This window comes from Accipiter gentilis, chromosome 12, assembly GCF_929443795.1.
Source record: "Accipiter gentilis chromosome 12, bAccGen1.1, whole genome shotgun sequence".
NCBI lineage: Eukaryota > Metazoa > Chordata > Aves > Accipitriformes > Accipitridae > Astur > Astur gentilis.
In genome coordinates this window covers 1001630-1062577 of record NC_064891.1, presented here as the reverse complement: position 1 = coordinate 1062577, position 60948 = coordinate 1001630, and the positions used below count along the sequence as shown (strand labels likewise).

The window sequence follows — 60948 nt, the reverse complement described above, 5'->3', positions numbered from 1 at the left end:
ATTACCTCTGGCTGGCGGAGGGGAGACAGCTGCAAGGCTCGAGCAACTGGAGCCTGATTCTAAAGCCACGTTCCCCTGAGTAACACGACACAGTTGCAGAAAGAGGAGGTAGTGGGGATATAATGGTGAAAAAAACGCTTGTAACTGATGGGAGACTGACTGAGGACTAGTGTTGCCACTTGGTTTGTGGTTTTTGATCAGCAAGTCCACTCCCATGGGGTTCTGTCCCACATAAATATATTTCTGTTTCTACATCTATTTTGGTCAACACCCATCTGATACAGCCCCTCATCGCTGGTCGCTGCCCTGTCTAGCAGCAGCAGTTTACTAGGGGAGGAGGGTTGTGGCAGGAGCCTGTCCCTCTGCCAGCAGAGGCAATGCAGGGACCCGGCACTGAGCTGCAGGAGGCAGGGATGCTGAGCAGGCTGTACCAGGGGGTCAAGAAAGAGCTGGCCAAGGGGAATGTGTGCTTCTTATGCTGCTGTCAGATAAACAGTAACATTTAAAGCAAGAGAGCTTCAAACATGACCACAGCTCTGTTTCAGCCCTATCTATCTGCTTGTGTGGTGCCTCAGCTTGGAACCAGTTACAATCTGCTGTTACAAAAGCCCAAGCTTGTTGCAGATCTGTGTCCTTCTGCTGGGAAAAAGTAATGTACTGGCACAGGTGGAGGTATGTGCCTTTTTTAAACACTGTAAACCAGGAAGGATAATCATAGCTTAAGCTTGGAGGAGGAGAGAAAGCACCCACAAGGTGCAACCTTGTTCAATGCTAAACATGCGGTTACTCTGGAGAAAAAGCAAATGAACAGTATTCGCATCTTAAAAGACATCAGTTTTCTCCTACTTTAGACTCTTTGATTTCAAAAGAAGTTGTTTCGAGTCCAGGCTGCAGCTCAGTTTGGAAAGCTGATGCTCTGGAAGGCAGCTGGCTGGTACCTCGCCTCTGTGTGTGGGGCAGCCTGGGGAGGGCATTTCTGGCCACCTTGAGCATCCTCAGACCTTCCTTACTCCAGATAACCTGATAAATCCAGATAAATTGACCTGGAATGAGAGAGGGAGAAGTTGTGCTGCTTGTAGACTTTTTTCCCTACTGATGGAAACAAGCAGAAGGCCCACCCTGATTTCTTGGATTTTTAAGCAGTTTGCTAAACTGAACTGCTTGGTCTGTGAACTGCAGCATGGGAAGGTGGACAGGGTTGCTCTGGTCTTCTCTTTCTGAGAGAAACCAGAAACCCGGCCCAGTTTAGAAGTAGGATGAGAGTGGGCTGAGCATGGATGTTAGGAGAAAGTCAGTACTTCTGAAAAAATAGCTAGCACCTACCTCGAGTCTCCACAAATGTGTGGTGGTGAAGCAGTAACACACAAAAAAGGGCACCTGCTACACATTCAATGAAGTATGTGGCCTTGTACGTGGTTGTCTTCTTCAAAGCTCTTCACAAATTTAACTATTTTAACTTTACCAAGGAGTTGCAAGTTTCATGACAAAAGCATATAGGAAGAAGTCACGTCAAACTCAGAACTAACATTTTAAAACATTTTGAAAACTGAAAGTCTTCTCTTTTTAAGAACAAGAACTGTTCCATCTGAGAGGTGCCAGAGGGAAGAGGCAGCTTTTGGGAAGTTGATGACATCCCTTCACTAAAACACCATTTCCCCTCTCTGCTGTGTCCCACACCCTGCTCTGTCTCTATTCCCCACTCCCCTGGTAAAACTGCTTTGAAAACGTTGTTAGGCTTACCATCTACCCTGTGTAACAGACAGAAAATACAAGGGTATCTCAGTCTTTCAATTCCCTTTTCTGGAAGGCATCGAGTTCTTAACCTAATGTGCAGCGCTAATTTTAACATAGCAGGACTGAAGGTCGTTATGAGACACACTTGGGCTTCTGCCTGGGCTTTGCCACCCTTGAGCACACAGAAGCCACCGTGGGCCCTCTGACACGTGGCCAAGCAGCTTGCAGGAATCGGTCTGTCTGTCTGCTCCCAGGCAGGTACCTCTCAGTGCAAGTAGGCAGCAGACCATGACAATTTCTGTGCACAGAAAAAAAATGGAAAATGCAATATGAAGGTTTGGTGTTTGGATTGAATGGGTTTCCCTTTCAGATTTGGTAGGAAGTCTCTCCAGCCCTTTATGCATGCAGTATCCCTGGCCATTTGACCAGCCGTGTGTTTCCATTCAGTCAGGCTAAAATAAAAATCATCAAACCTCCCCTCTCAAAATTGCCTTGGATATTTAGAGGGATACTTTCTTACAAACTGTGGCTTCTTTTTCAGACAGAATATCAGTCCCATTCTTAGGCATTTTCTATTGGTTTATAACGTATGACTGCAGTGACCTAGGGAACAAAATGATACTGAGTGTTTCTATAGTACTCTTTTTTTCTAAACAATTTGACTCCAACATTTATATCAATATAATTTATTTATCAGTCTATATATTGCTAACGTTTTACAGAACATACACAACAAAATAACTTGGGTGTGCCGAGATGTTCTGTTGCTCAGTACAATTAACATCCCCCCAGTGCATACCAAACAATAAGTATCAAAAGCAGAGATACAGGAAGGTGAATGCCTGGGAACTATTTTTGCACTTAATACTGGAGGAAGTGATTGCGAAAGAATGACTTGCGCAAAATGGTTGCATCAGCCTTTCCAGTGATGGGCAATGACTGACAAAAGGAGAGAGATCTGCTGCTGAATTTCAGCTTGCAAAGAAGAGAGTGCAAACATGATCTATGATCGTTTTTGTGTCCCCAGTCAGCAGCAGCAATAGAAGTGGTTGAAATGTGAGTTTGAAGGGCAGTGTCGTGGAGGCCAGACAATGCTGAACTCTTCAGAAGCCATGGTCTCCTTAGGGAAGCAGCCACTAAAGAAAAGCTGGGCACACTGGTATGCTTTACTGGCTGAGTAGTTAGAGGACGTTGGGAAACTGTCAACATAAAGTTTTGTTTGAGGAGCATGGGCTGAAATATTTTCTCACTCCAGGACTGTCGTCGCATCAGACCTGCCAAAGGGTTTCCAGCTTTTGTGGGACTTGAAGGTAGGAGGTGACTACTTGGATCCCAGAGTACGTGATCAGCACACGAAGAGACTGAAACACAGCATGCAGTAGACAAGGTAAGTATTTACTCTCTGCATATTCAGGATTTGGGGATACTGTTTGTCTGCAGTACTGGAGCTGTTGACAGCAGCTTGTGAGCTTTAATAAGTGACATTTTCTGGTGTAGCCAATGGTGAAATGTTATTTGACACCCATGGCAGGAAACACAGCCCTTCTGTAAATTAAAATCAGTAATGTTCTAATCACATCCACTGGTGATAGGGTGACAGTAACATCCAGTTCCCATCTATTATCAGTGTTGATTTACAGAAAAGGGCGATAGACTTGTTTGGTTGCATATCAGCTTGTTCTGCCTTTCCAGTAAAGAATGTAAATTGCTTACACGGTATGTAAAAGGGTGTGCCAGGAGCCTATACAGCTCTGCTTTTAGAAGCCCTGAGGCTGGTGAGACTGTATGTGGGGGACCCCAAAATCTCTTCCAGAAAAGCCTGTGGTGTCAGAAGCTACAGCCTACTCAAAGGGCTGAGAGGGAGGACACGCTCTGTTCAGGCTTCTGCCTCACAGGTGGCCGTGCTAGAAGGACAGGCTAACGCTGTGAAGGCTGTGAGCATTTAGAATCATAGAATCATTTAGGTTAAGATCATTGACTCCAAGTGTTAACCTAACACTGCCAAGTCCTCCAATAAACCATGTCCCTAAGCACCACGTCTACCTGTCTTTTAAGTGCCTCCAGGGATGGTGACTCCACCACTTCCCTGGGCAGCCTGCTCCAGTGCTTGATAACCCTTTGGGTGAATAAATTTTTCCTAATATCCAATCTGAACCTCCCCTGGAGCAATTTGAGGCTGTTTTCCCTTATCCTATTGCTTGTGACTTGGGAAAAGAGACTGACACCCACCTCACTACAACCTCCTTTCAGGTAGTTGTAGAGAGCAATAAGGTCTCCCTTCAGCCTTCTTTTCTCTAGACTAAACAACACCAGTTCCCTCTGTTGCTCCTCATAAGACTTGTGCTCCAGGCCCCTCACCAGCTTGGTTGCCCTTCTCTGGACATGCTCCAGCACCTCAGTGTCTTTCCTGTAGTGATGGGCCCAAACCTGAACACAGTACTCGAGGTGCGGCCTCACCAGTGCCCAGTACAGGGGAACAACCACCTCCCTGCTCCTGCTGGCCACACTATTTCTGATACAGGCCAGGATGCCGCTGGCCTTCTTTGGGCACACTGCTGGCTCATATTCAGCCGGCTGTCGACCAGCACCCCCAGGTCTTTTTCTGCTGGGCAGCTTTCCAGCCACTCTTCCCCAAGCCTGTAGCGTTGCATGGGGTTGTTGTGACCCAAGTGCAGGACCCAGCATTTGGCCTTGTTGAACTTCATACAATTGGCCTCGGCCCCTGGATTCAGCCTGTCCAGATCCCTCTGTAGAGCCTTCCTACCCTCAAGCAGATCAACTCTCCCTCCCAACTTGGTGTTGTCTGCAAACTTGCTGACAGTACACTTGATCCTCTCATCCAGATCATTGATGACCTAGCCATCTTCCCCTGTTTAGGGTTGAAACATCCAGCTGTAGCTTCGTTGCTGAGAGGCAGTGTAATGCAAGAGATGTAAGAGGCAAGGGCCATAGCTAATATGTCTATGAAAAGGCAGGCTGTTGAGAATGGTCCTTTATGACTGTTGAGACATGATATGCTGTAATCCAGGGATAAGTAGAATGCCATGTTTGCAGGACTGAGCAGCTGAAGTAAGAGGGGAAGACTGATGTCAGAGGATATCTCTTACAAGAAAAAAATTGAATCTGAACTTCCTAATAAAATTGCACAGGTGTTCAATTGTTTTTAATTGCCGTTCAAAACTAAAAGTTGACACTACCTTCTCTCCTTTCTGTTTCCTAGAGCAAAATGTTCAACCAAAGAAAACACAAATCAAGAACTACACACACCTGGCAAGTGTGGGCCATCTACATGGTTTTAGCTGCAAACCTCTCTGAAGAGCAAGTGCTGAAGCAGGCTTGTCCTTCATGCGATGCCACTCAGCTTTGCAACTGCTCTTCCATGGGCTTGGACTTTGTTCCCCCAGGGATCACGGGCAAAATCACAGTGTTAAACCTGGCCCACAATAGGATAAAGCACATCCGATCCCAGGATCTGCAGCAGGCTGTGAACCTGAGAGCCCTGCTGCTGCAGTCCAACAAAATCAGCTCCATAGACAAGGACTCGTTTTGCTCCCTTGGGAAACTAGAGCTCTTGGACTTATCAAATAACAGCTTGGCTCACTTGTACCCTGCATGGTTTGGGCACCTTTTTTCACTCCAGCACCTCCACCTTCAAGGGAACTCCTACAGAGACCTGGGGGAAAGCTCCCCCTTTTCTAGCCTGAGGAACCTGAGCTCTCTCCACCTGGGCAACCCGCAGTTCTCCACGATAAGGCAAGGGAACTTTGAGGGCATTGAGTTTCTTGACAAGTTGTGGATTGACGGTAGCAATCTCAGTCAGTATGAGCCAGGAAGTTTGAAATTAATTAAGAAGATAAATCACATGATCATAAATGTAAGAAGTATTAATATATTCTCAGCAGTTGTCAGGGACCTTCTGCACTCTGTCACTTGGTTAGAAGTGAGAGAAATCAAATTAGAGATTGAAAAAAAAAGCATGGTGCAGAACGCTACACTTCCTTTTAGGATACGAAAGCTTACGTTTAAAGATGCTTCATTCACAGATCAATATATTAGCCGAATAATAGTATTACTAAAGGAAATCAAATCTTTGCAAGAGATTGAGGCAATTGATTGTGTGCTTCAGGGGAAAGGAGCATGGGATATTGAAGAAATCGCAAGCAGTGGGCAAAGTTTTGTTGAAACAGTATCAGTAATAAATATAATGATTCAGAATTTTCATTTGTTTTTTGACCTGGACGGTATGGAGTCACAAATAAACAAGCTGAAAAGACTCACCATTGCAAGCTCTAAAGTTTTCATGGTACCATGCAAACTTGCAAAACATTTTTCATCACTTCTGTATCTGGACTTTCATGATAATTTGCTTGTAAATAATCGCTTAAATGAGACAATATGTAGAGATGCTTGGCCTTCATTGCAAACTTTAAATCTAAGTCAAAACTCTCTAAAATCTCTGAAACAGACTGCACATACTGTAACTCGTCTACCCAAACTGGTTAATCTTGATATTAGCCAAAATAATTTTGGTGATATTCCAGATGTGTGTGAATGGCCCCAGACCCTGAAATATTTAAACCTCTCCAGCACTCAAATTCCTAAACTAACGATTTGCATTCCCCCAACGCTGGAAGTTTTGGATGTTAGCGCTAACAACCTGAAGGAGTTTGGACTGCAACTCCCATTCCTCAAAGAGCTGTACCTTGCAAAAAACCAGCTGAAGGCCTTGCCTGGTGCCGCACCCGTTCCTAACTTAGTGGCCATGTCAATCAGAAGAAACAAGCTCAACGGTTTCTCCAGGGAAGAGTTTGAGTCCTTCAGGAAAATGGAGCTGCTGGACGCCAGCGACAACAACTTCATCTGCTCCTGTGAATTCCTCTCCTTCATCCACCACGAGGCCGGCATAGCCCAGGTGCTGGTGGGGTGGCCAGACAAATATGTCTGTGACTCTCCACTGGCAGTGAGAGGGACGCAGGTTGGAGCCGTGCATCTCTCCCTGATGGAGTGCCACAGGTCCCTCGTGGTGTCGTCAATCTGTGTCCTGCTGTTCCTGGTCATCCTCATCCTCGTGGCCGTCGGCTACAAGTACCACGCGGTCTGGTACCTGAGAATGACCTGGGCATGGCTGCAAGCCAAGCGGAAGCCCAAGCAAGCCCCCCTGAAGGACATCTGCTACGACGCTTTTGTCTCCTACAGCGAGAACGACTCCGACTGGGTGGAAAACATCATGGTGCGGGAGCTGGAGCAGGCCTGCCCCCCCTTTCGGCTCTGCCTCCATAAGCGGGACTTTGTGCCTGGGAAGTGGATCGTGGACAACATCATCGACTCCATAGAGAAGAGCCACAAAACGCTCTTTGTGCTGTCCGAGCACTTTGTGCAGAGCGAGTGGTGCAAATACGAGCTGGACTTCTCGCACTTCCGCCTCTTTGACGAGAACAACGATGCAGCGATTCTCGTCCTCCTGGAGCCCATCCAGAGCAAAGCGATTCCCAAGAGGTTCTGCAAGCTGCGGAAGATCATGAACACAAAGACCTACCTGGAGTGGCCTCTTGAAGAAGAGCAGCAGGAGATGTTTTGGGAAAACTTGAAAGGGGCCTTGAAGTCATAGAACAAGTCGGCAGCCCCCGTTTCAGTGTATTTCCACAAAGGAGATATGTCAGTGTTTCTTCCTTCCAAGAAATTTTTCTTTTTTATTTTTCTGCCTAACGAGAACCTGCTTTGTTGTGTATAGAAATAGTTATCATCTTACTACATGAGAAAGACCCACTTTAGGCTTTCCAGTGATTTGATACTCTGATCTTTAAAAATCTCTGCCCATAACTATGATTTTTGGAAGCCATGTTGGACTTCATACACTTTTCTACATACATTTAGCTGAAAGTATGTTATTTCTGTACTTTTTCCTCCTGTTTCCACATCCCTGACTGGTTCCTAACAATGCCATTGTAATTTACAAATGAAAATAAAAGCCAAGGGCTTCAATGACACACTCCCCTGTGTCTGTTGTTCTCCTATAGTTTATTTTCAGTGCCATCATTCATAGCAGGGTAATTAAAATTAAATTCTGAAAAAAACCCTGAGGACTTACATTAAAACAAGCCCTCTGAAGCCCTACCATTGTTGTGCAACACAAAAAAAGGCAGTATTGAGTACGTACCTCTATTCACAATTCTGTTATTCTGGCTAGTTACACCAGAGTCCATATCACCATGCACAGATTGGGGTTTATTCAATACCTGTGAAGGAAGCATCCTGGCACCTTGCCCAGTGACTGTGGTGAAATCCAGAGGCATTAAATCACTGTTGGTTGGGTGTTTTTTTCCTTAGGCTTCTTTCTCCCTGTGAATGCTTGTTTCTTCCTCCATGGGCACCACCATGTTCCCGTCTACCTACCCACAGAAATAGCTGAAGCCTCCATTTGTGGGGTGTAAGGATATGTTTCTAATGAGTGGGCTAGATGGTGTTGCAGACTGGCTCACTTCTTGTTTCTGATCTACTTTGCACAGCAAGTTTAAGTAATCAGTGGGCCATGCAGCCCTTACAGCTCTACATACCTTCCTTTGTAACTGGTGCAGAAAATCACACTGATAAGAGACAATTCATCTTTCTACTTCAGTATATCTCCTAGAACTATTGTATTGCTCTTCACCGATTATAAAGGGAATTTAAACAAGCAAGTAGACACAGGTGTTTATATTAAGATAGCTGGTCCTACCCTGAGTGCCTGGAGTCACAGTTGTGGATTTTCTGTACTTCAGGTATTTTTTTGGAAACCTGAAACTGTCTCTGAGGGCATGACGTTAGGTGAGTGTTTCTCTAGCTAGGCACTTCCATGCTGCACTTTGCTTGTGTTGCTGGAGTTTAAGTACAGGAGAGTCTAAATGAATCTTTATTAAACTTTATACATGCAATTATATTGTGGTGAAATACCAAAACATTGGTATATGGACTGAGCGAGTATATGAAAAATGGGAAATATTGCTTATACACATGTGCCTGTGTGTTGGTATATATGTATATATTCATATGTATGTATATCTGTATACATGCCTATGCATATGTATATATTCACACTCCTGTGTGTATGTGTATACATATGTACATGCATGAGATGATAGTTTATGTGGGTGTAGCCTGCAACACCACTTTCAGTTCTACTTTCCTGTTATAATTATATCTCTAGAGTTAGTTCAAAGTCTGCTACAAAAGGATTTTTCTGTACACTATCTTGGAGCAGAATAGCTCATGGGCTAATCAAGGCTGAATTCCAGGTACATGATGAGTGAATCATCTGATAGCAAACACTGAGCATTGATAAAACAGATGAGGAGACTGTGCGCCTAGGGCTAAGGAGGAAAATATATCTTGCCAGTCATTTCAAAGAGAGGGTGAGAGAGAGAGGTAGGAGAAGCCTTAGCTTTCACACAGCGTAGACCCAGACTTCTGTGGGTCGGCACATTTAAAAGGACTCATAATGTTACTGCTCTTATGCCCATCAGATCTCCTAGGTGGGAATTCCCCTGTTTACATAGCCAAGCGGAGATTTGAAGTGGGAAGGAAACAGCAACATAAGAGGAAGCTGGGTAAAGAGCAATCAGCAAGACAGAGACGAAACAATAGAAGTTAACTGGCGTGGAGGCACCAGAGCTGCAGCTGGCATCCCTGGGAATCTCTTCTGCACAGAGGTGAGTCCACAGGCGGGTGGAGGCTGGAGGTGCAGGGAAAGAGAGTGGAGCTGCAACGCCAGAACAAGAAGCAAGGAGGGAGCACTGGGAAGAGGCCAGCTAATCTCTCCCACCGAGTCCTTCTCCTCTGCATGGGGGATTCAGGGTGCTTGGGGTGGCTGGGCAGGGGCCACCTCCTGCAGGAGTGCAAGGGTGGGCAGGGATTTCTGGCTCCAGCAGAAGTGGAGCAGGCAGGTGCAATCGCAGGCAGCTGGCAGGGCGGCGTGGCAGGCAGGCAGCAAAAGGAAGGCTCCCTGGGAAAGCCAAGACATGCTGATGGGAGCAATGTCTTTCAGGAAATGAGAGAGAGGAAAGCAGCAAATGAAAAGGAGACAAGTTGGGTCAGACTGCAATTTCTGCTCAGTTTCTTTGTGGGAGGGTGCCTTGTATGTGCTTTGTCCTGTTTGTATGTTGTCCCACTTGTGTGTCGATACTGGCTGCCCAGGGAAGGCTGGGCATGAAGGTGGGCTGCGTTTGTGTTAGGAATTCAATCAGGAAAGAGCTCATTGAGCAACGGTCTCAGGGCAGCGGGTCAGCTACCTCCTCACCTAACTCTGCCCTGTTGACATCCTCAGTGTCAGAAACAAGAAGAGGCATGCTATATATGTACGTGCGTGTGTATACACACACATTCTATTAAGGCAATGCTCATGGGTGATAGCGAGGACATATGTAACCCACACACAAACAAGTGGAAAGCAGCAGCTTTCCGCAGTCTGCTTGTGGGTCGATCTCTTCACCAACCAGTGACCCTCCCTCTGCAGACTCCATAACACTGCTCAAATTTATCAGCCCTCATTTAGCTTGATAGCACTCCCCAAGCTAGAATCAATTTGCACACCATTGGCACACCTTACTATCAGTTACATTAGCCTTTAGCATTTGTTAGCATTTACAGAACCTCATTCTGTTGGCATTCATGGTTTTGTTTAAGAATATGTCCATTTTTGCTCAAATACTTCTACTCACCCAGGCCTGGGAAGATAAACCTGAGCATGTCTGATGGCTTAGACCCTTTGTCCATAACCCAGAAACACTTTGAATGTCTAGTTCATCACAGCATCTTACAGTATAAGGGCATCTGTGCAAGTCTCCATATTTTTAACTTCATTTCAATCTCTATGTGGCTTTTTTTCTTCCCAGCACCACAGGGAAAAGTGATTCCTTGGTAGGGCAATGATATTGTGGACTGGGGCTATACTTCTGAGTGGGTGCAGAGAGGCCTGAAACGACCCTGTAAGTCAGGGTCTTAAGCTGAATTATTAGATGTAAATGGGAAGGGGAAGACATCGGCTGAAAATGATTGAGGGTTGGAATGGGACTTCCCTGAGTGTCTGCTCACACTACAGATGAGCAAAGAAACCTGGAAAAGATGCTCAGGGAAGTGACAATAAAGAAAAGCATCCTGTACCACCAAATGGGGTTCAGTCCTGCAGTCCCTGGTTGGTTTCAGGCTGGTAAGGTGGACTCAGCTGGTATTTCCCACTCTGTACCTGACCAGTTCCCTTCTGTGCTGCCAAATTTCCATCTGTAAATAATCTCCCCATAGACAGATTTTGATTGGCCAGGTTGCCTGGTTATTTCTTTTCCTAACACCAAGCATTTTGATGGCAACTTTAAAAATACCATATAAATGCGTTGCTTGTGAAACTCATCTGTCTCATAGCTTTGCTCCTATGGCCTACAGCACTGTGTTATGCAGTCAGACTTGCAAGACCAAAAAAGTCCCATAAAAGAGCCTCAGCTGTACAGCAGGTGAGTGTAACTACAGATCACAATTCTTTGGGTGGGATTCACATGGGCAAATATCTAGGTATCTAAACTGTGATGCTCCATTTTAAGTCAATGGGGTCATTTCTCTTGGATTCATCACATCTTGATGTGGGTGTTCAAGAGACATGATGTGAATTGCCCCTAAAATTTGTTATTTCTTTCCATTGAGTTTGGAGGACATGGTGGGTAACCAGCTCACCTGTGGGCATCTAAAGACAGGGAAGAGGACTGTGTCCTTCAAGACCGAAAGCTCTACATCAGAGAGAGACAGAGATTAGAGGAAAATAACACAAGAGGTCAAAATGTTTATAGTCCTTCAGGGGGGAAGAGGTGGAATGATTGAAAAAATTACCCACAAATTTTCCTTCTCTCCCCATATACCCCCAAAATCTCAGCTAATTCTGCACCCTTTGAATAATTTTAAGCAACTCTGGCTAAAAATAATGCAACTAGAAGGGTAGGACTTTCTGTATGAGCTTGTCTGTGTGGGTCAGCTATTGTAAAACAAATCAGTATGAATTCAAAGTACAGTAGATCTTCTGCACAGAGTCTCAGTGGGATGACTGAAGGAGAAAGTACTTCTCAGTGAGCCAGTCTAACCCCACTAACCTGATACAGAGCTCATGATGATCTTTGGGAACCTTTTCATTGGCCTCTTTGGGGTTGGTTCAGTCTTTTCACCCTCAGTAAGATACTTACTGAGGTGGGGGGGTTGTGACACACTGGGTAAAGTTATACTTTAAAAGTGCTCTTTGATTCTTGTCAAGAAAGCATAAACAAAAAAAAGGGTTGTAATTCAATGTGTAATAAGGGTTTTGAAGGGAAAACAGCCCTCTCCGGCTTCAAGAATTGTTTCTGGAACTCCTCAGAGGTACAGAAGAACTAAAGTCACCTTGGTGGGAGTAAAGACAGGCTGGATATTGCAGCAAGCTCTGCAACAGAAAAAGCTGCATCAGTACTATGAAAGGCACAACCATGAGAGGAAAGAGAAGTGACACGGGATCCACAGCTGTGTGGTTTCTCTTGAATCATTTCAGTCCAGAAGATGAGGAACAGGCTGTGCGGCTGGAAAAAGCTGATCTAGTCCACCCAGCTGATCTGATCTGCAGGAGGCTCCAAAAGCCCCTAGCTCTTCCTCATGGCTTGGCCTGAGCATCCCACTGCCTCAGAGACCCAAAGCAGAAAAAGCCACTGGCAGAGAAGAAGGATGTGGCCAGGAAGAAGGAAGAGCTAAGACTCGGTAGGTTACAATGGTCAGTTTTCCCAGCTCAAATTTCATTAGCAAGTATCACACAGATGGCAACATAACGATGGCCTACACAGATGTGTGGATAGTCCAGCTCATAGTTCACAAATGAGTTTCACTATGTCTAGTGCACACAGGCGACTCATGGGGGGTTACAAAAGCGACCCAGCCTTGGATTGCCTTGAGGCCCTGTCTCTCTGCAGAGACGACTCACCGGGAGCTGTGTAGACAGCGTAGCCCCAGGTTGTCTGATAAACCCTAAACTAAATAGGGCAGTGGCTGTGCCATTCAAAGAACCAAAACCTGAACTGAGCCTTGAAATCCCCTGACAAAAAGTACACCCTGAGTCTCAGTCCAACCACTATTCAGTTGCCTGAGGAAGCAAGGTAAAAAAACCCCACAACTGGAGGGTTTCAGCTTCAGTTTCAAATGTCAACCTTATGTATTCAAATAATCACAGACCAGCAAAGGAAAGATAAGGGGAAACTCCACTCAGATATACATAATCCATTTAGGCATATATCATAATCCACTCAGACATAGTCATACACACCATTCCACAAGTCAGGGGATAAAAACTCTAGGATTCAAGTTGGAAATCGGGGAGTCACTTCTCCAACTGTACAGTTGTCTTGTGAAGGAGACCCTTCCCCCCCTTGATCAGGATGCTGGTCGAGGTAGCTTCCCTGGGATTGAGAGCCCGTACCTGGAGGGGTAAGGGAATATTGTTTATGCTTTAAGTTTGTAAACATGTGTGTGCTTGTGGTTGTCTGTGAATCGCTTGCGGTTCTAATAGTGTACTACTCTTGCTTTAAAAATTGCAATAGTGCATTCCTCCATTGTATCTGTAAAACCTGCAATAGTGGCATGTTAAGCTTGTAAGTGAAGTTCAAATAAATAATTTGCTTGAGCCTTGCAGTTAAGTCTGTTAGTGAAGTTCAAGTCGTTTGCCTGAACCTTGCAGTTGTCTTTTTCCGCCACAACAGACATCCAGGCAAATATTTATTTCCCTGCTCCTAGCACATTTACAATCAGAATAGTGAAAGGCAGATAAAATGAGGAAAGGGACTGCAACATATGCAGGCCTTTTCTCCCTATCGTCAGTATTGAGATTAGACATATGCTTGAAATGAGTGTGAAATGTGAACGTGTTGTGGTTTAACCCTAGCTAGCAACTAAGCACCACACAGCTGCTCGCTCACTTCCCCCCACACTGGGATGAGGGAGAGACTTCAAAAAAAAGTAAAACTTGTGGGTTGAGATAAAGACAGTTTAATAGGACAGAAAGGGAAGAAAATAATGATAATGATAATAGTAATAAATGCAATAATAATAAAGAAATAATTAGAATATACAGAACAAGTGATGTGCAATACAATTGCTTACTACCCCCTGACTGGTGCCAAGCCAGTCCCCAAGCCATGGTGTCCTCTGGCCAACTTCCCTAATTTATATACTGGGCATGGCATCATATGGCATGGAAGACCCCTCTGGCTCATTTGGGTCAGGTGTCCTGGCTCTGTCCCCTCCTAGCTTCTTGTGCACTCCCAGCCTCTGCTGGCAGGGCAGTATGAGAAGCTGAAATCTCCTTGACTTAGTGTAAACACCACTTAACACAAACTAAAACATCAGTGTGTTATCAACATTCTTCTCAACTTAAATGCAAAACACAGTGCTATACCAGCTACTAGGAAGAAAATTAACTTTATTCCAGCTGAAACCAGGACAGAACATCACTATCTCCCGCAAGATGCTGACTCTTCTTGATGTAACCAGGATTTGAAACACATACAGGAGACTCCCTGTAGTAAAAAATGAATATACAAAATAATATTCACAGATCGAGAAGAAAAAGACCTAAGGTGGGGCTAAGGGGGGGATGTATGGGGACTACTTCCTAAACAGGCGAAGGATCAGATTAGTATTAATGTCGTGATTATACAGATGCTTAGCTGAATCTGCAAAAGATTTGTGCAGCTGTTCATTGATTTGATAGTCCTCATTCAAAAATCATAAACCACAGGGAAAAAAACAGTAAATTCAATATACGTAGCATTTAACAAATGGTTCTGGAATATTTGTGTACAATATGCCATTTTTGACTAATTTTTTCATCTCTGAACTGTGTTGAAACCAAATATATTTCTAGTGCCTTCAACGGTAAATGTTGACAGAACAGTATGTTATGCTTTAGATATATCCAAAATGTATCTTCCTCCAAACTGGAACTTTCATGTTATATTTGCTCTAACTGTATTTCATATTTTAGGCAAAACAATGACTACACACACCTGGCAAGTGTGGGCCATCTACATGGTTTTAGCTGCAAACCTCTCTGAAGAGCAAGTGCTGAAGCAGGCTTGTCCTTCATGCGATGCCACTCAGCTTTGCAACTGCTCTTCCATGGGCTTGGACTTTGTTCCCCCAGGGATCACGGGCAAAATCACAGTGTTAAACCTGGCCCACAATAGGATAAAGCACATCCGATCCCAGGATCTGCAGCAGGCTGTGAACCTGAGAGCCCTGCTGCTGCAGTCCAACAAAATCAGCTCCATAGACAAGGACTCGTTTTGCTCCCTTGGGAAACTGGAGCTCTTGGACTTATCAAATAACAGCTTGGCTCACTTGTACCCTGCATGGTTTGGGCACCTTTTTTCACTCCAGCACCTCCACCTTCAAGGGAACTCCTACAGAGACCTGGGGGAAAGCTCCCCCTTTTCTAGCCTGAGGAACCTGAGCTCTCTCCACCTGGGCAACCCGCAGTTCTCCACGATAAGGCAAGGGAACTTTGAGGGCATTGAGTTTCTTGACAAGTTGTGGATTGACGGTAGCAATCTCAGTCAGTATGAGCCAGGAAGTTTGAAATTAATTAAGAAGATAAATCACATGATCATAAACGTAAGAAGTATTAATATATTCTCAGCAGTTGTCAGGGACCTTCTGCACTCTGTCACTTGGTTAGAAGTAAGAAAAATAGCATTCAGTATACCTGCTGAAATGCAACTATTGCGAGTTATGTCGTCTTCTTTTGCAAAGAAAATTTCTTTTAAACAGACCTTATTAACAGATGCTACTGTGCCCGAGATTGTCAGCATTTTAGAAGACATGCCACAGTTAGTGGAGGTGGAGATGATAGACTGTAGACTCTTGGGAACTGGACAATGGCAAACACATATTAAAGCAAACCAATCACGTACTCTTAGAGTTCTGACAATAGAGAAATTATCTATAGAAGAATTTTATTTGTTTACAGATCTTCAGGCTGTGCAAGGTCTACTATCTCTTCTTACCAAAGTCACAGTTGAAAACACCAAGGTGTTTTTGGTACCATGCAGACTTTCACAAAAGCTTCTGTCATTAGAGTATCTTGACCTTAGTGCAAATTTGCTCGGAGACCAGAGTTTGGAGCATTCAGCCTGTCAGGGTGGTTGGCCTTCACTACAAACTCTAAATTTAAGTCAGAATTCACTGAGTGACTTAGAAATGACGGTTAAAAGTTTGTCTCATCTAAGAAACCTAATTCTCTTAGACATTAGCCAAAATAATTTTGGTGATATTCCAGATGTGTGTGAATGGCCCCAGACCCTGAAATATTTAAACCTCTCCAGCACTCAAATTCCTAAACTAACGACTTGCATTCCCCCAACGCTGGAAGTTTTGGATGTTAGCGCTAACAACCTGAAGGAGTTTGGACTGCAACTCCCATTCCTCAAAGAGCTGTACCTTGCAAAAAACCAGCTGAAGGCCTTGCCTGGTGCCGCACCCATTCCTAACTTAGTGGCCATGTCAATCAGAAGAAACAAGCTCAACGGTTTCTCCAGGGAAGAGTTTGAGTCCTTCAGGAAAATGGAGCTGCTGGACGCCAGCGACAACAACTTCATCTGCTCCTGTGAATTCCTCTCCTTCATCCACCACGAGGCCGGCATAGCCCAGGTGCTGGTGGGGTGGCCAGACAAATATGTCTGTGACTCTCCACTGGCAGTGAGAGGGACGCAGGTTGGAGCCGTGCATCTCTCCCTGATGGAGTGCCACAGGTCCCTCGTGGTGTCGTCAATCTGTGTCCTGCTGTTCCTGGTCATCCTCATCCTCGTGGCCGTCGGCTACAAGTACCACGCGGTCTGGTACCTGAGAATGACCTGGGCATGGCTGCAAGCCAAGCGGAAGCCCAAGCAAGCCCCCCTGAAGGACATCTGCTACGACGCTTTTGTCTCCTACAGCGAGAACGACTCCGACTGGGTGGAAAACATCATGGTGCGGGAGCTGGAGCAGGCCTGCCCCCCCTTTCGGCTCTGCCTCCATAAGCGGGACTTTGTGCCTGGGAAGTGGATCGTGGACAACATCATCGACTCCATAGAGAAGAGCCACAAAACGCTCTTTGTGCTGTCCGAGCACTTTGTGCAGAGCGAGTGGTGCAAATACGAGCTGGACTTCTCGCACTTCCGCCTCTTTGACGAGAACAACGATGCAGCGATTCTCGTCCTCCTGGAGCCCATCCAGAGCAAAGCGATTCCCAAGAGGTTCTGCAAGCTGCGGAAGATCATGAACACAAAGACCTACCTGGAGTGGCCTCTTGAAGAAGAGCAGCAGGAGATGTTTTGGTTTAATTTGAAAATAGCTCTAAAATCCTAGACAGGGACATTAAAGAATGAATATGTAGCAAATGTACTCTGGATTTTTTCCCTTGCCTGTTCATCCCATCACCTATCTGTACCTTGAGAATAGAGAGCTGAGCTACTTTAAATTCTATTACTTGCTGTGAGATTATTTTCTTTTTGTATTCGTGGTCATGAATCATTTCACTGGTTTGGAGTGGAATAGAGTTAATTTTCTACATAGTTGCTCCTGTGGTGCTGTGGTTTGGACTTGTGACCAAAACAGTTTTGATAACGCAGGGATGTTCTAGTTATTGTTGAACAGTGCTTGCACAGTATCAAGGTCTTTTCTGTTTCTCACACTGTTGTGCCACTGAGTAGGCCATGGGTGTGTGATAATTTGGCAGGGGACACAGCTGATCCCAGCTGACCAAAGGGATGTCCCATACCATGTAATCTCATGCTTGGCAATAAAAGTTGTCAGAAAGAAAGATGAAGGGAGGACATTTGGAGTTAATGGTGTTTGTCTTCCCAAGTAACTGTTATGCATGATGGAGCCCTGCTTTCATGGAAATGGGTAAACATCTGCCTGCTGATGGGAAGTAGTGCATGAATATTTTGCTTTGCTTGCGTGCAGCTTTTGCTTTACTTATTGAACTGTCTTTATCTTAACCCATAAGTTTTCTCACTTTTACCCTTCCAATTCTCTCCCCTGTTCCACTGCGGGGGAAGTGAGCAAGCAGCTGTGCAGGGCTGAGCTGCCTTCCAGGGTTAAACCACAACAATTGTCTACACACATCAATCAGCAGTGTTAACAATAGCTGTTTCATTTAAATATTTAATGATGAAAAGTTCTTTAGATATACAGCTATGTTAGTTTATATATCTTTATATTTGCAAAAGCTTTAGGAGAAAGCCTGCCTAGCCAAGAGTTCTTCTGCATTCTTTGTGTAAACCACTTCTAATCAAATGCAATAAAAGTCAGTTTATGCAGCAAGGCTTTTTGTCCTAGCTCTCCTAGTTAGTGGATCTAAGGACTAATTCTCAGCAATATTTCACAATCACTGTATGTTAAATGTCCAGATCTCCTGCAGATTGTGTCTGCAAGGCTTAATGTAAAAATGTGCTTTCACACTGCAGTTCTGGCTGTTGTATAATGTATGTTCTATGGCAGACAACTTTCTCAGTGAAAGACACCTATGGAGGATGATTTCTGTCTAGTTTCATTGTACCATATGTGGGAATAGATGCTTCAGAGTAGGGTCCAAATACTCCTCCGACTTGCTCAAATGGAGTTTAAGCTATTCTCAGCTAGAATGTGGGAAACACTAATATATAAGTAGTCTTTGAATCCAACACCTTATTCCTCTCTGTAATCAGCTGCATTAGCAGAGGCCCTAAAAGGGTGTTTCCTACCTTTCTGCTCTCTCTGTAAATGTAGTCCACAAAACCAGAGGGGGTGGAGAGCATCCCACCTCAGACATTGTGTTTGCTGTCAGCTGGGGCCATGTTTTCCTGAGAAGATTGCTGGGACAAGGCCTCTAATTGCTGAAAAAGTGGAGTAAATGGGAGGCACTGGCACCAGGCTCTTCCTTCAGAGATAATTTAAAAAGAAAGGTTTATCTTGGGTGATACCTGCCTTGCAGCCACAGGAAATTTCGGATGAACCCTAACAGCTTGAACCTGGTAGGCCAGAGGGACAACTAACTTCTGGATAGGCACAGTGTAGGCCATTTCCAGGCATGGGCAGAAGCAGATCTTAAAGGTCTTCACATGGAAACCCCTACAGGATTTGGCTGTATCTGTGATGAGATCATGTCCAAGTTAGTGTTTTTATTGTTGCATTTTGGTCTTGAGCATCTAACACATACAAAATCTCTGTTCAAACACCTCAATAATTGTAATTGAGTTGGCACATTGGAAGTCTCATCTCACAGCTAGTTACCTGTCACATTACTGCTTTTAGGAAGTTCTTCTCCACACAGCCAATGTTCCAGTGAGAGCAGAAGTCCCCCTGTCCTTGGCTTGCCATTGAGAAGTCTGAGGACAAATATTCTTCCATTACACCCACAATTAGGCAACTCTGACAGTGTAACGCAAATAAATGCTTTATTTACGTGCATTTTTGCATATATGAATACAGGCATAACTCATTATAAGAATTAGTAACTTTGCTACTTCATCTAAGCAAACAAAGCCACTGTATTGGCTTTGTGTGGCAAGGTTTTGGTAGCGGGGGGGGGGGGGGGCGGGTACAGGGGTGGCTTCTGTAAGAAGCTGCTGGAAGCTTCCCCTGTGTTCGAGAGAGCCCATACCAGCCGGCTCTAAGACGGACCCGCCGCCGGCCAAGGCCGAGCCAATCAGCGATAGTGATAACGCCTCTGTGATAACATTTTTAAGAAGGAAAAAAGTTGGGACAGAGAGAAACAGCCGCCGGAGTGAGGAGTGAGAACATGTAAGAGAAACAAGCCTGCGGACACCAAGGTCAGTGAAGAAGGAGGGGGAGGAGATGCTCCAGGCGCCGGAGTGGAGATTCCCCTGCAGCCCGTGGGGAAGACCCTGGTGAGGCAGGCTGTCCCCCTGCAGTCCAGGGAGGTCCACGGTGGAGCAGATATCCACCTGTAGCCCATGGAGGACCCCACGCCGGAGCAGGTGGGTTCCCAAAGGAGGCTGTGACCCCGTGGGAACCCTGCGCTGGAGCAGGCTCCTGGCAGGACCTGCGGTTCTGTGGAGAGAGGAGCCCACGGAGCAGGTTTTCTGGCAGGACTTGTGACCCCGTGGGGGACCCACGCTGGAGCAGTGTGCTCCTGAAGGACTGCACACCGTGGAAAGGACCCATGCTGGAGCAGTTTGTGAAGAACTGCAGCCCGTGGGAATGGCCCACGTTGGAGAAGTTCGTGGAGGACTGTCTCCTGTGGGTGGGACCCCATGCTGGAGCAGGGGAAGAGTGTAATGAGCCCTCACCCTGAGGAGGTGAAGCGGCAGAAAATAACATGTGATGACCGTAAACCCCATCCCCATCCCCCTGTGCTGCTGTGGGGGCTTGGTGGTGAAATCCAGGAGTGAAGTTGTGCCCGGGAAGAAGGGAGGGGTGGTGGGAAGGTGTTCTGAGATTTCGTTTTATTTCTCATTACCTTGCTCTGGTTGATTTGTAATAAATTGAGTTAATTTTCCCAAATTGAGTCTGTTTTGCCCGTGACGGTAGTTAGTGAATGATCTCTCCTGTCCTTATCTTGACCTGCAAGCTTTTTGTTATATTTTTCTCTCCCCTGTCCAGCTGAGGATGGGTGAGTGATAGAACGGCTTTGGTGGGCACCTGGCCAAACAGAGCTATTATCTTCCCTAAATATAATTGTTCCTTAATAGTAATTGGGTTTCCATTTATTTAATATGGCCATCTCATCCCTCCACTGCAGATCAAAACAAAACAAGAATTAGTAAGTAATCAGACTATGGTTTAGAAAATCCAAATCAAAAGCACACTTGTTAGGGAGAGGATACGGATTACTTTATTTAACATCCTCTCCAAATCAACTTTCTCAGGGCAGTGTGAGCAAGTCCGGTTTTTGCCAACAATGCACCAACCACAGATGCAGGATTCATGAAACCTGGTATCAGGTGCATTGTTAAGGGATCTTTCAATTATAAACAAGGTCCAGTGCTTACACCTGCAAACCTAGTCAAAACATCAATAGATAATTTTAAAGACTGATTACGGATACTGCCTTGTTTTATAACTGAGCAGTTTCAAATTACTGAAAATATTTAGAATTTTTAGAACTATTGTAAAGTTGAATCCAATGCCCTGAGCATCCAGACTGGTATTCATATTTTCCAGCTCACAGGAAGCAAGGAGACTTTTATGAACTGCAGAAGGGGGTAATTAGTGACATTGTTCCAGCATGTATGCCATACCTTTCATTTTAGTTTCTGGAACGCAAAATGCTGAGTTGTTTGCTACCTCTGAGTATGAGACACTGGGTCTTCTGTCAGGCTGTAGGGTATGTATGTGCCATCATTTGAGAAGGGTTCCACATCAGCCTTAAAACTACCCAGCAAACACAGCCCCAGGTATAGCTGGAAGAAATCCTTTGCAGTACACGGGAGCCTGAATCAGCAGACCTGACCTATAGGTCAGCATGCCTGGTCTAACATACTGCCAGGCACACCCACACAGGCTGTGCACAAGTACCTGGAAGGCAGATTTAGGCCTGAAACTGCAGGGTTATGGCCACTCCTGCATTAGTTTGTCTGTCAAAAAGCTGCATGGCCTCAACTTGTGTCACAGAACTGAAATATATTTCATGGTCTTATTTTTTACTTTTGTGCTATGTTGTTTCTGAATGTGGTTTTGGTTCTCTTTTTTTCTGCTATTTATTGTCGTTGTTACTATTTTTTAATGCAGCAGAAAAGAGGAGAAAACAACAGTTCCGTAATTGCATGGAAGAGATACACATGATTACAGGACAGCTGGTAGGTATTTTCGATGATCCTTTCTTCATTTATATCCACAAAAATTTTCTGTGTGCAGACTGCACAAATGTTGGGCAGATTTCTTGTTGGTGTGCCACTGATGTTGTAAAACTGTCAAGATCAAGTTTACAGGAAAAAAAAATCCAAAGGACAACAAAATATTTGCTTAGAGTCAAGATGCATATACACATTTTAGATGCCATCAAAGATAAGGGCAGCAGGAAAATGGGTACAGTTGTCTTAGTTTACTAGTGCCAGGACGCACAGTTACCAAGAAAGAATTAAAATCTTATTGATAATGCAAGAACTTTAGCAACTGTCTGCTCAATTTTAACTAACTGGGACATAAGGGAATTGTGCTGACATAATCACCTTATTTGGAAAGGGAAGATAAAAGCTATAAAAAGGAAAGGGCAAGAAAAGTCTTTCACAGACTTTGGGGAAGGAAGAAGCTTGTCTTCCTATGGCAATTAGGAAAGTTATGTAGTCTCTTGCACATACGGACCTGCCTGTTGGAAACTCCAAATCAGACAATGGCATATGTCACTGGCTATGTGGTGGGTTGACCCTGGCTGGACGCCGGGTGCCTGCCAAAGCTGCTCTATCACTCACCTCCTCAACTGGACAGGGGGAGAAAAATACAATGAAAGGCTTGTGGGTTGAGATAAGGGCAGGGAGAGATCACTCACCAATTACTGTCATGGGCAAAACAGACTTGACTTGGGGAAATTAGTCTAATTTATTACTAATCAAATCACAGTAGGGTAATGAGAAATAAAACCAAATCTTAAAACACCTTCCCTACACCACTCCCTTCTTCCCAGACTTAACTTCACTCCCAGTTTTCTCTACCTCCTCTCCTCCAATGTCATAGGGGGACGGGGAATGGAGGTTGTGGTCAGTTCATCACACGTTCTCTCTGCTGCTCCTTCCTCCTCAGGGGCAGGACTCCTCAAACTGTTCCCCTGCTCCAGCGTGGGTCCCTTCCATGGGGTGCAGTCCTTCAGGCACAGACTGCTCCAGGGTGGGTCCCCCGCGGGGTCACAAGTCCTGCCAGAAAACCTGCTCCATGGGCTCTTCACTCCATGGATCTGTAGGTCCTGCCAGGAGCCTGCTCCGGCATGGGCTTCCCATGGGGTCACAGCCTCCTTTGGGCATCCACCTGCTCCAGTGTGGGGTCCTCCCTGGGCTGCAGGTGGATATCTGCTCCACCGTGGACCTCCATGGACTGCAGAGGGACAGCCTGCCTCACCATGGTCTTCCTCACGGGCTGCAGGGGAATCTCTGCTCCAGCTCCTGGAGCATCTCCTCCCCCTCCTTCTTCACTGACCTGGGTGTCTGCAGGGTTGTTTCTCTCACACATTCTCACTCCTCTTTCCCAGCTGTGATTTCTGTTGCACAGCAACTTTTTCCCCTTCTTAAATACGTTATCCCAGAGGTGCTACCACCATCGCTGATGGGCTCAGTCTTGGTCATGGGTGGGTCTGACTTGGTGCCAACTGGCATTGGCTCTGTCGGACACAGGGGAAGCTTCCAGCAGCTTCTCACATAAGCCACCCCTGTTGCCCCCCCCCCCCCCCCCGCAAAACCTTGCCATGCAAACACAATACAGGCTACTGCTTCATTAAGGCTATTCTTCTAATCATAAGATTAACAAGGGAGTTCAACAGTTTGTCCATGGCACAAGAACAGCTCTCCTCAAGGAAAAGTGAGGTTAGTTTACTGCAAAAGTATCCAGTAGACCTTATTCTTACGAACCCAGAGGCACAAGAAATTCCAGAGCTCACTTCCAGTCCTTGCAAGTCGTATTCAGGATGATGATCCCCAGCACTTACACTAATGGTGGGAGCCATGTAGTCAGAACAAGTCTCTGCAAAGTCTCTTCCCATCATTCCATAGTACAGTCCACAAAAAAGCAGTGTCACAGCAAAATCCATGGAGTCATCAGACTCCATTCTGTCATGAAACCACAAAAGGGTACTCAGGTGAGACTGTTCTTGACCAAAACACCAGCATAAAATATCAAAAAGATTTTTACTCCAGTTAGCTCTTGCTTCCTTCAAGCCGCAAGTTTAGTTTCATTTTCTTTTGCAGCAGCGGACACCCTCATACTTCAAGTATCAATATGCTTGACAGCAAGCAATGTTGAAAGTAGGCTATGAACTGCTTTTGGAGCCACAGCTACTCAGCTCTGTTATAGGAAGGCCAAGGTGACACATTTTCTTAAAGAAAGGGACTTTGCTTAGAGTCTTATTATACAGAACAATTAGATATATTTCATTGTTTTGCAGAAGCAACAAGATCAGCCAAATCTCCATCAAGTATAAGATGCCAGTCAAAGAAATATTAAGTTTCTGTAGCTGAAAGAGCCCACTGTCCTCCTGAATACAAATTCCTCGGAATAAAATCTTTGCTAAATTACAGCAGGTAGTATTTAATGCCCTGCCACACACACCCACCCACCCACCCCAAATTCCAACCCAACAGAGTCTGCAAAAATATTAACATCTCCTGTCATCTCTCTGAGATTTTGTGTGTTATAGGTCCTGGGAGATTGAAACCTGGCTAACAAATATTCATAAAACTGGAGCTTCTCAACATTAAGGAGGACTTGTCATTTCTGCTGCAACAGGGCACAAAGTAAGAACCTTTAAAATAGAGCTAACAAATTTTGTAGTTATATCTTTAAAATACATGGGGAGCGGAATTTAGCTGGTTAAATGAAATACTTCAGCAGAATAAAGCTTAACAGTATTGGTAACACAAGACTGTTAACTTTCTGCCAAGAATTTTCCATCAGATCTATGTACTTTTGGGTTGATCAACTATACAATGTATGGGCAATAAATCTGACATTTAAAGGAACAGCTGATTTACGTATGTGCAGTATCTCCAATACCTCCAAGAAATGTTGGACTTAACAGCAGATGCATTATGTCATTGATCCACATGCTCTTGAGGAATCCCTGGAATTTCTGGTCAGATGGCACCTCAAACGGTCCAGCACAGTAGCTCTGGGCTGCTAGTCAGACAAAAATCCTGGACAAACCGAGGCAAAAATTCTAGCTGGATTAAGAGGTTAGGTCAAGAATCATCTGGACATATGGTATTGTCTTTGGCAATAGTCAAAATAAAAAGCGGATAACCTCCTAGCAACAATATAGCCTGGTAAAGTGGGAAATCATAATTATCAGAAAGAATTATAATGTGGTTTTGATATGAATGTGCTTATCTATTTTTATCCTTTACGCCAATCCTTTTTATGTCTCGTCTCCTTCAGGTACATAAACTCAGCAGTTAAATTAAGGGATTAAATGAGTCAACACAGTGGCTGTATGAATTTTAATTTTTTTCCCCTTCTTTCTTCACACTATGAACACAAGTTTTAAAATGACTAAATGTGAAACTTCAGACTAACTATGCAATAATAAAAATCAAGATGTAAGAGAACGTACAGCTACACAATGTAAAAGGGATTTCATATGTTGAGGTGGGTGGTGAAGAGACCAGCCTGGAGCAATTTCACTGCAAACAAAGTAAAATCTATCAAATAGGAAATCATAACAGTTGCCAGTCCCAATTTTACCTGAAGATACCTACCTAAAGAATAAATTAAATCCAAACATGGTAAACATTATGGCTAGATAACCCATAATCCCAATTGCATAACTCAGTTTATAGATCAGGAGGAACCATTTGTAGACCAACCTATGGATAAGTAAGAGAAAAGAAAGACTGCTCAAGACCTTGCATATTTTGCAGAGTGCCACATACATAGCTTCTACTGAAGTATACATATAAATTCAATAGAAGTTTTACACTTCTGTACTTCTCCCTTACTTAAAGGTGAATAAAAATGTATAATACAGGAAGAAGTACAGGGAAAAAAACCCCACCAAACAACCCCTTTTTGTTTTGCTTCAGTCTTCACAAGAAATGGTAATTGTCAACAGATTGATAACATAATTAAAACTAACAGCTGGGAGTATTGAAGCAGGGAGCATAGACCAGAACAGGACAAGAACAGGTAAAAAACAACTGAGGTAAGTTATAGTCAAGTCAGTATACCACCAATGAAATTTATTTAAAATACTTAAAAGTTAGCAGAAGCAATCTCTGAACCATTAACAATTGTCTTTGCAAGCCCAAGATGAAAAGGCGGAGTTTCAGAAGATTGGAGAAGAAAGAATACAGACCTCTCTTTGGGGAGGCAGAGGGGGCTCTAAGGAATAAATTCATAGACTATTTGGTATATATACCAAATTGAGCTCTTCAGGCTCAATAGTAACTAGGATGACTGCTGATGGTAAAAGTCTGCAGAATGAAAAACCAAGATGGAACTGATAGAATGAATTTAATTTTAACTGGTTTAATTCTTTTTCATTTGAATGTCATGTTTGATAAACACTGGTTTAGAGGAACTTATTCGCACTGCAGTTGGAAGATGCCTTCAAATTCAACTGCTAATGGCCCTTTTTGTAATTTGTGAAGATTTGTTCCAGGGAAATTCTTATTTGCTCTTCTCCTTCTACAGATTTCCTTTAAGAAACAACACCAAAAAAACCCCAAACAAGGCAAAGCCAACAAAAAAAGGATGTACTGTGGTGTTCTTCCCAAAAGAGGCTTGCAGGTTGCTCTGAAACTGATGTAACTGGTAATAACTGAGACCATTCCCCACGTGGACAGGGATTTCCACCAGTAAAATCTGACAGTGAAATAAAGAAAGACGAACAACCCACATCTGCAGCAGTGTGACTAACTGTTGGCAAAATTGAGACAGTTGTTTCAAACTAATGACATCCTATGGTTCCATTTTGCATGGTTGATTAACAGATTGCCAAACTGTAAAACTCATACAAAAAAATATGACTTGTACAGCATCTGACACAGGAGGGCCTTTGACCCTGGAATAGCAAAGTTAGTCTGCCTTGCACCCTGTAAATAATTAGTAATCCCACTGGAGTAAATGGTTATAACACTGAGATACAAGTCATCAGACCCCCACATCCTATCCTCAGAAAAACTAAACTATTGATAGAATTAATGCTACTGAAAAAAACATTAAAGTTTGTTTTTTAACTCAAATTATAAATGGTGACCACAGGGCTAAAGGTTTGGGAGCAAATTTTCTGAAATCGGTGGAGGCAGTTTGGCCTTTAATCCTTGGAACTGCTCTTACAAACTTTCAGAAAGGCACATTTGGCTGCATTAATTTGGGATGCCACTCAGTTACATAACCACACTATTGAAGGTTTTTCTTAAAAACTCTTTCTACAGTACAGCAAAATGCTGTGGCTTAAACTTTTAAGCCTTTTTTTCTAAATGAAAGTATATTAAACTTAATATGTATATTTCCTTGAATTGCCCACAGTGATGAAATATTCTACTTCTTTCCCAATAAGCAAATATTTGAAACCCACTGAAGAGCCAAAAGCCCTGTAATGTCTGTTCATTCCACAATCACATTAATAAACCATGGATTTGGGATTGTGGAAGCCTGATGATGACAAAGATAAAGCAAGCCTGACTTCAATATGTGTTTGTAGAGTTAGTTCCTGCATCTTTACAGGAAGATTACTGAAAATAAAAAAAAAAATCTGAGGGGATTTGGTTTTCAAATTTGTGTTTGGTTTGGGGAGGGGAGACTTTTTAAAAGCAAACAAAACCCACAATCCATCTAGAGTAAAAATCTATCTCTATGGAGGATGAATCTCCTTCTTTAACCCAAAAAGTAGAATTCTGAAGGAATGTGTGTTACTCCCTGTGAAACCTAACACAATTTTGCCACAGATTTCAACTGAAGCAGGACTGGATACTTCTTCTTCTCCTAAGAAAAAGGAGAAACTCTTTAAAAAGTCCCCCAAACCCTAGAAAGCATACAACTATTGAGCAAACTGGTATTTTACAAAACAAGTTAAAAAAAATTAACAGATAGCAACATGTATAAAAGATAATGATGCAGCATCGTTAGATTACATCACTGTTACGCATTTTTCCACCTTGCAGCGCTGGCTTTATGGGACCACAGCCTGCTGCTTGTGACCATGAAAGTGCCCGAGCTCCTGCCGTGCCACGCAGCCCTTCTGGCACGCCACAGGTCAGTGGTCCCTACACATCCCTGATTGTGGAGCCTGAGGTGTCCTCGCCTTCACCTGAGGTCACCAAAGGCTATCCATTGCCTGCCTGGCTTGGCTACTGTCCAGCGTGATCCCTCTCCAATTGCTTACGTACTGTGGGTTGCTTTTTTTTCAGGAGACTGAAAGTAAAGTCTGAATTTAAGTGGCAAAGCCAAAACTGAATGGGCACACATCTTCAGAAAAGTAGCTACTTTCTAATACAAATCTATAACAGAACTTTGTTCTCGTGTTAACTGCAAAATGAAATGCTAAGTAATTAAAGAAATGGTATCACAACCTTCACTTGGGTGATGTTGTTATCAGATCAATTGGTTTAAATCACTTGCAGTAATTGTTTCAAATTTCCTTATTGATTTTTGTGTCTTCCAGGTCGTTAATTTTAATACTATTACCTCTACATGAAAAGCATGAGTATTTTGTCATATAAATGAGGACAAAGATAGGAATTGAGTAATACAGATGAAAACCCCAGTATGGATTTATTATTAATACTGGAAGGTCACCATCTGGACAATTCCATAAAATAATACATCTGCATTGCTGCTAAATGGGAGCTTTAACATCTGGATCATATTATTCCAAATTTTCCTCATCCACCCATCATAGCAAGAGGAATTTCCTGACAAATCAGATTGCTGCCCAAAGGTAAAATGTTTTTCTCATTACCGTACTTTAAATGAGCTCAAAAAGACCTAGAAGTGAAGTCAGCATCAGCGTCATAGACAACTTTCACATTTTCTAATTATGCAGATTAATTAGGTCATACAAACACCGACTGAAAAATGTCTATCTGTCCTCTGCTTCCCTCACACACTTCCCCCACTCTGAGCGAGTAAGAATGCCTGTCACCAGCAAATTCAACAGAAGAGCATTACTCCACTATCCTTTCCATCTTATAGCATATGGTGAAAACTGCATACATAAAGAAAATAACTGTGTAATAATTAGATTTATTGTGAGAGACTGACCTTACCAGAACTTGTTAACTTGGCAATGCAAGCTAACTGGCCCTCTAAAAATCTAGTTTCTTTTGATGTAGACATATTCAAAAACTCAAAAACATATGCATGGAAGAAGTAATAAATCAGCTGTTTGGGTGTTTTTAAGGTTTAAATTAATATGCTTATACTTGATAGTACATTGGAAATTGGCAGGGATTTCTATATTAAGTAAATCAACCAACCATTTTCAAGATTTGCCTTGTTACTTAGGTATATAAATCAATGCTGCCATAACTATGCTGCTTCATTTTTCAACTATATTCCAAAGTAAGGTCTCATATATATATACACACACAAGATATATAATCAGGAAAACGGGCAACTACCTACAGGACCAGAAGTAAGGCTTTTGTGTTTGAGATTGTTCTGAGACCATAACAAATCTGCCTTTCCATTTGTCAGATATTTTAAGATTTCTATTATGCCAGGGGAGAAAAACTTTGTCCACATATATCATATTTCTTTAATTTTCATCAATGGGAAGCTTCCAATGGCAAACAAATTGCATTACAAGAATCAGCTGAGTACCTGATAGTCAGAATTTCCTTTGGGAAAATATGGGGTCAGAGCACTAATAAGATTTTTCCTTCCTTCCCCATTTGATATGCTAGACTGCTGGCTTTGTGTTGAGAAAAATTGATAAGATAGGCTAGGACAGGATAGGAATGGCTTTTCAAGGATAGTAATTCTCTGACTAGCATTCTTGCACCTCACTGAGTTAAAGGAGTGCAAAATTTGTGAGTGACATGGAGAAATGAGAGCAGTATCTGAACACACATGCAAACAAATTGAAAATCAGGTTTTTACAATGTAAATTAGCAGAACACAGGTGCCATATTTATTTTTTAAAATCTCAAATAATGGTAACAAAATTCTCAAAAGTATCTGAGAAACAATCATTTTCTATAATCTGCTTCCTCATCATCTGAAAGCTAACCCCAAACTGTCAGCTACCATCTAGAAGAAAAAAAAACAATTGTCAGAGTGGCCTACATTTTATTTCAGGCCAAGACATGCTAGAACATCTTCCTTGCCTCTCTCTCTCTCCCTCCACCCTCCTCTTCCCCCCCCCCTTCTCTCCCTCTCTCCCTCTCCCTCCCCCTCTCTCCCTCCCCCTCTCTCTCTCCCTCCCTCTCTCTCTCCCTCCCTCTCTCTCTCTCCCTCTCCCTCTCCCTCCCTCTCTCCCTCTCTCCCTCTCTCCCTCTCTCCCTCTCTCCCTCTCTCCCTCTCTCCCTCTCTCCCTCTCTCCCTCTCTCTCCCTTCTTCCGTCTCCTCTGTGCTGGGATTGCACCCATGTTACTTTATATGTAGCCATCTGGTGAAGGGCAATCTCTTCCCTCTTGCCAAAATTATCCACAGCTGAGCCTTGGCTGCTTTGCTGCAACTTTTTTGCTCTTGCCTCTTTGAAATAGGAGCCTCCCCCAACATGCCTTTTTTTGTTTCTTCAGGAGACAGTTTACATTCTTGATAAGCCTGGATAAGGCTCTTTTGGAAGGTACAGCCTGTTGCTGTTGCATCTAGTAAGTAGTTGCCGCTTTTTGGTTTGGTTTTTTTTTTGGTCTTTTTGAGCAAGCTAATGAATGTGCTTTCCATTTAGGGCTGATTTTGTGCTTCCTTTGACCTTTGTTTCCTTTTTCTTTCAAAAAGAAGCAAAACCTTTCTTTTTTACATGTTTGTAAAGCACTTTGAAAGGGAGGGTGGGAGTCAATCACTGCAATCCTTTGCTTTATTTCTACTAACATGACTGTGCAATTCTCTCTGAGCTCTTACTATGTCTGAGAATAGCATGAGTATCCAGAGCAGGGATGTATACATGCCAACACCCACTATGATCTCAGAGAATCAGACAGAAAGGTTTGTTACCTGATGCTGCCTTCCAAGCCATGATATGCAATGGAGGGCTGGCTACTTGTTTCATTGATCTCTTGGGACAGAAAATAGAAAAGGAAGTGGCTTTTGATTAGAGAAAAGGAGCCTTAGGTTTACCCCTCCCATTGAAAATGATGTGAGCTACCTCTTTGTCTGATCTCCCTTCTCTAAAGATGCAAATATGTTGTTACAGGCAGGGGAAAGTGTTTGGTTTCTTTTCTTCAGTATTAGACACTGTTGCGCATAACCTATCCGTGAAGTCTACAGGCATAAACAAAGCGGTCACAAGCTGGATGGCAAGTAAGAGAAATGTGTAAGCAAGCAAAAGTAGAGGGCTGTTTTCTCTTCAGTGAGCATGTGGTTGTTTTTCAATTTTTGACTTCTTTAAATGCTTCCTATCAAATCAAACATGAATGCAAGCATAATAACTGCCACCTGGAAGAACTGTAATGCGGAAGTCTAGATCTGCCTGTACTTAGGGGAGCAGTAAATTTTGTTGTTGTTGTTGTTTATTTTTATGTCACATAGACCATTTCCTATATACATTAACTAAGTTGTTTAAATCCTAAATGTGACCATCTTTTCAGCTTCTGCTCCTAAATCAGCTTTCCTTATCTGATACAACAATGTATACTAGTTATTTTTTATCTTTCGTGCATAAGGATCTCATTAATCGTTAAGATTTGTATCTTAACCTTTGTCCTATTTGTTAGTCTTCAAAGTACAGTGGATCAGATTTTGGCAGTTACTATACTGGTAGAAATTTGTAATTTAATATTGTTTCATGACATGCTTTTAAAGAAAGCAAGCTAATGCAATGAGATTGACGCTGTGCTCAAAAACTATACAAAAGTATCTGGACATGAAACAGGAGGGCAGTTATATCTTAATACACAAACTTGTAAGTTGTTTTGGTGACAAACACTCATAAGCTACCTAACGTGGAATAAATGCAATAAACCATCTACGGGCAGAGACCCACTGTGAGTAGTGTTCACTGTTATGAAGTAACTTCATACACAGATAGATTGTAGGTGTGAGAATATATTACTCTCCCAAGTAAACAGAGCGTGAAGTGGAACTGCTGAAACTCAATGCAAAGTGAACTTCAGCTTCTGGTGCTACTATTTTTACTGAAAGAGGCTCTGCTTCAGTTCCTCTTTTACTGGAGAAGAAGGCCTTGCTGCAGCAATGCAGCTATGCACTGAAAACTGAGGCTCCAACATATTTCTGGTGCAGATATTTTGTTTATTTTAAAATGCACTGCAAAAACACAAAGACCATCACAGTCTTATTAAAGTCTTATGATGGTTGTAGTTGTACTGGAGTCTCCCTAAACTAGACTAAATGCATTTAAAAGTATATTTTTTCCATATTGGCTATGTCACTTTGTAGGTGTGACTGGCTCCTGTAAATTAATAGTTGGGAAGGAAGCTTCAGTTGCTGAAGACTAAGTTACGCAAATAATAGGACTGTAACAACTGTAGGCTATTGGCAGTTTTGACAGAGGTTAAGTCTACGTAGTACGCATTAACTAACTTTAAGTACCGCTAAGGAGAATAATGCCAAAGCAACAGAGTGCATGCTTCTTAGACTCCCACAGGCTTTCCCAGGCAGACAGGGACTTTCCCAGCTGCTCATTATTGTATGCATACTTAGGTTCAAGTGTGTTTCAGCACTGATTCAATACCAGTCTCATGCAAAATGTTTTCAATGGGAAACAAAGACATGGACAGTCTGAGTAACTTCTGTCACTTCAGTGTTGTGTTCTTTATTCTAAATGTCTGTTGAAATCAGTGAGGCAAAAATTAATAGGAAAGAAATACTTGAAAAGCTCTGAGCTGAGATGCTAACATGAACATAAAATGATTGAATAGTACAGCAGAACTGGTCTAGAAGAGAAGTTAAAGAGAACATAATGGTAAGAGTATTGTGTATGATTATACTATACGTACTTAGGTATTGTGTGTGCTCAGGGTTAGGAGTGTGTGTGTGTAAAGGCAGAGAGTGATGTGAAGTTAAAATCCTCAATCAGCTGTTCTACCTGTGACTTTGTTAGACACTTCACCTGTATATATGTTGCCATAATGAACATGTCATCACTGTTCCTAACTCTGTAAGTATAGCTGAAGAGCCTGCTTCACAACGTCTGTATTGCAATTTTATGCCACTGTGAAAGTCCACCAACAGTAAAGCTGTCTGTCGTGGTTTAACCCCAGCCAGCAACTAAGCACCACGCAGCTGCTCACTCACTTCCCCCCCACCCAGTGGGATGGGGGAGGGAATCGGGGCAAAAAAAAAAATAAACCTCCTGGGTTGAGATAAGAACAATTTAATAGAACAGAAAAGAAGAAACTAATAATGATAATTGTAACACTAATAAAATGACAATAGTAATAATAAAAGGATTAGAATATGCAAGTGATGTACAATGCAATTGCTCACCACCTGCCGATTGATGCCCAGTTAGTCCCTGAGCGGCTATCTCCCCACCCCCATTCCCTCAGTTTATATACTAGACATGACATCACATGGTATGGAATACCCCTTTGGCCAGTTTGGGTCAGCTGCCCTGGCTGTGTCCCCTCCCAGCTTCCTGTGCCCCTCCAGCCTTCTCGCTGGCTGGGCATGAGAAGCTGAAAAATCCTTGACTTTAGACTAAACACCACTTCGCAACAACTGAAAATATCAGTGTTATCAACGTTCTTCTCATACCAAACTCAAAACCATAGCATTATACCATCTACTAGGAAGACAATTAACTCTACCCCAGCTGAAACCAGGACACTGTCATAGATCAAGCTGATTTTTATATCCCTTACTAAAACTAAAGTTTCTGTAAATTGTATCAAGGTTTCATCCTATAGTGTTTAACAGACCTGTCAAATCAGGGGGTATGATGCTTCATAGTCTGAGGAGCAATTGTCAAGAGATAAAGTATTGATTGTGACAGTTATTATTGATATCACTGCTATTAAGAAGCTCAATTACCAAAAATTGGATTTCAATCTACAGGTGGCTTAGGGCATTCATCAGCTGGTGACGATGGAAAAGCTAAGCAGCTGCTTGTGTGCTTAAATTCTGCCTGTCTGACATACCTGTGTAATCCCCATTATTTGTTTAACATTTCCTTAAAACTCGCATTGTCTTTTTAAGGACTGGCCCTTTCTGAGATGCCTAACTTTATAAAAAATATTGAATAGGGAGGTCAGGGGTGGAAATCATGTCACACTAGTTTTCTCATGTTTGCAGGGAAGGCTGTGGTTGGGGAAAGGAAGTGAACTGAAGCACCATAAGCCCCAGTTTTAGCACCTTAACCACAAGACAAGCTTTCTCTCTAATTAGGCATGTGCACAAGTAACTTGATGAATAGGGACCTTGGATTCCCTCAGTAAACCCTCTGTATCATTACTTCAGCTAGGTAAGGGGAGTGACTTTATTCTCCTACCTAGTCCATTATTAGACAGTTGTTTAAAAACTCAAAGCCTTTTCCTTAAAAGCTTTAACCTGCTAAAAACTGACCACAGCATCAGTATGCATACATAGAAAATAAAATACAAGTTGTTTTTTCTTCCTACATAAAAGCTACTCTCCACCTGACCAAAAGCCGTGGCTCACTGCTCTCCACAGAGGCTCAGTTGTTTTGCTAGATGTAAACTCTTAAGAGTATGTCATGACTCCCAATTTTTACCTGAGAAAGATGATGTTTTAACCACTACAGTTCCAAAACTGCTGTCTTTCTGACAAGCTATTCACATTGTATATTCAACAGCATCTTTGCTTCCACTGAACAAGCACAATCATCTGGGCAACAACCAAGGTTGCAATGAGAACAAGAGTCATCTCCATATGTGTTGCTTCACAGCCATGGTGCTTTGCATGCATCTTCCAATGTTGCAACCTGAAAAGAAAATATGCATGCTATTTAAAAAAAAATAAAATGTAGTCTAGATTGATTATATATATACCTAGAGGTGACAGTAAGCCCAAGTATGAGAGGTACTTTATGAGGAAATAGGTTAATGCTGCTGTGCATGAAGATATAACATAACAAACTAGATGAGAATACTTGGTCTTTGTAACTGGAACTATTATCCTGAAAAAGGAAATGTAAAGTAATGGGCGGAGAGTTGTCTTTTTTTCTTTTCTTTTTCTAGTAACTCAGTACTGAACGTAAATATAGTCACAAACACATAGTGCCTATGAATTTTAAGCAGACATTTCATAGTCACAGATCTGAGTCCCACATAATCTTTTAGCCCAAGGTAAATGCAGAATCAGAAGAGGGCTTAAAACCCTGCTTCACCTTCCTTCCCTATAAAGTGAGAACTGTAGCTGGCATTTGTCTTCCTTCTAGAGTTAATGAAAGTTTCCTTGAGCCCCGAAGAAATGAGGGAATTGTTTTGGAGCTATAAATCAGTCTCCTTCATAACTAAAGCTGAGCGAGCTCCTGTGTTAGATCGGAGCCTCATGCCCCTATAGTAAGAATCTTGACCTTCATCTGAGCTTGGCTCAAATTAACCTGGATGTTAGTTTTCCTCTGACCTGGAGCTTTCTGGGCCTACGTTTCGGGACTCAACAGCACCTCCTGGCTTCTAGATCGGTGTATGTGCTGAGTGCACCCCAGCTGCACCCTGAAATGAGGCTGAAAAGACAAACATGCACTGTCTCCCCTCGCCTCCCATGCTGTGGTCCCTGTGGGAAGAAACATCATGCATATGGGCTGGCAGGGAGCTGCAGCATGTTGTGGTTGATGCCTGTGCTGCACAATTCACACATCAAGACCTTGTGTCATGGTGGCTGATGGGCCGCAGCTACTCTGTTCAGATACAGCCCGTGTTAAAACAGTTGGGATCCAGATTTGAGCAAGCCCAAAGCTATACGTTGCTGCTATTACTTGTTATCCCATGTTAGCCAAACTTTGAATCCAACTAAAACTTTTGACTTTGCAGAAATTTAGATATAGGTTTAAAACATGTGAATCTTTCCCATTCCTTCTTCAGAAGCAAAAGTGCAACAGTAGCCATGCTTTTTTTCCATTTAAAAAGAAATGGCTGTGTGACGGATGGTGCACTCAGATGCCACAGCATTGAAATGAGTACGCATACCAGTGTCAAACGTCTTTCTTCCCAGCTTTATGCAAGTACCATGTCTTCTTTGCCAACAGCGTGCTTGCAAGAAGTACCTCAAAGCAGCTCATCGGTGCGATGCACTCGGTGTCCCGCAGGCTGCAACCAAGGGTGTCCCTGACGGACAGTGCTTTGGTGCCAGATGCGCTGGCGGGGCAAGCCTACAGCTGGAGGTAGTGTAACTAATGTGCATCCTAAGAAAACGGAAGGTGGCAACAGGGAGATAATAAGCTTTTCCTCTCGACCCCCACCCCCCCAAGCAGGCATTAAAATGATGGTTAAAGGACCATTTCTTTATATTAGACTTGCAAGGACAGGAAGCATTATATTTATTGTTCCTAAAGGAAAACATCGTACTACAACAGCACTTTCTATAATGGTTGCTGTAAAGCTGTTCCCTATTTCATTTTGCTGAGGAACTGATTAAACTGACAGAATAAAAAGTTCCAGTGAAACTTTTCAAGAAAAGAAAATTCTTTACTAACTACTCTTCTGTGAACAAAATGTTAAAGGTTTCTGGTATTGCTATAAATGTACAATTCATTTAACAAAACATTTGCAAGCAGTATGTAAATTAACTTCCATTGTTCCTCTGTTGATAATAAATCATTTTCCTGAAACACATTCAAAACAAGTATTATAACTTCACGGTGAACAACAGCCAGATGGTTTTTCTTCTCTTAACCCTCACCACCCCTTCCGTCCCATGAGTTGCTGGACATGTTGGCAAGTTCCCTCTGCCCCTCTCGCCTGGAAGCTGCTAAGAAACCTGCAGCTACGCCGAGGATAGCGGTCTCACAGTTTCAATGGCTGTGATGTACGATGGGTGCAGCTGATGAATTCCCTCAGGGTGACTGACCAACAGGGACAATGGCATACTCTAGAGGCCTACACTTACAGCATAACTTTGGGCGAAAGGGACCTTGGCAGTTATCTGGATCAACCTCCAGTGAAAACAGAGTGAAGGATATCAGGCTGCCTAGGGCTGAGTCCAGCTGAGTTATTAATTTCTCCATGGATGGATATTTCGTTGTTCCTCTGGGCGTCCTGTGGCAGTGAATTCTCTTCTTCAATACATGGGGACAAAATCACTGCAACAAAATTAGCAAGCTGAGGTTTAAACGAAATATCTCCTAGACCTAATCAAAAAGGTCTAGGTTTGATCTTCCAGCTATTCTAATTAGGCAGCTGTACAGGTACACCATAAAGCCTGTGGAATAGCTTACACAAAAAAGGGTGAAAAGGGGAATTTGAGAGTATTCAATGAAGTGTAAAGGTAGTACTTCTGGTTCCAAACTGGGTTCTATCAGAAAAGGTCATTATCAAAGATGGTGTTATGTTCTTGTTTTTCCTTCAAAATCTTCCAGTTCTGTAAATAAGTCTTTAAATTTTCTATAAAAATTCTAAAACTCAAGGGGATAAATTTTTCTGATTTTTATGAATGTTTGCTGTTTTTCAGTTGAAATGTCCATGTTTGGTGGTAGTGGTTGTTGTTAATATAACTTGAAGTGTCAAGGTGCCACTTTATGTTGGGTTTTGCCATGTACAGCCTAGCCCTACGGGTGATGCATCCTTGCATTTTGCTTTGAGTACTGAGGGATTTGCTACAGTTTTACCATCTGACTTAAGTAACTGTGGCCCTTTGTACTTGTCTAAGGGAGAAACAGGGAATGCAAGTCACCATTCATTTTGGGAAAGACATACAGTTTTAGAAGAATTTAAGTACCAAAAGGTGTAGCTGTACCTAGCAGCCACTCTCTGCTTCCTCAGCTCCTTTTGCTTTTTTCTGTCAGAAAAAGTATGAGGCAAGTAGCTCCTGATCTCTCATCTTTGGAGGTCATAAGGATTGAATTGAGGGAATAAGGGGAAAAAAAGAAAAAAAAAAAAAAAAGAAAAAAGCATTTACCATACTTTTGCAGAGTCAAGTAAAGGCGTTGACAGTCTAGTCTTAGTCAGCAAATACCATAAAACAGAGAGTTGCTTTTGTAGTTCATATGTATGATAATGTACCTTTACAAAAGTACTGGACTACACATCTGCAAGCTCCAGTCTTGTTAGAGCTGAATTAAATTGCAACAATTACATTATATAGCTCAAAGTAGAGACGTGTTTCATTTCACACTGCATTATTTATTTGTTTACCAGCTAGCAAGTAACAGAGAACTTGCAGATTCTGAAAAAGCATTCGTATCTTGCTAATTGAACCTGATTTCTGTCACTATGCAATAAAACAGTAAAGGCACTTGGGATAGTTTAGATCCAACTTTTCTCAACAGTGCACACGGTAACATTTTGACTGTAGCAAGCTAGGGGCCAGTTAAGAGGAAGGCTACTCAGCCTTAAAAATAAAATCAGTTTTATTTCAAAGACAGTAGACCATTTGCTAGTGTTTCATCATATTCTATTAGTATAATTCTTTCCAACTTACTAAAGTGAAGAACTTGTACAAAATACTGATTATTTTTGTTGTTGTTTTTATTTTTTTCCCCAACGCATACTGATAATAACACTTCAAGTATCATCCTATCTGTGCCAGAATTTGGATGTGGCAGTGGTTGAAAAATGGCAACAAAATCACAGTCCATGCAGTGATTTTAACTTTATTTTGGATAACTCATAGCCACATGAATCCTTGCACCTCCAGACTTCCCTTTTTAACCTCTGACTGTTCTCCTCCTCCCCTATGGTGGTGGCAATGGCTTCGTGATGAGGGCTGCCCTGTACTAGGTGGGTGTGCCACATGGGGCAAAGACCAGAGGAGCAGGTGAAGGCTTGTTACAACAAGACAGCTAGGATGGGCTTTGTCCATAGGGTGAAGAACTGGACAGGAGGGGCTAAGAAGTACTGTGGGATGGTGCTACTTGGCTGCTGCCGTTCATGGTGCAGGGGTTGCGAGAATGAAGAACAGAAGTAGTGTATACAAGGAAGCACAGTGGAGTGTGTTGATGGTGGCCATGGAGAAATATGATGCGTAGAGGCAAATACTACACAGCACAGTGCTGTGTAGCAACTCTCTGGCACAGTGCTGTGTGTGCAGCGGTGGGTGCAGTAACCCTGAACAACCCTGGCCGTGAAGGTTGGGTACACAATGTAGGGAAGAGCACTGGGGGCTGCTGTGTGGCATGGGAGCAAAGAAGACTATTGTGGGTACAGGCAATGGGGAGAGGACAGCAAAGTCCTGCTTTAAGGTGTAGACAGACTAAGGTATCTGAAAGTTTTATTTGACCCCCAGGAAAAGGACAATTAAAGGTTTTGGATGCAGCTAGGGACTGTAACATCAGTACGTAATGGATGATCAGTGAATGTATGGCCATGGGCACGACCTTGCCCTTGCCAGTGTACCCTCAGTAGTGGCAAACTGTGACCTGGCAAAAAAGTATTTGCTATAAATGCTAAGCTCTTTTCTAAACACAGCATCTGTCAGCAGCAGACAGGGATAAAGACTAGATGCCATTTGTGGAGTCAGGGCCTCTCTTCTGGCTCCTGGGTATAAAAAGTACTTGATAATGAGGTGTAATCTAACGTTATCCACCTAAAACTGGACAGAACAGGACAAGAAAATAATACTGGCTTAAAAGAATGGGCTTTTGTATGAATAGAAGAACTATTTTTTTGTCATAGTCCAGGTGAATCCCTGTTTTTTTATACTGGGGTGAAATAAAAACTTCAGAGCAGACAAGCAGATGCCCTGATGTGCGCTTTAACTTCAGTGGAGTGACTGAGAGTTTGGGGATTTTTTTAATCTTGAAAAAAATAATTTCTCCAAATACACCTGCATTGTTCATTATCATTGACCTTTATTGCAGTCTTGTGCTAATTTTCCAGCGTTCATTGTGTCTTGTTTTAAACTAGATTGCAAGGTCATTGGGGGGAGGGCCCACGTGTGCTTATGTATGCTTTAACCACTAAGCACCCAAAAATTATGCCTGGGCTTTTTGATACCACTGCAGTCCTAATGAAGAGTAATTATGATTAACGCATAGAGTTGTACAGAGAGCTACCTTCTCACCCTGTGCCAGCTGTCGTAAAATTCTGCAAAAGCTGTACAAGGGCAAGGAAGGGTTGAAAGTTTCTTGATGGCTCCATTTTCCAAGAGGGAAGGCAAAAGGCGTAGAGGCAAACAAGGGCCTGACAGCCTTGCTCCCCAGGAGTGGGCTGGCGGAGGTGTGCCCAACCCCACTGAGCTGGGCCAGGAGAGGCGGGCAATGCCAAGCCAACAAGCTGAGAAGCACGAATGGTCCTGTATTTTGGGGCAGGAGCACTGGGTTTAGGTGTAGAGGTGTGGGTTTGTCTCTGCTCCTTCCTGTGGAGGCCTGGGGAGCATCTGGAGAGCTCTGGGGAGTGTCACCTGCAGGGTGACGCAGCTGAAAACATGGCTCCACGTCAAAGGGCCAACACCACCTCTTACACATGCACCTGTATACACACCGCTCCCCCCCCATATACACACACGGCTGCAGCCAAACACCCCTCATCGCTGCCAGCCCCTCTCCAGCTGCCCTCTTCCCTCCTCCTCCTCCCTCCGACCTCGCTGCTGCACCTGTAGGACCCACACCGCGGCCGTGGTGGTAGCTGTCCCCCCAGCCGCAGGCGGGGGGGGGGGGGGGGGCGGTGTGGGACTGGGTTCAGCTTTGCTCGCCTGTCCCTGATCCCCCAGCCTGAGTCATGGAAGCGTTCTGCAAAACACCTGGGGTTTTTCTCCCTCTGAGGCTCACTGGTGTGGCTGTGGCAGTAGCACTGCTCCGGGCCAGCCTCAGGAGCAGACAAGGCAGCACTCTGCTCTGTTCGCCGGGCCCGACACTTGGCTGGGCTTGTGCAGCCCAGACCGCCGCCATTGGCCTCTCCCACCTCCACTACCCATTTAAAATACGAGAGAGGACATATGTGTCTTTATTACTCTCCCTGTTGGGTTTGCTCTGTGTGTGTGATGAGCGGCTGTGGGGAAGTGGCCTGTTTGTTAGAGATCCCTTGAGCAGGCTGCTCAAAGCCTCCCAAGGCAGCAGCAAATTGAACCTTGTTACTGTTTGTTGTTGTCAGATAATTACTTAATTTTGTTATCTGATACGTGAGACACCGAAATGGAGGTGGTCTGTGGTCTTCTGGCCCTTTCTGAGTCTGTTATTGAGGATCCTGAAAAGACGGCCACCCACGCAAGTCCTGAGCGGCTGTGAAGCGCTTCATTTCTAAGTGGCAAGGTTGCCGGGGTTTGTACGTGGTCCTTCACTTTTTGTGTGGTGCAGGTGGAGGTTTTTAGTGTGTCTCTGTTGTATGGGGGGAGAAATACCACTAGTTAGTCAGTACATGCTCACACGTAGCAGACGTCAGTCCTGCCATGAAGGGAAGCAGGGGCTGACCCTGGCCGTATGACATGCTGTGCAGTAACCCAAGGGCAGACCAGGTCTGCACCCGTTCAGAGCAGCTTGGGGCTTGGGTTTGCAACTGAGTGCCATTCAGGTATGGCAGCTTCACAGATTGCTCCCTGCTAGCTGGCTGGCTCCCCAGCCGGAGTCTCCTGCCAGCAAGGCCTGTGCAGTCTTTGCCACAAAGTTCTCCCTATGTGGCAGGGCTGTGTGCAGTCCCTAGAGTGTGCCTGAATAAATGCTACAGTAATATAATTAATTAATATCAGCCACTGGTGGGAAAGAAAGGCCTTTTCTAGGAAAGACAGTGGTACCTTTCCTAGCTATTTCCCTATGAGTAGATATAAGCCTGTATTTTTAATATACATATTTTAATACAGTGGGTTGCATGTCATAATGTTATGCAGTTTCATTGTATTGCTTCCATACTGGCCATTTAACCCAGGATATGCATCAAAACCTTCACAAATAAGCTTAAATCACTAAATGTTTTTCTGTTAGAAAAGTAGTAGTTTTATATTTCTAAGAGCTCTTCAAAATGCAGCATCAGGATGTCTTTTTTTTTTGAAATTTGGAAGGCTAAATAAAGGGCATTTACCTCTGACAAAGCAGGAATATTCAAAGGAAAACTTGTATACGTTGTTATCCTACTTTTTCCCTTTTGTTCTTCAGTGTTTTAATAAATAGGGCTAAGCAGCCAAAATGAGACTAGGTGATAGAGGAATGTTTCTGCATAAACTAATAGTGCCCACATTCAGTACATGCATACTGTACCTTTATAACGCTTATCAAACAAGAGTCTCGGAGCACTTCGCAGAAATCTAGTCAAAGGCAAGGAGCTGTGCAAGATAGCAATTTGAATGATATGTGCAATTAACATATGGGGCCCTGTTTTTCCGTCTCAATCTCTTGACAACCAGGCAGCACTGTCAGTTGCTAGATTTACTCCACCATTCAACAGAACACAACAAATGCTTTAAAATTTATTCTTTGAGCTCCCCCCTAAAGACTGCTTTACTGGATTTGTCTATGTTTTTATAAACTTGATATGCTTCAAAGGCTTGGTTTGGCCTTACAAGGGAACAACTCTTTCTGGCTGACTAGGCTGGATTCTGGGACTCCTGGGAAGCAAAAAATAATGGATTTTTTTTTCTTCTTGGAATTTTTGTGGGAATGTCAGAACTGCTGAAGCTCCAGAGCAGTTCTGTCAGATAATTTTGGCAATTTCTCAATGTGATAACTACAATACAATGCTATACTGGAAAGGAAAACCCGTTAGGAAAATAATAGTAACTAGTATACTTTTTTTTTACCTCATGATGCACGCAATTTACCAAGAAAGTAAAGTAACATAAAATATTCATTGGATACATTTATGATCAAAGAAAAAAGCAATACGGATAAAGCAAGATGGACATCAGCTGGTTTCACTATAAGCTTAAATCACTGAAAATTGTTCCCCTATACAGGCAATAAAATTTTGTTTTTCTAACTACCCCGTAAAATGCAAAAATGGGACCTCTTCTTGCAAAAGTTGAAAGGCTATTGCTTTTAATTGTCATTTGCACTGGTTAAAATTAAAAGTGCAAATTTCTATGCACTGAAACATGCATGCACACACTGTGCTCTGTGCATTGTCTATTTTATGTCCAGCCTCTGGATATTGTCAGATAAAAGAAGAACATTTTTATTTTGTGAAGGAGGGGCTCTTAAAAAGCACACCAGACAAGGGAGAAATAGTAAGTTAATCTGCCGTAAAGCAGGACATGAAAATGTGTTTCTCCTCATATCTGCAAAAGTTAGTGAAGCAAACCTCTTTACTTCAAATAATGAAAATCCAACAGCCAATCACCTTGTTGCCCCAATGATGTGACTGGTTTAGGAATAGAAATTTTTCTGCAAATATCAATACAATTCTTCTTAGTCACTTCTAATATTTTAGCTATTGGGGTTCTCTTTTTCAATATTTTTTTTTCTGAAAAAGAAAGTCTAAAAATGCACATTTCATAAAATGAAAGCAGTGAGACCTTTATCATCCCAGGAACCCAGAATTAGGGCACCAGTAAAATGTTTCAAAAGACTGGCGGACTCATGGTAAAGGCAACACATGTGGACCTATCTTACGCAACAGGCCTGTCTGGCATCTGTCCCACTGTAGAAATGGGAAATAATTATCACAGAGAAGCAACGCTACTTTTGCTGCTGGTGGTGTTTATGTTGTCTAAGGCATCACTGCTTTGGAATATAGTAGCGGAGAGTGGAAGAGTGCTGGGAAGGCCGATGGACAGCATGGCCAGTGGGAGCGGGGTGCCATGCGCTTGCAGACTTAAATCTGGCAACCGAAGTAGCATGGAGCTGCCTTTCAGGGAAGCTCAGAAAGGAGTAGGATAGCTGAGGGCTAGAGAGAAAGCTGAAGCTAGGCCATAGGGTGCTGCACTAAGTAAAGAAGATAATTCGGCTGGGGAATAACAGGTGTATTCCAGTCAGAGTACAGCAAAGAAATGAGTGATACACACGTACCCTTGCTGGAGCTGCTATCTGGTGTAGGAAGTATGCCTGAATGACACAGAGTTCGCTGAACCCAAGCCCTTTATGCCTGCTGAGCTTGTGGGTCAACATACTGTGTCTTTCACCTCGGCACGTAAAGCCTCAGTCTTGCTATCGCTCGCTGAAATGCAGTGCTGCTCCCACTGAAGTCGACAGGGTGAATCACAGGAGTGAAGCGATGCGGCTGCAAAAGCCTTTGTGGTGTGGACAAGGAGCGCGCCAGCCCGTGGCGTACTGGGGAAGGCAGCTGCTGAGCAGCATGGTGCGTATGAAAAGCAGCTTCCCCAGCTAAAACCTGGGGACCTGGCAACCGAAGCCACCGCGAGGCCTCTGGGCCACTGCCGTATGCCTTATGCCGTGGGCCACATGCTGAAAACCATGCCACGAAGCAGTCGTGTGTGTGCTTTAGTCTTACTAAAGTCAAAGGGAATTAAACATGTCTCCAAAGTTCAGCATGCGCTCCAGCACTCCTGTGTCTGGGAGGCGCATGGTCGTTGTCCTGCCGTGCTGCAGGGAGCTGCATTTCTATCTCTCAACAGCTTTGAGACGGCAGCAATCAAGTCAAAGGCTCACAATACTTGCTGCTGCATTTTGGCAGTATTCGGAAGGGAGCACATTCCGTCTGAATGTGCGTTCGGTTTTGCACTTCTGAGCAGCAACTGCCCCAAAGCTCCCAAATTTTCAAAGAGTTACATGGGGATTTATCCAGCCAAATCCCATTATAATCAATAGGAGCCGGGTGAATAATTACACTGCAGTTCTTTGTAAATAACAGCAAATGTTGCCACTTATTGCCGATTATGGTGCTGACTTTTTGTAGATATAGATCCACGCGTCTATTGGGAGCTGCACTTAGACCACCAGGTTATTTCACATATTGGTATAGTTTCCATGTTTACTGTGCATATCACTTCAAAGAACCGAGGTTGATGACTTCTGGTCCACTGTGTTAGCAGTCCGTCTCCTCTCCATCTCCTGTTGTTTCCTTTCACAATCTGAGTAACAAAAAATGGTGGTGTAAATAGAACTCCAACAAAGAGGTCTGTTGAGCCTGTAATGCTCCCCTGAAAGGAGGCTGTCTAGGGGATGAATGGAACAGCCTCAGCCTAGCAGTAGCAGGGAAATAGATGACTTGGCATTGGACAGTAGCAGCCAGCAGGGTGCATATGCCTAGTGTAGTGGCAAATAATGGTTAAGCTAGTCAGTTGAAGGGCTAAATGAGAGTACATTGTCTAACCCTGTAACCGTAACTAAATTGTAACCTGAAAAGAGTTTATAAACATCTGGCTGCTAGCCCATCTCTAAAGCTTAATAGCTAAATCTGAGGTGCAGAATTTTTTAAGGCTGCCAATTATTACTTGGAAGTATTACCATCTTAAGCAGTTTAATTGCATTTCAGGATGGTAGAGTGTATTAAATTGTGGTTTGAGCATCTCTGCTGAGTTTTCCCATTAAATTAGTTTGGGCAAGATCAATGTTTATGATTGATGCTATTTCCATTTGGAAATAGACACTCATTTGGAAACACATTTTGGTTTCGTGACATCTTGCTGCTGATTTTACAGCTTTGCTCAGTATTTCATACAGAATTCTAGTCTGGTGGTACATCTTAACTTCACTGATTATTATATTCATGTCTTTATCCAGGTGTCCATCTGTTTAAGCTTGAATGGAGTGACACATCTGTATCTTTTGATTTCTCACAAGTTTAGCAGTGCAGGAGCACGCTTGCCTGGATGGTCCTATTTTATTTAAAAATTGCTATTCAGTGACAATGAAAAGCATATACTGGTTAGACTAATAAGCATGTGACCTCCTCTGCAGACTAGCTTTTCAATCTTTTAATAGCTCCCATTATTAATAGGACAGCATCTATGTGCTCCGCGTTTGTGTTGCAAATACTTACAATAGTTGGAATCATTTTCTAATTACTTAAACAATGCACTGTAGCAGCACCAATTGAAATTCCTGTAGGCTACAGGCTTGCTAATTGTTTCCTTTAGTAAACCTAATTTATAGGGCTGTGCAAATAGTTGCTGGGTTTAAAGTATTTTGGCAGCTGAACTGAAAAAAATGTTATGGACTGAATGGAAACTTCATTTCTTTAGAATTGTCAGCACAGCAACAAGGATTGATTTGAGGTTATAGAAGCGTTTTTTAACACCCGGCAAACTGTTTCATTTGGTTTTCAGGTACATTTAATAAAAGCAAAGGACTGGATCATAAACTTGAGAGGGAAATAGTCCCAGCTCTCCCGTTTTATCTACTGGTTGAGTGAGTAGGGCAATTTACCTGGGATGTTAACAACTTAAATTCAAGACTCCAGACTGCTTCAAGCTTTTAGTAAGGTTCGCCTAACACTCAGATGAAAGTCTTAACACTGGAAATGAAGTATTCTGGGATGGAGCTCTGTTTCTTTCCTAGGATGCCTAGATTAAAAAATAATTCCAATGCATCAAGCAAGCAAAATCCGAACTTGTGGGTCAGGTTTCTTGTGCTGGATCTTCTCCGTTTATGAGTCTGACGCGGGGCCATGGCACACATCTACAGGGGCAAGGGAGAGGCTGAGGATCAGAGATGGCCTCTGACCCCTCTTCATGTTCTCTGGCTGCTGTGCAAAGTGAGTAACCAAGTCATCAGGCCATAAGCTTATTCTTTCTCTGTCTGATTTATTCTGTAAATTTCTACAATTTGGAAAAGCTTCAGTAGCAAAAGTTGAGAGTGAAACACCCAGCATACTCCCCATTCAAGTGTGTAGTTACCAAAATCTCTGGTTACTGGTTGAGCTCTTGATCTGAACTGGGGCACAGAGCACAGAGGGAAGGAGAGGACAGTTTTAAACCTGGATCTCCCACAGCCTAGACAAGTGTTTGCCATATTGTCTCACGTATCTATTTGAGTATGCATGAGTGAATATAGATAATGCCAGTGACTGTGCAAGTTTGCTACCCAAACTGGAATATTTAATTTCTGTAATGTCCACTCCCAACCTTGGAAATGAAAAAGAAACAGCACTAGGTGAATTTCCCCAATTTATTTGCGTCATCGAAACCAATAAACCATTTAATGAAAAAAAGCTCAGCCAGCTGTACTTGGTTAAAGGAACTTCTCATAGTGTGAAAATTGACAAAGATCCTGGGTTTTCCATTTATCTGAAATTGCTATCAATACTGTAACTTTTATAACACTTTGTGAAGAGGCTTTTGTTCTGGAAAAATCTCTGAGCTATATTGTCCATTTGGGGAAACTTGTTCAAAAAAAACCCAAACAACTTGCAGAAGACTTTCTATTTTTTGTTGTTTTCTAGTACTTTTACTGGGTTTGGAGTAAACCCAGCTACTAACAAGGTCTTATTTTTCAGTCTTTCTGAAGACTATGCATTTTTCATAGTCCTCAGGTTTTCTTCCTGTTTTTTAACATACTTATATTTTAGCAATCTTATTTAAGAACCTTTGGGTTTTTTCTCCCCTCTATTTTTTCCAGGAGCAAATAAGGTTTACTCAATGACACATCTGCTATGTCTTTGTTGCTTTACTCTGAATGCCTCCAGAGGAAAGTAAAATACAAAAAGAAGGCAAACTTTGGTCATTCAGGTTCTTGAGGTCAAGTCTAGCGAATCTAACTCTTCCCAAAGATGAGTATTTTCTTCTCCCCACCCCTTGCTTTCTTCCCCATCTGCAACCTCCCTGCTAGCTGTAGCATTTGTACTCTAACACTGAGAATGAGCATGAAATGTCAAACTAACAGTTCCCTTCTGGGTTTAAGCTAGTGGCAGATGGCTATGAGGACTCTGCCCCAAACTGAGGGTTTGCTGTGACCTGTTGTATCCCTATCTCTAAAGATAAATTTGAAGAACCAGCCCTCCTCTGCCTTCCCAGGGATCTTCACTCTTATCTCTAGTCATTGCTCACCAACACTTTTAGCTGTCAAAACCCTCTCTGCTGCCCTAGCAACAAGCATCCAGGCTCTTTTCCAGCTGACATAAGCTTCCTGCCACCTCCTGATGACAAGTGCTTCCAACATTTCCAGCTGTCAGACTTTCAGCATCTGCTCCACATGTCACCAGGCTGACTTCACTGAACCTCAGGCAGCTTTGCACTCAGCCAGTTGCCTGATGCTATACGGTGAGAATGACTTCACCCTGACCACAGTCACTTGTCCACCTCTTTCTGTGCTGAAACAGCGACAATCAGTGTTGGTGTGTTTTCTTCCAGATAGCTGCTGCTATTGCATTTATATACAAGCACATGTTCCATTCAGACTTAGTCAGCTATTGTATTAATACTATTTTAGAGCAATAGCTTCAGTAGGGCTCCATTAAATCTATTCAGAATGCTTCTCTTGTAATTGGAGTTTGAGCAGGAGTGACTCTTCTGAATTGTTGGTGTCCTAAATTTATATATAGCATGACATTTAGAAAATAAATATTCTTACTGTTAGAGAGTCAGACTCTTCAAAAGTAGTCATGACTGGATTTACTCTGCTTCTATTAACATATATAGAATTTTACCACTGGTTTCCCTAGGACCAGCTCTAGGCCATCATTTCACACTTCATAAAATCTACCTAGAATGTGTGTTGGTACCAAATTCCCTGGCAAATCTTGTCCTTTTTTTTTTTTTTTTTTTAAAGCTCTGTTTCTGCACCATCCTTTCAGTAGCGTGTCAGAAATGGAATACATCAGCCAGATGAGAATCTCTCACTGAAGTAGATTATGCCATTACAGTATCCACCAGCACCTTCTTCTTATCTCTTTTTCGAGTGCTGCTGTGTGTGAAGTTTTCCACAAGCTCTTCTAGATACTTTTTCTCCTTCAGAGGATCAAAGATAGAATGAGTGTGGGAGACAGGCAAGCAGAAGAGTCCAGTTGGCAAATGCAGCAAGCCTGGGCCTCAGGTGCTCAGCCTTATCAAGATTACCATAACGCTGAAAAGGTGTATTTTTCATGTCCAAGCTACAAGCGTGCTGAGCCCTGCCCTGCAGATGGTCATTAGGCTGCCATCCGAAGGGATCCAGCCTGCTGCACTCCTGCCCTGTAGGAGCTCAAAGGGCTGGAGCAGCACCCCAGCCCTTGCTCCTTGCCTGCTACGAGGCGCAGGTCCCTGGGGGACCCCTTCACATGCTGCAGGGACAGGCTATACCAAGACAAAGTTGATACTGCAAGCTCTTCAATAGCACTCACCAACTTCCCTTGGTGCTGGGCAAGCCACAGCAGCAAATTGAAACTGAGCCTGCTGTTAACATACTTGTTTCTTTGCAAACGTCTGGGCTGAGGGCCCATTTTTAGGATGCGCTTTGTGTGACCTACCTGCCATATGCTCCCCATGTATCAGATGGTGCAGCTATGGGACTAGGTGGGTCTTCTGCTCAGCTGCTGAACTCGCCACAAACCACTCATCGTATTCAGTTGTTTTCATTCAGGGTTCATTTGGGGTTGAGTAAAAGAGCTGATCTGATGCACTGTCTACCTCGTGTGATGGAGGAAGGTGGTGGGAGCACACATCTGGCGGGGTGGGGTGCAGAAAATGGAGCCTCTATGGAGCAGCTCACATTTAGATACAATATGCCCACATTAAGTGTAGTTATTGCTAGGTGAACTTCACCCTAAGCCAGGTTGTGGCACTCTACTAGCACAGGAGATGTGTTATATTGTAATCCATGTTCTAGATGTCTCCAGTGATCCTTTTGAGTGTCATATGGGAGAAAATCCAGTGTCTCTTCCACCTTCCATTTTGAGAAATCTCATTAAATAATAGGTCCTTTATGAACTATAACTATATATCACTATATTGCTGACTTTTGTATTACTCCTTGCTATGTGCTGGCTAGTTGCAGCAGTTGCAAGGCAAGTCTTAATGGTTAATGTAGTTTCCTGCTGTATTGTGTTGTAGAAAACAGTATTTCATATAAATCATTTCTTGTTCATCTACTTAATGTAACAGTACAAAGTTGGAAAGGATGCTAATCATTCTAGCAAGCTTAGTTCTGGATTTGAGGGACTGATGTCCATGCACTGTTTTTTTGTGAAGGTAGAGCTAGCTTTAAAATTCCTGAGTTACCTTATGAATGTATAAAGTCTGTTTCTGTGGGGAAGCCAGGATGTCTTATTTCAGCTCTCCCAGTAAGTATCATTTGACTAGAATATGAGGAAACAAAAGGGTTAAGACAATTTTAACATTTCACATGTGTGGGACAGATTATGATACTACTACTTGCTAATATTTTCAACAGTCTAGATCCCATTTCCAAAATCCCTGGGTGCCAAGTACATTAAACTCTCTAAGGTTATATGTGTTGCAGCCAAATTTTGAAATACATGTGAGTACCTCAAGCAACAGATAAGCATCTGTAAGCATCTAACAGGATTCTAAATATGCCTTCTTATGTTGCTTCCAACAAAATTAATTTTTTGTCTTTTCGTTGAGTAAGTTACTTAAAGGTCAAAACCTAAGAATACTTTGGAAATTGATCTTATGCTTTAGTTTCATAGACTCTTTTGAAAATCCATTATATATTTAAAAATCCACATTGTGAGAAAAAAACCCCCACCATTCATACCACTGGGATGATTGCAGTGCTACAGATCACAGGATGTAAATGAGACTACTGGAATTTTTTCCCATATTGAAGAATCCAGCATCTGAAGGAAAGAGGCTGTGTGAAGCTATAAGATTATCTTCAAAATAATTTTCTTCCCTTATTGAAAACAAATTATTAAATCTCCTAATTCTTAAATTAGAGTGTATTTTCTTGCCTTGCCTGATTATTGGGGGGGGGGGGGGGGGGGGGGGAAGGGAGTTGCCCTAGTTCCTGAAACTCCACCTCTCCAAACACTTTTACCTTACCTATTACAATTAAGCTATTGTTTTGCGTAGGAAAGTGGCCTGACTTAATTCAGGTTTCTGCCCCAGAGTAAACCGAAATGATTAATAGCTCTGTGTGTGCCTAACGATGTGAGTCCTGCAGCCACCAAAGCACCTGTCTCAGTGTGTAACCAGCCAGGGTTTGCTATTGTGCATGGCTGAAGATTCACAAAACAAAAAAAGGCAATTAGACAATGTTAGGGATTTGAAGCAAACTAACAATACAGGGAAATTGCCAGGGAAGGATTAGTTATCTCTTGCCTGATAAAAACAGGTATCAATGGAAAACTCTTAAATTGGTCTTCCACAGTGGCTCCATATGGAAAGTTTAATGTCTAGTGAAGACTGCCAGGGTTAAGCTCTGAAAACGAAGATCTGGAAGTTGAAAGTGTGCTTAAATTAACATTTCTGCAACCCTTTCAGATCACTCCTCAATCTGCTGCTAGTTTTGGCTGTGCCTCTAATGACAACCTGTTGCGCCCAAGCAGAAAATTCTGTCATTTTAGCATCACCCTTGTGGATTGAAAATTACTCCAAAAGGATGATCTGCAGCATTTGGGTGTTGAAAAGAGCTGCATTAATAGTATTGCCTTATTGTGGGTCTTAGAAGGTACACATGCTCTTTCTTGGGTCTGTTCTGTAAGACACCGAGCATACCTCCTAATCTGTGCTAGTCTTTCTGGCCAGACAGCTTCTCTGTGTGTGCAGTAATTGGTTTTGAAGTTTGCTCTATCAGCTGCTTCGCAGTGCAGCTTTCCGCGTTGGTTGGTTATTTTGATCAGTCGTGAGAGCGATGGGCTGGCTGGCTGATTGCTGAGGTGTTCCTCCTGGCTGGGTGACAGGCTTGCTGGCTGACCTCGGCCAACTGGCTTTAACTCTGGTGGGGGATAGCGGCTCATATTTTCCAAGGCATCTAGGTGATTGAGGAGCCCACGGCTCACCCTGAAGGGGGTTGATGCATTTGGAAAATGTTACCCTATTAAACTCGCCCCAAAGGGATATAGTGTGGGCTAATTTATGTTTGTAAAACAGCTTGGGGTCTTGGATTCCTGTGACGCGAGTATCTTGCACTCTCCTCTTCGTACAGAGGCAAACAAGACCCATTCCTGTGGCTGTTTCATCAGACAGTTAGGCTGTACTGAACCTACATCTGCTGATAAGAGAGCAACTTCTAGATAAATCATACAGGCATGTCTCTGAAGCCTAGAAATAAGAACTTCTGGCTCCAATAACAAGAGCCTGGGCTGCCTGACCTAAGGAAGGCTGCCTACAGCTCTGGTAGCAATCAATCCACCACCCTTCCTCTGGTATTGCCAACTGGGGGGCACATCGCGAGGGCTCACGGAGCTGGTAGGTTTGGCGAGGATGGCAGCAGGCCACAGGAGCAGCAAATAAGGAGCTGCCCCGCTGGCTGCACGGGGGTCGCTCGTGCCCCAGCAGGCACCTGGGGGACGATGAGACCATCTGTTCTCGAGTCACGGTGTCTCCGCTTTTGGCCGATGCCCTCGATGGCTGAAGAGAGGTAGAGAGACATCTGAGAGAAGGTTGAGCGAGGTGCACCATGGCCCCAGAGGGGGGAACACAGGGTTATAACAACGGGGCTGAGATATGCGGGAGACCCGGCCGTGCAAGGGAAGGTGTGCTTTATCTGTGTGTTCTTCATGCCCGCTATATTCTTTAAATATCTTTATAGTCTCCTGCTGCAGAATAGGAATTGTGGCCATGCCTGAGGCGACCAGCATGTGACTCTGGTGCTTCTTGTGGCATCTAACTGCCCTCCTGTCCTCACAGAAAATCATTAATTAAATTTAAATGCCTCTTGCTGAATTTCCCGCATGAGTCTTTTTATGTCTTAAGCTGGTCATTAGGATTTTTGTGGCTTGTGTGTAGTTATACTGCATGAGTTCTTTAATAAACCATACCGAGGGTGAAAGTGTCTGTATGAGAGGGGTGAGAGAGAGGCTGAGTGGCTTCTCTGTGGGTGTCTGAAGTGAATGAGAAGTGAGGGAGAAAAGAAAGGATTAAGAAGTAATTAAAGGATAGAGAGAACACTAAATAAGGAAGAAAGGAAAAGACTGCAAGGAACGTTGTTGATGGGTTTTAAATTTGAATTTGGGTAGTCATTTTTTTTACAGACTCAGGGAAGAAGACGTTGGAGGGAGCCTTGGTTGCCGTTACGCTTTCATATTATAATCTAAGTGCTGCCTTGATTATACACCATTCTGATTGCTGCGGCCTAGTGATTAGAGCATAAAACTTGGAGGCAAAAAATATGCTGCTTTTCATGACTGTAAAGGACTTGCTGGGTGGTTTTGAATGAGTTATTTCACTTCACTGTGCCTCATTTTCCTGATCTGCAAAACAGGGATATTAATGCCTATTTTTGTGAAGGCAGTCTGAGAAACTTAAATGGAAACTTCTGTATAAATGTCAAGTATCATTATTATTGTTCTTAAACTAATCCATTGTAGTCAACTGCTTTTATAGTTTTTATGAAAGCAAATACAATGGGAGCTACATAATTGGCTGCCTAACAATGTTGTTTCAATTAGAAGAAGACAAAAAGTGTCTGAAAAATGCAACAGTGGGTTGCCATTTTCATCAACTGCAAAAAAAAAAAAATTCTGCTAGAACTGAACCATGCCATACCATATCAGGTAATAAAGTTACTCTGAAGTATATGTAACACACAGATCAGAAGTAACAGGCTCAGATAATTTTTTGTTACGTGTTTGGTTCACTATTTATCTGGCACAGTTGAAGGTTTTCAGTTATTGTTGAGCAAGTAACAGTAAGGGTAAAAATGTGAAAAATGTATGTGTTTACTTCTTTGCCAGCATCTGAGAGACTAAGTTTCCCCAGGCTGTGACTTTAAAATCCTAATTTTCAGTTGAATAGTTTGCAATGTCTGGCTTATACACCTTTGGAAACGGGCAATACAGGAAACACTGATGCTCCCTCTCCGTAGTGAGGTGAATACGATCCGTCTTTTAATAGGATGCTGTTAGAACAAGGTAATGGAACTAAACTGGGAAAATGTGAGTCCCATTACTCTTTTGCCTAAATCCTGTTTATCTGTAAGGTAATCCTGCCTTTGCCAATTCACCCTGAGGGTGGATAGTCCCAGTTATTCAGCCCAGGGCCACATGCAGAAGGCTTTAGCAGTAAGGGTATGCTGTGAAGGATGCTTTTAATCCAGGACGCTGATTATACTAGTAAAATTGAATGTTTGCCAGTCTAGTTTATTCTTCTCCTGAATTTGTCCTGTCAGGAGCAGGATTTTGCTGGTATAACGGTGTTTATTTTGTGATGGAGGAAGGGGAATATTTGGGGATTTTTGAGACAGAGCGATATTGGTCATAGGTAATATGTCTTCATACATCTAAGTGATTTGGCAAAAATCTGTTATGTAGTCTTGGCCTTAACATGACCCCAGAGTGAGTAACTTGTGACCTGTCTGTCCTCATCAGCATCAGTACTGCTGCCTTCTAGAACAGCCCAATTAAGATAATTTTATGGTTGCTGTAGGAGGACAGTATCTGTAAGGCAGGCTGAGTGGAGCAGTCCTGGCTGTTCGTTTTCCATCCCCAGAGACTGCATTGCAACAACTGCCTCTTCGAAGTGCTTTCCTCTACCAAGCAGCACAAGCCCATTTCTGCAGGCTCACCTTCAGCCAGCTCCTCTGTACCTGTGAGCTCATTCCCTCTAAAACCAAGGCTGTTCAGGGACAGGTATTACACTACATGCTGAGTGAGATGGGTAGAGCAATGTGACATCTGGATGCTGATGGCTCTATAAGATTATGGACATAGTGCTGGTATTAAAATAATTACACCATAGCACGAAAAGACTTGGATCTCTTTCCCGAGAAGTCAGGACCATTCAGAAGAAAAACTTCAATGACATTAAAGAACCAGTTTGGAATGTTTTTGGGTTTTTTGTTTAGTTGTTTTTTAATTATTATTATTTTGAGGGTATTTGTGAGGACTGATCTTTTTTTGCTTGTTCATAGTCCTACTGTTTTTTGTACCAGGTGTAGCAAGTGCATTAAGACTTTGGAAAAGGGCAAACAATTCTTTTTTTCCTCAGACAAATTTAACATGTTGGATCTTCAGATTTTATCTTTTTATCCTGATGGTGGGAAAAAAAGCACACTAAATATGTGACATTAATAGATTTTTTTTTACTTAAAAAGAATAATCTAATGTTGGATTTGCATACTCTCTGTTAATGGCTAGCATAAAACATTGTCCTTGTGAGTATTGGACCGCTCATCCTCTCAGTGAAGGTAAAAGGGGTTTTTTTATGTGTGACAGCACTGCGAAGCAAGACTATTTTTCAGGATAAGTACAATAAAATTCTAGCAGGTAATGCTCTTCATCAGAAAACATTAGTAAGAAAAATGCTGGAAAACATTCCTCTAGTTACACTATTAAGTAGGTTTTATTTTCTTTCTCAGTAAGAATAGTGAGTGTACATACACACAAAACATGCCTTGCTCTACCATTATTCTGAATTGCTAGTTGCAAATGAGATTTTTCTGTCTACTCTTGCACTCTTAATATGTCTTTTTCAGGTCTAAGAAATGGATGAATGGATTTGATTTTTAAACAAATGGTCTCACTGCAGTTCCACATCAGCAAAAAGCAGTCTTCTGAGAAGATGAGATGAAAATGCAGGCAGTCGAACAAAGGAGCCACAGAAAACTCTTCATCTTGAAGAGCTCAACAGACACATATTAAAATGAGTTGACTGAACCTCAGTCCCATGTCTTGTGGGTTCATCTTTAGGGAAATGATGTCCACTATGTTTTGTCTGACTGTAGCACTGGATGCTTGCTCGTGCTTCTCTATTGGCCACTTGGGATAGAAGGCCAAATTTTGCTTTGCTACAACAAAGTCCAGTTGGACAGCTTTCTCCCAGTTCTCCCAAACCAGATTAAAGTGAATACAGACCAAGACAATGGTAAACTATGATGTAAAGTTTATATACAAGAATATAACATTTATCTGGAGTATTTACAAGGTTAATTAAAGCAATATTTTACAACTCTTTCAGGTTAACCACTAGGTATATTACAGTTAGGCTACAGATGGTTTAATTTGCAAAATAATAAAAAAAATCCATTGCATTCAAATCAACCAGCTCCAAAACTTGTTCATTATTTTCTGAGAGATAAGGGCTCAGACTTGTGGAAAATAAAATGTGAGAATGGTTAATATACTCTTACTGGTGCCTATGTATCACATGCAAGAGTCGTAACATGACCTTTATAGTGTTAATATAGATGGCAAGCCATTTCACCTCGGTGAAAGAGTCGTACCCACTGTGACAGGCCAGTCACACATGTGGCTGTCTTTCTCTGCATCTCCTACTTTTGCACAACAAACATGCATGTATACAGAGAAGCAGCAATATAAATGAACCAGAATTACCAAAAATGAAGAGGGAAAAACCTCAGACCAAAGTCACATTTGCAACCATTAAAAAAAAAAAAAAAAAAAAAGCTTTAAGCGAGATACTTTAATACTTCCCAAAAATAGTCATGATTTTTTTTTATTACATTTTAACCTATGTACAAAAATGGAGGGCTCCCTCCCCTCCCGGAGAGCGGTCACCATGTCTCATGCCTGTGGCATCTCGAGGCTTAGAGGGGCCGAATCAAGAAGGTGTGGGAGGCCCAGAAAGCTTGGGACAGAGGTGGCTGCTGGAGGTGGCCAGAGCCGAAGCCACTAACACTGCAGTTTGCGGATGCTGCGGGAGAACCGCTTGAAAGCCCGCTGCCCTTTCTGCCACCGCTTCAGCGAGGTGATCACCAGTTCCCCAGCTTGCTTTTGCCCCATCACCAAGTAGGGGACGTTGATGTCGTTCATCTCATCGCAGGTACACTGGAGGCCACCTTTGAGCCAGAGCACGATCTTCCTCAGATCCCTTTCTGTCAGCCCATTCAGCTTGTAGATGGTTTTGCTCTTTGTTTCAGGGGTGATCTTGGTATCCCCATTGATGTAGGCAATCTCCTTCACTTTTATCTTCAAGGCTAATAGAGCGAGGGGAGGGGGCAGTGGAGAGAGGGAGAGAGATTGAGAGGTTTTTTCCCATTAGTGCACATAAAGAGGACCTGGGGAGGGAGGTGCTCTATTGCTAATTAAACTGTCAGGGCTGACAGAAGAGGCAGCAGGTGGCTCCATTTCTAAAGCCACAAAGGGCATGCAAGTCATTTCAGTTTGAATCAACCTTAGGGCTGAGCATTTTTCGGTTTCTTTTTGCTTCTTCCCCCTCCCCCTCTTTTTCCTTCCTTTCTAAATTATTTTTCTCCCACTTTTCTCCTGTTTGCAAACAGAGAGAGGGTGGGTTTGCTACATTAAGCAGAACTCTGTTTTTTGCTGGGAGAGGACAGTCTTCCTGAAACTAGAGTTTGAAGGGGAGGTGGGGAAGCAAGTACCTAAGACCTAATCTGAAACCTGATCTCTGCCACGGCTGAAAACTTCTAAACTTAATTTATTAGGCTGGAGAGGATTTGGGGCAAACCTGTAAGGAAATGATATTTCACATGCATTGTTTTTTTTAAAGAATAGATCCCATGGAGGGCAAATTGGTCCAACAGCTGCATTCGATTTGGTAAAATAACTAGGAGGGGGATAGAGGGCTCTGTAAGAATCTGTGGGGCATGTTTAGCTTTAGAAGGATTTATCTGAGTGCAATTTGCCAGGCCAAAGCTATTGGTTGTTTTAGCAATTATGTCCCGCAGTCACGGTTTCAGGTTTTGGGTGGTGGGGTTTTTGTTGTTGGGGTTTTTTTTTGTTTGGGTTGGTTGGTTTTTTTTTTAAGAAAGACTTTTGAATTGCTGTAGATACAAATCTGTTTCCAGGTATAAACATTGGCCTATTATAAAAGGATTCCCCTCCTTATTCCCTTTTTCTCTTGAAATGCTAATGTGTGGATAATGTGCCATTCAGTTCTCTGTGTTGAAGGGGCTTTCTTGTCCTCTTCTAACCCCAGATCTTCCCATTAAGTTTATATCCTCAATTGTCTGTGCATTACCTTCTCTGTCAAATGATATATAGAGCTTCATTCTTAATCTGCCGAGAGAGGCTTTCTTACGATATGTGAGATTGGTCATGCAGCTCTCTCATACGTCCAAATGAAGCTTTGCTCTACTTCTCCCCAGGCAATAGAGTGGATGAAAGATTTTTTTTTTTTCCATTTTACTTTCTATTTGGCTTGCCAGCAACATCCACATAAAAGAGTGCTACTTCAAAACAGCAAACAGAAAAGGACTATAAAAAGAGCTACTTTTCTTTCCCAGGTGGAATTTTGTGTTTTGTGACCCAATGGTCAGACAGGTCCATCTGCAGATAAGACAAAGCCCTGTCTTTATTCAGGCGCATCTCTCCCTGACCCCACTGGGAATTTTACCTGACCCTGAACCCTCACGTTTCAGCCAAGGGGGGCTCTGCTTCCACTTACCAAAGTCATTTTTGCAGAGGTTTTCCACGATGTCATTATCGTCTTCATTTTTGTTTTTGCAGGCATCGCAGACCTTGGGTGCTGGAAATGCAAGGGACAGTCCCCGTCAGGCTCGGGGAGAAAGGAACAGCAGGTGGCGTTGGGAACCCTTCGGAAACCGCCGGGTTTTCCAGCCCTCGAACCCTCCATCCCAGACCCTGCGCCTTCTCCCTCCCCCCCCCCCCGCCCAAGCCCCGGCGCTGCCCGAGCACTTCGACACGCCTTACCTTGCTGCAGACCCGCTGGAGGGGGGCACGGTGTGCTTTTAAGGTCACACTTCAGCCAAAAGCGGTTGTTTGTTTGTTTTTACCGGGGAAAGCGTAAAGGGGGGCACACGACACAAGCCACCCGAGCCCCGCGCTTCAGCGATGATCTTTGCAGGAGGAGGTTGTCCCCCTGCGAGCCGCACGGCTCGAGTCCGGGGCCCCGGACCTTTTCTTTGGGTACGGAGACCGGCAAAGGCCGGGGGTTGCGGGCCGGTGCCCCCGGTTTCCCCGGCCCCCTCGGCAAAGCCTCCCTGAGCCTGACCTGCGGCCCGTCCCGTTCCGTCCCGTCCCGGAGCACCGGGGCGTGCTGTAACGGGAGGGAGGGGGCTCCGCTGGCCGGCAGAAAGCTGCGGAGGGACCCCGCTGCCGGGGCGGCTCCTCGGGGGGCAGCTGCCGCCGGCCCGGGGGGCTGCCCGGCGGCTCCCTCTTACCTTCCCGGGTGACGGGGAGGATGTGGTCGCTGCTGGCCAGCGGGATGCAGAGGTCGTTGTCCTTGGGGAAGCGGCTGCAGTCCAGCATGTCGGGCCAGGGGAAGCCGAAGGCGGACATCACCGGGGCGCAGCTCTCCTTCACCTCCTCGCAGAGCGAGTGGCAGGGCTGGATGATCTCGTCCAGGTCGTCGATGCAGACGGGGGCAAAGAGGGAGCAGAGGAACTTCCTGGTGTCGGGGTGGCACTGCTTCTGCACCAGCGGGATCCAGGTGGAGGCCTGCTCCAGCACCTCCTGCACCGTCTCATGCCCCAGCAGGTTGGGCAGCCGCATGCTCTGGTACTCGATGCCCCGGCACAGCAGCATCGGGGCGGGGATGGGCTTGCAGTTGGAGCGCTTGTAGGAGAAGTCGGGCTCCCCGAAGGGGAAGAGCCCGGCGGCCGAGCCCATGCACTGGGACGCCAGCAGGAGCAGGGCGCAGAGGCGGCGCTGCATTTTGGGGCGCGGTGGAGGGAGGGGGGGGGGGGGCTGCCGAAAGGCTCGGGGGGCCGCGGTGGCGGGGCGCGGAGCGGGCGGCGCGCCGCTGCCCTCAGCCGCAGGCAGCGTCCCCCAGCCCGGGCTCCTGCCTGCCAGACGGGGACGGAGGGTCTGAGCAAGATGCGGGGGCAAACGGGAGTTTTCAGGATTTTTTTGTATGCAAATGGCAGGGGGAGCGGGGGCTGGGAGGAGCCTGGTGACAGCCATCCAGAAAGGATTGGTCACTACTTTCTCGGTCTGCTTTTGCTCAGGGGGATTGTCTTTTGGCAGGAAATCCTTGCAAGGAACGTTAGTTACCGTGCGAGCACGGGCAGGGCAAGGGAAAGGAAGGGAAGGGAACGGGGGAAAGATCCCCGCGAACAAAGAGCCACCAAAGCCCGCGGAGCTCCTCGGCCGGGCAGGGGCAGAGGGGCCGCCCTCAGGCCGCGGTAGCTGGAGGTGAGCTTTGCCGCTAACACAGCTGCTGCCGAGCGGCGGGACCCCCTTCTCTCCGCCCCCCCCCCCCCCCTTGCCCACGTTTGGTGCCTTCGGACGCGTGAGGTGGCCGGGCCGGTTCCCCACGCAGGGGGCCAGGCTGGCTGCTCCCTCGGCCCCCGGGGGGTGTCTGGCACCTCCGCCCCCTCCCCGCGATGCTGGCAGCCGCAGGCAGCGGCTGGGGGCTGCCGGCTCTCCCGGCCCCGGCTCGGCAGCGCCCAGCCGCCGGGGGCTGCCCTGCGGGGTCCTCCTCCTGCCCCCCCGCCCCAGCCCCTGGCTCTCCCCTGCGAGGAGCGGGGGCTGCGGTGGACCCTGGATGGCCTCCGACCGCCAAAGGGGGTTCTCCCCTGGTGGGAGCATCCAAGTGCGTTTGAAACGCTGTCACCTGGCACTTTTTTCCAAGGCTAAAAGCGTAGGCCTGGCTCTGCGCAGCGTAGGTATGTCCCTTTCCCGTCGCTCCTGTCTTCACCTAGGAACTCCCTTAAAGAATTATGTTTGTGTTGATTTACCACAAAGGGGAAGACAACAGGCAAAGCACTGGGATCGCAACCCAGCTTCAGTGCAATTTGGATATTTCTTGGATTTTTAGTAATATGGGATTATTATTGAAAAGAGTAGGCCTGTGTAGTATCGTTTTGTGGTAAACCACACTCATTAATCAGCTACTGAATGTATCTCCTTATAGAGATGTTTTATGGGAAGCTAGCTAGCCTTAGCCACGATGACTTCTGTAAATTGCAGGATCCCTATATGTCTAGTTTCCAGACTGAGCTTCCTGGAGGTCTGACTCGCTGCTTGTGCTGTAGGAAAGAGATGGGACCTGCAGCATTCCCATGGGGAAGGCACGGGGCTGCCATGCTGGAGTGGTCGCAGTGCTGCCCCAGGCGGGCCATTGTCACGCGCTGAGGCCAGCGCCAGCTCCTTCACAGGAGCTTTCAAGGTCCTTTCCAGCGGGGCATGCTGATGGATGTAATCTCCCTGTAGGCCAGCTTCTCTCTTACTTAAATTTGTTTCATACCTGGAAAATAAATGTCCTGAATGTCTAATACCACTTGTGGAAGGGCTTAAAAGCAGTCTGTTTCTTACAGTTTCACATAGTCTTGCCATTTATTATCTGTGTTCATCTCATTCCTTTAAACAATAAATCTGTAAGCTCTTGGCCTCAGTCACCTTCCATGGCACTGAGCCCCACCGATGACTTATGGTCCCCATTTCAAGCCTGTTTTGCCAAGTCCTGAGGATTGCCAGAGGCTGTAGCTGTTGCCACTTGCAGGAGATGTCCCTTCCA

General features: G+C 43.9%; 4 protein-coding genes across 6 annotated transcripts; 2 read left to right on the top strand and 2 right to left on the bottom strand.

Moving 5' to 3' along the window:
* The first annotated feature begins 2673 nt into the window (after positions 1-2673).
* LOC126044629 (toll-like receptor 2 type-1) lies at positions 2674-7721 on the top strand. Of its 2 annotated transcripts, none has more exons than XM_049814564.1 (3): positions 2674-2790; positions 2990-3121; positions 4955-7721. In XM_049814564.1, exon 3 carries the CDS (start codon positions 4961-4963, stop codon positions 7340-7342), a length of 2382 nt encoding a protein of 793 aa, XP_049670521.1. In that variant the 5' UTR covers positions 2674-2790; positions 2990-3121; positions 4955-4960; the 3' UTR covers positions 7343-7721. The 2 variants fall into 2 exon arrangements, with proteins under 2 accessions (XP_049670521.1, XP_049670520.1); XM_049814563.1 differs by having other exon boundaries at positions 2674-2893.
* A 356-nt stretch (positions 7722-8077) lies between these two features.
* TLR2 (toll like receptor 2) lies at positions 8078-17669 on the top strand. 2 transcript variants are annotated; one of them, XM_049814567.1, is made up of 3 exons: positions 8078-8161; positions 9234-9419; positions 14747-17669. In XM_049814567.1, the coding sequence occupies exon 3, from the start codon at positions 14755-14757 to the stop codon at positions 17104-17106; it is 2352 nt and encodes a 783-aa protein (XP_049670524.1). In that variant the 5' UTR covers positions 8078-8161; positions 9234-9419; positions 14747-14754; the 3' UTR covers positions 17107-17669. The 2 variants fall into 2 exon arrangements, with proteins under 2 accessions (XP_049670524.1, XP_049670522.1); XM_049814565.1 differs by lacking the exons at positions 8078-8161; positions 9234-9419 and adding an exon at positions 11492-12471.
* A 2857-nt stretch (positions 17670-20526) lies between these two features.
* Positions 20527-36555, bottom strand: RNF175 (ring finger protein 175). Its single transcript, XM_049815552.1, is given in 9 exon segments — positions 20527-20677; positions 21523-21653; positions 23378-23498; positions 25143-25250; positions 26143-26267; positions 26269-26301; positions 34306-34450; positions 36258-36292; positions 36478-36555. Coding segments are annotated over 9 exon segments (927 nt in total).
* An 18859-nt stretch (positions 36556-55414) lies between these two features.
* On the bottom strand, positions 55415-59300 carry SFRP2 (secreted frizzled related protein 2). Its single transcript, XM_049814631.1, has 3 exons — positions 58652-59300; positions 57916-57996; positions 55415-56485 (listed from the first exon to the last, which is right to left on the bottom strand). Exons 1-3 carry the CDS (start codon positions 59142-59144, stop codon positions 56181-56183), a joined length of 879 nt encoding a protein of 292 aa, XP_049670588.1. The 5' UTR covers positions 59145-59300; the 3' UTR covers positions 55415-56180.
* Between the last annotated feature and the right edge of the window lie 1648 nt (positions 59301-60948).

What these genes read in the sequence shown, in the direction of transcription:
- LOC126044629 (XM_049814564.1), top strand. Translation starts at nt 4,961, where the DNA reads ATGTTCAACCAAAGAAAACACAAATCAAGAACTACACACACCTGGCAA.
- TLR2 (XM_049814567.1), top strand. Translation starts at nt 14,755, where the DNA reads ATGACTACACACACCTGGCAAGTGTGGGCCATCTACATGGTTTTAGCT.
- SFRP2 (XM_049814631.1), bottom strand. Translation starts at nt 59,144, where the DNA reads ATGCAGCGCCGCCTCTGCGCCCTGCTCCTGCTGGCGTCCCAGTGCATG. An exon ending in CCTCCCCGTCACCCGGGAAG is followed by an intron (nt 57,997 to 58,651) that starts GTAAGAGGGAGC and finishes TTGCATTTCCAG; the next exon opens with CACCCAAGGTCTGCGATGCC. An exon ending in CCTCTGCAAAAATGACTTTG is followed by an intron (nt 56,486 to 57,915) that starts GTAAGTGGAAGC and finishes TCGCTCTATTAG; the next exon opens with CCTTGAAGATAAAAGTGAAG.